The following is a 69,641-nucleotide window of genomic DNA, read 5'->3' as shown; positions in this document are numbered from 1 at the left end:
TAGACAAGTCTGGGGCTGCTACCTGGGATCTCCGGTCCTTATAAGAAAAGGCCAAAAGACGCTAGGAGACGTCTGGAAGGAATCACAGGGAATCCAGGAGGGCAGAGGTTCCTCCAAAAAAGAAAAAAAACCTCAACGGTAGCTTCCTTGGAGGAGTCTGGGGCTTCTACCTGACCCCTTAGGTAGGTAAAGCAGAAGACAGAAGACTGTGGGAGATGCCTGGGAGGAGTCTCAGGTGGCTGTCGGAGTTGAGAGATTTCTCTACAGGAGAACAAAAATGTCTCGAGCTACTTACTTGGAGGAGTCTGGGGCAGGTAGCTGGGATCTCCGGTCTCGAACGCAGAGGTCAAAATGTTCTGGGATGACGTCTGGGAGGAGTCTTGGGTCGATCCCGGAGAAGAGAGCTTCCTGCAAAAGAGAAGAATCATCTAGGGTAGCCTCATTAGACAAATCTGGGGCTGCTACCTGAGATCTCCGGTCCTTATAAGAAAAGGCCAAAAGACTCTAGGAGACGTCTGGAAGGAATCACAGGGGATCCCAGAGGGCACAGGCTCCTCCAAAACAGAAAAAAGCCTCAACAGTAGCTTCCTTGGAGGAGTCTGGGGCTTCTACCTGACCCCTTAGGTAGGTAAAGCAGAAGACAGAAGACTGTGGGAGATGCCTGGGAGGAGTCTCAGGTGGCTGACGGAGTTGAGAGATTTCTCTACAGGAGAAAATGTGTCGAGCTACTTACTTGGAGGAGTCTGGGGCAGGTAGATGGGATCTCCGGTCCCGAACGCAGAGGTCAAAACATTCTGGGATGACGCCTGGGAGGAGTCTTGGGTCGACCCCGGAGAAGAGAACTTCCTGCAAAAGAAAAGAATCATATAGGGTAGCCTCATTAGACAAGTCTGGGGCTGCTACCTGGGATCTCCGGTCCTTATAAGAAAAGGCCAAAAGACTCTAGGAGACGTCTGGAAGGAATCACAGGGGATCCCGGAGGGCACAGGCTCCGCCAAAACAGAAAAAACCTCAACGGTAGCTTCCTAAGAGGAGTCTGGGGCTTCTACCTGACCCCTTAGGTAGGTAAAGCAGAGGACAGAAGACTGTGGGAGATGCCTGGGAGGAGTCTCAGGTGGCTGACGGAGTTGAGAGATTTCTCTACAGGAGAAAATGTGTCGAGCTACTTACTTGGAGGAGTCTGGGGCAGGTAGATGGGATCTCCGGTCCTGAACGCAGAGGTCAAAACATTCTGGGATGACGCCTGGGAGGACTTTTGGGTTGATCCCAGAGAAGAGAGCTTCCTGCAAAAGAGAAGAATCATCTAGGGTAGCCTCATTAGACAAGTCTGGGGCTGCTACCTGGGATCTCCGGTCCTTATAAGAAAAGGCCAAAAGACGCTAGGAGACGTCTGGAAGGAATCACAGGGAATCCAGGAGGGCAGAGGTTCCTCCAAAAAAGAAAAAAAACCTCAACGGTAGCTTCCTTGGAGGAGTCTGGGGCTTCTACCTGACCCCTTAGGTAGGTAAAGCAGAAGACAGAAGACTGTGGGAGATGCCTGGGAGGAGTCTCAGGTGGCTGTCGGAGTTGAGAGATTTCTCTACAGGAGAACAAAAATGTGTCGAGCTACTTACTTGGAGGAGTCTGGGGCAGGTAGCTGGGATCTCCGGTCTCGAACGCAGAGGTCAAAATGTTCTGGGATGACGTCTGGGAGGAGTCTTGGGTCGATCCCGGAGAAGAGAGCTTCCTGCAAAAGAGAAGAATCATCTAGGGTAGCCTCATTAGACAAATCTGGGGCTGCTACCTGAGATCTCCGGTCCTTATAAGAAAAGGCCAAAAGACTCTAGGAGACGTCTGGAAGGAATCACAGGGGATCCCAGAGGGCACAGGCTCCTCCAAAACAGAAAAAAGCCTCAACAGTAGCTTCCTTGGAGGAGTCTGGGGCTTCTACCTGACCCCTTAGGTAGGTAAAGCAGAAGACAGAAGACTGTGGGAGATGCCTGGGAGGAGTCTCAGGTGGCTGACGGAGTTGAGAGATTTCTCTACAGGAGAAAATGTGTCGAGCTACTTACTTGGAGGAGTCTGGGGCAGGTAGATGGGATCTCCGGTCCCGAACGCAGAGGTCAAAACATTCTGGGATGACGCCTGGGAGGAGTCTTGGGTCGACCCCGGAGAAGAGAACTTCCTGCAAAAGAAAAGAATCATATAGGGTAGCCTCATTAGACAAGTCTGGGGCTGCTACCTGGGATCTCCGGTCCTTATAAGAAAAGGCCAAAAGACTCTAGGAGACGTCTGGAAGGAATCACAGGGGATCCCGGAGGGCACAGGCTCCGCCAAAACAGAAAAAACCTCAACGGTAGCTTCCTAAGAGGAGTCTGGGGCTTCTACCTGACCCCTTAGGTAGGTAAAGCAGAGGACAGAAGACTGTGGGAGATGCCTGGGAGGAGTCTCAGGTGGCTGACGGAGTTGAGAGATTTCTCTACAGGAGAAAATGTGTCGAGCTACTTACTTGGAGGAGTCTGGGGCAGGTAGATGGGATCTCCGGTCCTGAACGCAGAGGTCAAAACATTCTGGGATGACGCCTGGGAGGACTTTTGGGTTGATCCCAGAGAAGAGAGCTTCCTGCAAAAGAGAAGAATCATCTAGGGTAGCCTCATTAGACAAGTCTGGGGCTGCTACCTGGGATCTCCGGTCCTTATAAGAAAAGGCCAAAAGACGCTAGGAGACGTCTGGAAGGAATCACAGGGAATCCAGGAGGGCAGAGGTTCCTCCAAAAAAGAAAAAAAACCTCAACGGTAGCTTCCTTGGAGGAGTCTGGGGCTTCTACCTGACCCCTTAGGTAGGTAAAGCAGAAGACAGAAGACTGTGGGAGATGCCTGGGAGGAGTCTCAGGTGGCTGTCGGAGTTGAGAGATTTCTCTACAGGAGAACAAAAATGTCTCGAGCTACTTACTTGGAGGAGTCTGGGGCAGGTAGCTGGGATCTCCGGTCTCGAACGCAGAGGTCAAAATGTTCTGGGATGACGTCTGGGAGGAGTCTTGGGTCGATCCCGGAGAAGAGAGCTTCCTGCAAAAGAGAAGAATCATCTAGGGTAGCCTCATTAGACAAATCTGGGGCTGCTACCTGAGATCTCCGGTCCTTATAAGAAAAGGCCAAAAGACTCTAGGAGACGTCTGGAAGGAATCACAGGGGATCCCAGAGGGCACAGGCTCCTCCAAAACAGAAAAAAGCCTCAACAGTAGCTTCCTTGGAGGAGTCTGGGGCTTCTACCTGACCCCTTAGGTAGGTAAAGCAGAGGACAGAAGACTGTGGGAGATGCCTGGGAGGAGTCTCAGGTGGCTGACAGAGTTGAGAGATTTCTCTACAGGAGAAAATGTGTCGAGCTACTTACTTGGAGGAGTCTGGGGCAGGTAGATGGGATCTCCGGTCCCGAACGCAGAGGTCAAAACATTCTGGGATGACGCCTGGGAGGAGTCTTGGGTCGACCCCGGAAAAGAGAGCTTCCTGCAAAAGAGAAGAATCATCTAGGGTAGCCTCATTAGACAAGTCTGGGGCTGCTACCTGGGATCTCCGGTCCTTATAAGAAAAGGCCAAAAGACGCTAGGAGACGTCTGGAAGGAATCACAGGGAATCCAGGAGGGCAGAGGTTCCTCCAAAAAAGAAAAAAACCTCAACGGTAGCTTCCTTGGAGGGGTCTGGGGCTTCTACCTGACCCCTTAGGTAGGTAAAGCAGAAGACAGAAGACTGTGGGAGATGCCTGGGAGGAGTCTCAGGTGGCTGACGGAGTTGAGAGATTTCTCTACAGGAGAAAATGTGTCGAGCTACTTACTTGGAGGAGTCTGGGGCAGGTAGATGGGATCTCCGGTCCCGAACGCAGAGGTCAAAACATTCTGGGATGACGCCTGGGAGGAGTCTTGGGTCGACCCCGGAGAAGAGAACTTCCTGCAAAAGAAAAGAATCATATAGGGTAGCCTCATTAGACAAGTCTGGGGCTGCTACCTGGGATCTCCGGTCCTTATAAGAAAAGGCCAAAAGACTCTAGGAGACGTCTGGAAGGAATCACAGGGGATCCCGGAGGGCACAGGCTCCTCCAAAAAAGAAAAAACCTCAATGGTAGCTTCCTTGGAGGAGTCTGGGGCTTCTACCTGACCCCTTAGGTAGGTAAAGCAGAGGACAGAAGACTGTGGGAGATGCCTGGGAGGAGTCTCAGGTGGCTGTCGGAGTTGAGAGATTTCTCTACAGGAGAACAAAAATGTCTCGAGCTACTTACTTGGAGGAGTCTGGGGCAGGTAGCTGGGATCTCCGGTCCCGAACGCAGAGGTCAAAATGTTCTGGGATGACGCCTGGGAGGAGTCTTGGGTTGATTCCGGAGAAGAGAGCTTCCTGCAAAAGAGAAGAATCATCTAGGGTAGCCTCATTAAACAAGTCTGGGGCTGCTACCTGCGATCTCGGGTCCTTATAAGAAAAGGCCAAAAGACTCTAGGAGACGTCTGGAAGGAATCAAAGGGGATCCCGGAGGGCAGTGTTTCCTCCAAAAAAGAAAAAAGCCTCAACGGTAGCTTCCTTGGAGGAGTCTGGGGTTTCTACCTGACCCCTTAGGTAGGTAAAGCAGAGGACAGAAGACTGTGGGAGATGCCTGGGAGGAGTCTCAGGTGCCTGTCGGAGTTGAGGGATTTCTCTACAGGAGAACAAAAATGTCTCGAGCTACTTACTTGGAGGAGTCTGGGGCAGGTAGATGGGATCTCCGGTCCCGAACGCAGATGTCAAAACGTTCTGGGATGACGCCTGGGAGGACTCTTGGGTTGATCCCAGAGAAGAGAGCTTCCTGCAAAAGAGAAGAATCATCTAGGGTAGCCTTATTAGACAAGTCTGGGGCTGCTACCTGGGATCTCCGGTCCTTATAAGAAAAGGCCAAAAGACGCTAGGAGACGTCTGGAAGGAATCACAGGGAATCCCGGAGGTCAGAGGCTCCTCGAAAAAAAGAAAAAAACCTCAACGGTAGCTTCCTTGGAGGAGTCTGGGGCTTCTACCTGACCCCTTAGGTAGGTAAAGCAGAGGACAGAAGACTGTGGGAGATGCCTGGGAGGAGTCTCAGGTGGCTGTCGGAGTTGAGAGATTTCTCTACAGGAGAACAAAAATGTCTCGAGCTACTTACCTGGAGGAGTCTGGGGCAGGTAGCTGGGATCTCCGGTCCCGAACGCAGAGGTCAAAATGTTCTGGGATGACGCCTGGGAGGAGTCTTGGGTCGATCCCGGAGAAGAGAGCTTCCTGCAAAAGAGAAGAATCATCTAGGGTAGCCTCATTAGACAAGTCTGGGGCTGCTACCTGAGATCTCGGGTCCTTATAAGAAATGCCCAAAAGACTCTAGGAGACGTCTGGAAGGAATCACAGGGGATCCCGGAGGGCAGAGGTTCCTCCAAAAAAGAAAAAAACGTCAACGGTAGCTTCCTTGGAGGAGTCTAGGGCTTCTACCTGACCCCTTAGGTAGGTAAAGCAGAGGACAGAAGACTGTGGGAGATGCCTGGGAGGAGTCTCAAGTGGCTGTCGGAGTTGAGAGATTTCTCTACAGGAGAACAAAAATGTCTCGAGCTACTTACTTGGAGGAGTCTGGGGCAGGTAGCTGGGATCTCCGGTCCCGAACGCAGAGGTCAAAATGTTCTGGGATGACGCCTGGGAGGAGTCTTGGGTTGATTCCGGAGAAGAGAGCTTCCTGCAAAAGAGAAGAATCATCTAGGGTAGCCTCATTAAACAAGTCTGGGGCTGCTACCTGCGATCTCGGGTCCTTATAAGAAAAGGCCAAAAGACTCTAGGAGACGTCTGGAAGGAATCAAAGGGGATCCCGGAGGGCAGTGTTTCCTCCAAAAAAGAAAAAAGCCTCAACGGTAGCTTCCTTGGAGGAGTCTGGGGTTTCTACCTGACCCCTTAGGTAGGTAAAGCAGAGGACAGAAGACTGTGGGAGATGCCTGGGAGGAGTCTCAGGTGCCTGTCGGAGTTGAGGGATTTCTCTACAGGAGAACAAAAATGTCTCGAGCTACTTACTTGGAGGAGTCTGGGGCAGGTAGATGGGATCTCCGGTCCCGAACGCAGATGTCAAAACGTTCTGGGATGACGCCTGGGAGGACTCTTGGGTTGATCCCAGAGAAGAGAGCTTCCTGCAAAAGAGAAGAATCATCTAGGGTAGCCTCATTAGACAAGTCTGGGGCTGCTACCTGCGATCTCGGGTCCTTATAAGAAATGCCCAAAAGACTCTAGGAGACGTCTGGAAGGAATCACAGGGGATCCCGGAGGGCAGAGGTTCCTCCAAAAAAGAAAAAAACGTCAACGGTAGCTTCCTTGGAGGAGTCTAGGGCTTCTACCTGACCCCTTAGGTAGGTAAAGCAGAGGACAGAAGACTGTGGGAGATGCCTGGGAGGAGTCTCAGGTGGCTGTCGGAGTTGAGAGATTTCTCTACAGGAGAACAAAAATGTCTCGAGCTACTTACTTGGAGGAGTCTGGGGCAGGTAGCTGGGATCTCCGGTCCCGAATGCAGAGGTCAAAACGTTCTGGGATGACGCCTGGGAGGAGTCTTGGGTCAATCCTGGAGAAGAGAGCTTCCTGCAAAACAGAAGAATCATCTAGGGTAGCCTCATTAGACAAGTCTGGGGCTGCTACCTGCGATCTCCAGTCCTTATAAGAAAAGCCCAAAAGACTCTAGGAGACGTCTGGAAGGAATCACAGGGGATCCCAGAGGGCACAGGCTCCGCCAAAACAGAAAAAACCTCAACGGTAGCTTCCTAAGAGGAGTCTGGGGCTTCTACCTGACCCCTTAGGTAGGTAAAGCAGAGGACAGAAGACTGTGGGAGATGCCTGGGAGGAGTCTCAGGTGGCTGACGGAGTTGAGAGATTTCTCTACAGGAGAACAAAAATGTCTCGAGCTACTTACTTGGAGGAGTCTGGGGCAGGTAGCTGGGATCTCCGGTCCCGAACGCAGAGGTCAAAATGTTCTGGGATGACGCCTGGGAGGAGTCTTGGGTTGATTCCGGAGAAGAGAGCTTCCTGCAAAAGAGAAGAATCATCTAGGGTAGCCTCATTAAACAAGTCTGGGGCTGCTACCTGCGATCTCGGGTCCTTATAAGAAAAGGCCAAAAGACTCTAGGAGACGTCTGGAAGGAATCAAAGGGGATCCCGGAGGGCAGTGTTTCCTCCAAAAAAGAAAAAAGGCTCAACGGTAGCTTCCTTGGAGGAGTCTGGGGTTTCTACCTGACCCCTTAGGTAGGTAAAGCAGAGGACAGAAGACTGTGGGAGATGCCTGGGAGGAGTCTCAGGTGCCTGTCGGAGTTGAGGGATTTCTCTACAGGAGAACAAAACTGTCTCGAGCTACTTACTTGGAGGAGTTTGGGGCAGGTAGATGGGATCTCCGGTCCCGAACGCAGAGGTCAAAACGTTATGGGATGACGCCTGGGAGGACTCTTGGGTTGATCCCAGAGAAGAGAGCTTCCTGCAAAAGAGAAGAATCATCTAGGGTAGCCTCATTAGACAAGTCTGGGGCTGCTACCTGGGATCTCCGGTCCTTATAAGAAAAGGCCAAAAGACGCTAGGAGACGTCTGGAAGGAATCACAGGGAATCCCGGAGGTCAGAGGCTCCTCGAAAAAAAGAAAAAAACCTCAACGGTAGCTTCCTTGGAGGAGTCTGGGGCTTCTACCTGACCCCTTAGGTAGGTAAAGCAGAGGACAGAAGACTGTGGGAGATGCCTGGGAGGAGTCTCAGGTGGCTGTCGGAGTTGAGAGATTTCTCTACAGGAGAACAAAAATGTCTCGAGCTACTTACTTGGAGGAGTCTGGGGCAGGTAGCTGGGATCTCCGGTCCCGAATGCAGAGGTCAAAATGTTCTGGGATGACGCCTGGGAGGAGTCTTGGGTCAATCCTGGAGAAGAGAGCTTCCTGCAAAACAGAAGAATCATCTAGGGTAGCCTCATTAGACAAGTCTGGGGCTGCTACCTGCGATCTCCGGTCCTTATAAGAAAAGCCCAAAAGACTCTAGGAGACGTCTGGAAGGAATCACAGGGGATCCCAGAGGGCACAGGCTCCTCCAAAACAGAAAAAACCTCAACGGTAGCTTCCTAAGAGGAGTCTGGGGCTTCTACCTGACCCCTTAGGTAGGTAAAGCAGAGGACAGAAGACTGTGGGAGATGCCTGGGAGGAGTCTCAGGTGGCTGTCGGAGTTGAGAGATTTCTCTACAGGAGAACAAAAATGTCTCGAGCTACTTACTTGGAGGAGTCTGGGGCAGGTAGATGGGATCTCCGGTCCCGAACGCAGAGGTCAAAACATTCTGGGATGACGCCTGGGAGGAGTCTTGGGTCGACCCCGGAGAAGAGAACTTCCTGCAAAAGAAAAGAATCATCTAGGGTAGCCTCATTAGACAAGTCTGGGGCTGCTACCTGGGATCTCCGGTCCTTATAAGAAAAGGCCAAAAGACTCTAGGTGACGTCTGGAAGGAATCACAGGGGATCCAGGAGGGCACAGGCTCCTCCAAAAAAGAAAAAACCTCAATGGTAGCTTCCTTGGAGGAGTCTGGGGCTTCTACCTGACCCCTTAGGTAGGTAAAGCAGAGGACAGAAGACTGTGGGAGATGCCTGGGAGGAGTCTCAGGTGGCTGTCGGAGTTGAGAGATTTCTCTACAGGAGAACAAAAATGTCTCGAGCTACTTACTTGGAGGAGTCTGGGGCAGGTAGCTGGGATCTCCGGTCCCGAACGCAGAGGTCAAAATGTTCTGGGATGACGCCTGGGAGGAGTCTTGGGTTGATTCCGGAGAAGAGAGCTTCCTGCAAAAGAGAAAAATCATCTAGGGTAGCCTCATTAAACAAGTCTGGGGCTGCTACCTGCGATCTCGGGTCCTTATAAGAAAAGGCCAAAAGACTCTAGGAGACGTCTGGAAGGAATCAAAGGGGATCCAGGAGGGCAGTGTTTCCTCCAAAAAAGAAAAAAGCCTCAACGGTAGCTTCCTTGGAGGTGTCTGGGGTTTCTACCTGACCCCTTAGGTAGGTAAAGCAGAGGACAGAAGACTGTGGGAGATGCCTGGGAGGAGTCTCAGGTGCCTGTCGGAGTTGAGGGATTTCTCTACAGGAGAACAAAAATGTCTCGAGCTACTTACTTGGAGGAGTCTGGGGCAGGTAGCTGGGATCTCCGGTCCCGAACGCAGAGGTCAAAACGTTCTGGGATGACGCCTGGGAGGAGTCTTGGGTCGATTCCAGAGAAGAGAGCTTCCTGCAAAAGAGAAGAATCATCTAGGGTAGCCTCATTAGACAAGTCTGGGGCTGCTACCTGGGATCTCCGGTCCTTATAAGAAAAGGCCAAAAGACGCTAGGAGACGTCTGGAAGGAATCACAGGGAATCCCGGAGGTCAGAGGCTCCTCGAAAAAAAGAAAAAAAAATTCAACGGTAGCTTCCTTGGAGGAGTCTGGGGCTTCTACCTGACCCCTTAGGTAGGTAAAGCAGAGGACAGAAGACTGTGGGAGATGCCTGGGAGGAGTCTCAGGTGGCTGTCGGAGTTGAGAGATTTCTCTACAGGAGAACAAAAATGTCTCGAGCTACTTACCTGGAGGAGTCTGGGGCAGGTAGCTGGGATCTCCGGTCCCGAACGCAGAGGTCAAAATGTTCTGGGATGACGCCTGGGAGGAGTCTTGGGTCGATCCCGGAGAAGAGAGCTTCCTGCAAAAGAGAAGAATCATCTAGGGTAGCCTCATTAGACAAGTCTGGGGCTGCTACCTGCGATCTCGGGTCCTTATAAGAAATGCCCAAAAGACTCTAGGAGACGTCTGGAAGGAATCACAGGGGATCCCGGAGGGCAGAGGTTCCTCCAAAAAAGAAAAAAACGTCAACGGTAGCTTCCTTGGAGGAGTCTAGGGCTTCTACCTGACCCCTTAGGTAGGTAAAGCAGAGGACAGAAGACTGTGGGAGATGCCTGGGAGGAGTCTCAGGTGGCTGTCGGAGTTGAGAGATTTCTCTACAGGAGAACAAAAATGTCTCGAGCTACTTACTTGGAGGAGTCTGGGGCAGGTAGCTGGGATCTCCGGTCCCGAATGCAGAGGTCAAAACGTTCTGGGATGACGCCTGGGAGGAGTCTTGGGTCAATCCTGGAGAAGAGAGCTTCCTGCAAAACAGAAGAATCATCTAGGGTAGCCTCATTAGACAAGTCTGGGGCTGCTACCTGCGATCTCCGGTCCTTATAAGAAAAGCCCAAAAGCCTCTAGGAGACGTCTGGAAGGAATCACAGGGGATCCCAGAGGGCACAGGCTCCGCCAAAACAGAAAAAACCTCAACGGTAGCTTCCTAAGAGGAGTCTGGGGCTTCTACCTGACCCCTTAGGTAGGTAAAGCAGAGGACAGAAGACTGTGGGAGATGCCTGGGAGGAGTCTCAGGTGGCTGTCGGAGTTGAGAGATTTCTCTACAGGAGAACAAAAATGTCTCGAGCTACTTACTTGGAGGAGTCTGGGGCAGGTAGCTGGGATCTCCGGTCCTGAACGCAGAGGTCAAAACATTCTGGGATGACGCCTGGGAGGACTCTTGGGTTGATCCCAGAGAAGAGAGCTTCCTGCAAAAGAGAAGAATCATCTAGGGTAGCCTCATTAGACAAGTCTGGGGCTGCTACCTGGGATCTCCGGTCCTTATAAGAAAAGGCCAAAAGACGCTAGGAGACGTCTGGAAGGAATCACAGGGAATCCAGGAGGGCAGAGGTTCCTCCAAAAAAGAAAAAAACCTCAACGGTAGCTTCCTTGGAGGAGTCTGGGGCTTCTACCTGACCCCTTAGGTAGGTAAAGCAGAAGACAGAAGACTGTGGGAGATGCCTGGGAGGAGTCTCAGGTGGCTGTCGGAGTTGAGAGATTTCTCTACAGGAGAACAAAAATGTCTCGAGCTACTTACTTGGAGGAGTCTGGGGCAGGTAGCTGGGATCTCCGGTCCTGAACGCAGAGGTCAAAACATTCTGGGATGACGCCTGGGAGGACTCTTGGGTTGATCCCAGAGAAGAGAGCTTCCTGCAAAAGAGAAGAATCATCTAGGGTAGCCTCATTAGACAAGTCTGGGGCTGCTACCTGGGATCTCCGGTCCTTATAAGAAAAGGCCAAAAGACGCTAGGAGACGTCTGGAAGGAATCAGAGGGAATCCAGGAGGGCAGAGGTTCCTCCAAAAAAGAAAAAAACCTCAACGGTAGCTTCCTTGGAGGAGTCTGGGGCTTCTACCTGACCCCTTAGGTAGGTAAAGCAGAAGACAGAAGACTGTGGGAGATGCCTGGGAGGAGTCTCAGGTGGCTGTCGGAGTTGAGAGATTTCTCTACAGGAGAACAAAAATGTGTCGAGCTACTTACTTGGAGGAGTCTGGGGCAGGTAGCTGGGATCTCCGGTCCTGAACGCAGAGGTCAAAACATTCTGGGATGACGCCTGGGAGGACTCTTGGGTTGATCCCAGAGAAGAGAGCTTCCTGCAAAAGAGAAGAATCATCTAGGGTAGCCTCATTAGACAAGTCTGGGGCTGCTACCTGGGATCTCCGGTCCTTATAAGAAAAGGCCAAAAGACGCTAGGAGACGTCTGGAAGGAATCACAGGGAATCCAGGAGGGCAGAGGTTCCTCCAAAAAAGAAAAAAACCTCAACGGTAGCTTCCTTGGAGGAGTCTGGGGCTTCTACCTGACCCCTTAGGTAGGTAAAGCAGAAGACAGAAGACTGTGGGAGATGCCTGGGAGGAGTCTCAGGTGGCTGACGGAGTTGAGAGATTTCTCTACAGGAGAAAATGTGTCGAGCTACTTACTTGGAGGAGTCTGGGGCAGGTAGATGGGATCTCCGGTCCCGAACGCAGAGGTCAAAACATTCTGGGATGACGCCTGGGAGGAGTCTTGGGTCGACCCCGGAGAAGAGAACTTCCTGCAAAAGAAAAGAATCATATAGGGTAGCCTCATTAGACAAGTCTGGGGCTGCTACCTGGGATCTCCGGTCCTTATAAGAAAAGGCCAAAAGACTCTAGGAGACGTCTGGAAGGAATCACAGGGGATCCCGGAGGGCACAGGCTCCGCCAAAACAGAAAAAACCTCAACGGTAGCTTCCTAAGAGGAGTCTGGGGCTTCTACCTGACCCCTTAGGTAGGTAAAGCAGAGGACAGAAGACTGTGGGAGATGCCTGGGAGGAGTCTCAGGTGGCTGACGGAGTTGAGAGATTTCTCTACAGGAGAAAATGTGTCGAGCTACTTACTTGGAGGAGTCTGGGGCAGGTAGATGGGATCTCCGGTCCTGAACGCAGAGGTCAAAACATTCTGGGATGACGCCTGGGAGGACTTTTGGGTTGATCCCAGAGAAGAGAGCTTCCTGCAAAAGAGAAGAATCATCTAGGGTAGCCTCATTAGACAAGTCTGGGGCTGCTACCTGGGATCTCCGGTCCTTATAAGAAAAGGCCAAAAGACGCTAGGAGACGTCTGGAAGGAATCACAGGGAATCCAGGAGGGCAGAGGTTCCTCCAAAAAAGAAAAAAAACCTCAACGGTAGCTTCCTTGGAGGAGTCTGGGGCTTCTACCTGACCCCTTAGGTAGGTAAAGCAGAAGACAGAAGACTGTGGGAGATGCCTGGGAGGAGTCTCAGGTGGCTGTCGGAGTTGAGAGATTTCTCTACAGGAGAACAAAAATGTCTCGAGCTACTTACTTGGAGGAGTCTGGGGCAGGTAGCTGGGATCTCCGGTCTCGAACGCAGAGGTCAAAATGTTCTGGGATGACGCCTGGGAGGAGTCTTGGGTCGATCCCGGAGAAGAGAGCTTCCTGCAAAAGAGAAGAATCATCTAGGGTAGCCTCATTAGACAAATCTGGGGCTGCTACCTGAGATCTCCGGTCCTTATAAGAAAAGGCCAAAAGACTCTAGGAGACGTCTGGAAGGAATCACAGGGGATCCCAGAGGGCACAGGCTCCTCCAAAACAGAAAAAAGCCTCAACAGTAGCTTCCTTGGAGGAGTCTGGGGCTTCTACCTGACCCCTTAGGTAGGTAAAGCAGAGGACAGAAGACTGTGGGAGATGCCTGGGAGGAGTCTCAGGTGGCTGACAGAGTTGAGAGATTTCTCTACAGGAGAAAATGTGTCGAGCTACTTACTTGGAGGAGTCTGGGGCAGGTAGATGGGATCTCCGGTCCCGAACGCAGAGGTCAAAACATTCTGGGATGACGCCTGGGAGGAGTCTTGGGTCGACCCCGGAGAAGAGAACTTCCTGCAAAAGAGAAGAATCATCTAGGGTAGCCTCATTAGACAAGTCTGGGGCTGCTACCTGCGATCTCCGGTCCTTATAAGAAAAGCCCAAAAGACTCTAGGAGACGTCTGGAAGGAATCACAGGGGATCCCAGAGGGCACAGGCTCCGCCAAAACAGAAAAAACCTCAACGGTAGCTTCCTAAGAGGAGTCTGGGGCTTCTACCTGACCCCTTAGGTAGGTAAAGCAGAGGACAGAAGACTGTGGGAGATGCCTGGGAGGAGTCTCAGGTGGCTGTCGGAGTTGAGAGATTTCTCTACAGGAGAACAAAAATGTCTCGAGCTACTTACTTGGAGGAGTCTGGGGCAGGTAGCTGGGATCTCCGGTCCTGAACGCAGAGGTCAAAACATTCTGGGATGACGCCTGGGAGGACTCTTGGGTTGATCCCAGAGAAGAGAGCTTCCTGCAAAAGAGAAGAATCATCTAGGGTAGCCTCATTAGACAAGTCTGGGGCTGCTACCTGGGATCTCCGGTCCTTATAAGAAAAGGCCAAAAGACGCTAGGAGACGTCTGGAAGGAATCACAGGGAATCCAGGAGGGCAGAGGTTCCTCCAAAAAAGAAAAAAACCTCAACGGTAGCTTCCTTGGAGGAGTCTGGGGCTTCTACCTGACCCCTTAGGTAGGTAAAGCAGAAGACAGAAGACTGTGGGAGATGCCTGGGAGGAGTCTCAGGTGGCTGTCGGAGTTGAGAGATTTCTCTACAGGAGAACAAAAATGTGTCGAGCTACTTACTTGGAGGAGTCTGGGGCAGGTAGCTGGGATCTCCGGTCCTGAACGCAGAGGTCAAAACATTCTGGGATGACGCCTGGGAGGACTCTTGGGTTGATTCCGGAGAAGAGAGCTTCCTGCAAAAGAGAAGAATCATCTAGGGTAGCCTCATTAGACAAGTCTGGGGCTGCTACCTGGGATCTCCTGTCCTTATAAGAAAAGGCCAAAAGACTCTAGGAGACGTCTGGAAGGAATCACAGGGAATCCAGGAGGGCAGAGGTTCCTCCAAAAAAGAAAAAAACCTCAACGGTAGCTTCCTTGGAGGAGTCTGGGGCTTCTACCTGACCCCTTAGGTAGGTAAAGCAGAAGACAGAAGACTGTGGGAGATGCCTGGGAGGAGTCTCAGGTGGCTGACGGAGTTGAGAGATTTCTCTACAGGAGAAAATGTGTCGAGCTACTTACTTGGAGGAGTCTGGGGCAGGTAGATGGGATCTCCGGTCCCGAACGCAGAGGTCAAAACATTCTGGGATGACGCCTGGGAGGAGTCTTGGGTCGACCCCGGAGAAGAGAACTTCCTGCAAAAGAAAAGAATCATATAGGGTAGCCTCATTAGACAAGTCTGGGGCTGCTACCTGGGATCTCCGGTCCTTATAAGAAAAGGCCAAAAGACTCTAGGAGACGTCTGGAAGGAATCACAGGGGATCCCGGAGGGCACAGGCTCCTCCAAAAAAGAAAAAACCTCAATGGTAGCTTCCTTGGAGGAGTCTGGGGCTTCTACCTGACCCCTTAGGTAGGTAAAGCAGAGGACAGAAGACTGTGGGAGATGCCTGGGAGGAGTCTCAGGTGGCTGTCGGAGTTGAGAGATTTCTCTACAGGAGAACAAAAATGTCTCGAGCTACTTACTTGGAGGAGTCTGGGGCAGGTAGCTGGGATCTCCGGTCCCGAACGCAGAGGTCAAAATGTTCTGGGATGACGCCTGGGAGGAGTCTTGGGTTGATTCCGGAGAAGAGAGCTTCCTGCAAAAGAGAAGAATCATCTAGGGTAGCCTCATTAAACAAGTCTGGGGCTGCTACCTGCGATCTCGGGTCCTTATAAGAAAAGGCCAAAAGACTCTAGGAGACGTCTGGAAGGAATCAAAGGGGATCCCGGAGGGCAGTGTTTCCTCCAAAAAAGAAAAAAGCCTCAACGGTAGCTTCCTTGGAGGAGTCTGGGGTTTCTACCTGACCCCTTAGGTAGGTAAAGCAGAGGACAGAAGACTGTGGGAGATGCCTGGGAGGAGTCTCAGGTGCCTGTCGGAGTTGAGGGATTTCTCTACAGGAGAACAAAAATGTCTCGAGGTACTTACTTGGAGGAGTCTGGGGCAGGTAGATGGGATCTCCGGTCCCGAACGCAGATGTCAAAACGTTCTGGGATGACGCCTGGGAGGACTCTTGGGTTGATCCCAGAGAAGAGAGCTTCCTGCAAAAGAGAAGAATCATCTAGGGTAGCCTTATTAGACAAGTCTGGGGCTGCTACCTGGGATCTCCGGTCCTTATAAGAAAAGGCCAAAAGACGCTAGGAGACGTCTGGAAGGAATCACAGGGAATCCCGGAGGTCAGAGGCTCCTCGAAAAAAAGAAAAAAACCTCAACGGTAGCTTCCTTGGAGGAGTCTGGGGCTTCTACCTGACCCCTTAGGTAGGTAAAGCAGAGGACAGAAGACTGTGGGAGATGCCTGGGAGGAGTCTCAGGTGGCTGTCGGAGTTGAGAGATTTCTCTACAGGAGAACAAAAATGTCTCGAGCTACTTACCTGGAGGAGTCTGGGGCAGGTAGCTGGGATCTCCGGTCCCGAACGCAGAGGTAAAAATGTTCTGGGATGACGCCTGGGAGGAGTCTTGGGTCGATCCCGGAGAAGAGAGCTTCCTGCAAAAGAGAAGAATCATCTAGGGTAGCCTCATTAGACAAGTCTGGGGCTGCTACCTGAGATCTCGGGTCCTTATAAGAAATGCCCAAAAGACTCTAGGAGACGTCTGGAAGGAATCACAGGGGATCCCGGAGGGCAGAGGTTCCTCCAAAAAAGAAAAAAACGTCAACGGTAGCTTCCTTGGAGGAGTCTAGGGCTTCTACCTGACCCCTTAGGTAGGTAAAGCTGAGGACAGAAGACTGTGGGAGATGCCTGGGAGGAGTCTCAGGTGGCTGTCGGAGTTGAGAGATTTCTCTACAGGAGAACAAAAATGTCTCGAGCTACTTACTTGGAGGAGTCTGGGGCAGGTAGCTGGGATCTCCGGTCCCGAACGCAGAGGTCAAAATGTTCTGGGATGACGCCTGGGAGGAGTCTTGGGTTGATTCCGGAGAAGAGAGCTTCCTGCAAAAGAGAAGAATCATCTAGGGTAGCCTCATTAAACAAGTCTGGGGCTGCTACCTGCGATCTCGGGTCCTTATAAGAAAAGGCCAAAAGACTCTAGGAGACGTCTGGAAGGAATCAAAGGGGATCCCGGAGGGCAGTGTTTCCTCCAAAAAAGAAAAAAGCCTCAACGGTAGCTTCCTTGGAGGAGTCTGGGGTTTCTACCTGACCCCTTAGGTAGGTAAAGCAGAGGACAGAAGACTGTGGGAGATGCCTGGGAGGAGTCTCAGGTGCCTGTCGGAGTTGAGGGATTTCTCTACAGGAGAACAAAAATGTCTCGAGCTACTTACTTGGAGGAGTCTGGGGCAGGTAGATGGGATCTCCGGTCCCGAACGCAGATGTCAAAACGTTCTGGGATGACGCCTGGGAGGACTCTTGGGTTGATCCCAGAGAAGAGAGCTTCCTGCAAAAGAGAAGAATCATCTAGGGTAGCCTTATTAGACAAGTCTGGGGCTGCTACCTGGGATCTCCGGTCCTTATAAGAAAAGGCCAAAAGACGCTAGGAGACGTCTGGAAGGAATCACAGGGAATCCCGGAGGTCAGAGGCTCCTCGAAAAAAAGAAAAAAACCTCAACGGTAGCTTCCTTGGAGGAGTCTGGGGCTTCTACCTGACCCCTTAGGTAGGTAAAGCAGAAGACAGAAGACTGTGGGAGATGCCTGGTAGGAGTCTCAGGTGGCTGTCGGAGTTGAGAGATTTCTCTACAGGAGAACAAAAATGTCTCGAGCTACTTACCTGGAGGAGTCTGGGGCAGGTAGCTGGGATCTCCGGTCCCGAACGCAGAGGTAAAAATGTTCTGGGATGACGCCTGGGAGGAGTCTTGGGTCGATCCCGGAGAAGAGAGCTTCCTGCAAAAGAGAAGAATCATCTAGGGTAGCCTCATTAGACAAGTCTGGGGCTGCTACCTGCGATCTCGGGTCCTTATAAGAAATGCCCAAAAGACTCTAGGAGACGTCTGGAAGGAATCACAGGGGATCCCGGAGGGCAGAGGTTCCTCCAAAAAAGAAAAAAACGTCAACGGTAGCTTCCTTGGAGGAGTCTAGGGCTTCTACCTGACCGCTTTGTTAGGTAAAGCTGTGGACAGAAGACTGTGGGAGATGCCTGGGAGGAGTCTCAGGTGCCTGTCGGAGTTGAGAGATTTCTCTACAGGAGAACAAAAATGTCTCGAGCTACTTACTTGGAGGAGTCTGGGGCAGGTAGCTGGGATCTCCGGTCCCGAATGCAGAGGTCAAAACGTTCTGGGATGACGCCTGGGAGGAGTCTTGGGTCAATCCTGGAGAAGAGAGCTTCCTGCAAAACAGAAGAATCATCTAGGGTAGCCTCATTAGACAAGTCTGGGGCTGCTACCTGAGATCTCGGGTCCTTATAAGAAATGCCCAAAAGACTCTAGGAGACGTCTGGAAGGAATCACAGGGGATCCCGGAGGGCAGAGGTTCCTCCAAAAAAGAAAAAAACGTCAACGGTAGCTTCCTTGGAGGAGTCTAGGGCTTCTACCTGACCCCTTAGGTAGGTAAAGCTGAGGACAGAAGACTGTGGGAGATGCCTGGGAGGAGTCTCAGGTGGCTGTCGGAGTTGAGAGATTTCTCTACAGGAGAACAAAAATGTCTCGAGCTACTTACTTGGAGGAGTCTGGGGCAGGTAGCTGGGATCTCCGGTCCCGAACGCAGAGGTCAAAATGTTCTGGGATGACGCCTGGGAGGAGTCTTGGGTTGATTCCGGAGAAGAGAGCTTCCTGCAAAAGAGAAGAATCATCTAGGGTAGCCTCATTAAACAAGTCTGGGGCTGCTACCTGCGATCTCGGGTCCTTATAAGAAAAGGCCAAAAGACTCTAGGAGACGTCTGGAAGGAATCAAAGGGGATCCCGGAGGGCAGTGTTTCCTCCAAAAAAGAAAAAAGCCTCAACGGTAGCTTCCTTGGAGGAGTCTGGGGTTTCTACCTGACCCCTTAGGTAGGTAAAGCAGAGGACAGAAGACTGTGGGAGATGCCTGGGAGGAGTCTCAGGTGCCTGTCGGAGTTGAGGGATTTCTCTACAGGAGAACAAAAATGTCTCGAGCTACTTACTTGGAGGAGTCTGGGGCAGGTAGATGGGATCTCCGGTCCCGAACGCAGATGTCAAAACGTTCTGGGATGACGCCTGGGAGGACTCTTGGGTTGATCCCAGAGAAGAGAGCTTCCTGCAAAAGAGAAGAATCATCTAGGGTAGCCTTATTAGACAAGTCTGGGGCTGCTACCTGGGATCTCCGGTCCTTATAAGAAAAGGCCAAAAGACGCTAGGAGACGTCTGGAAGGAATCACAGGGAATCCCGGAGGTCAGAGGCTCCTCGAAAAAAAGAAAAAAACCTCAACGGTAGCTTCCTTGGAGGAGTCTGGGGCTTCTACCTGACCCCTTAGGTAGGTAAAGCAGAGGACAGAAGACTGTGGGAGATGCCTGGTAGGAGTCTCAGGTGGCTGTCGGAGTTGAGAGATTTCTCTACAGGAGAACAAAAATGTCTCGAGCTACTTACCTGGAGGAGTCTGGGGCAGGTAGCTGGGATCTCCGGTCCCGAACGCAGAGGTAAAAATGTTCTGGGATGACGCCTGGGAGGAGTCTTGGGTCGATCCCGGAGAAGAGAGCTTCCTGCAAAAGAGAAGAATCATCTAGGGTAGCCTCATTAGACAAGTCTGGGGCTGCTACCTGCGATCTCGGGTCCTTATAAGAAATGCCCAAAAGACTCTAGGAGACGTCTGGAAGGAATCACAGGGGATCCCGGAGGGCAGAGGTTCCTCCAAAAAAGAAAAAAACGTCAACGGTAGCTTCCTTGGAGGAGTCTAGGGCTTCTACCTGACCCCTTAGGTAGGTAAAGCAGAGGACAGAAGACTGTGGGAGATGCCTGGGAGGAGTCTCAGGTGCCTGTCGGAGTTGAGAGATTTCTCTACAGGAGAACAAAAATGTCTCGAGCTACTTACTTGGAGGAGTCTGGGGCAGGTAGCTGGGATCTCCGGTCCCGAATGCAGAGGTCAAAACGTTCTGGGATGACGCCTGGGAGGAGTCTTGGGTCAATCCTGGAGAAGAGAGCTTCCTGCAAAACAGAAGAATCATCTAGGGTAGCCTCATTAGACAAGTCTGGGGCTGCTACCTGCGATCTCCGGTCCTTATAAGAAAAGCCCAAAAGACTCTAGGAGACGTCTGGAAGGAATCACAGGGGATCCCAGAGGGCACAGGCTCCGCCAAAACAGAAAAAACCTCAACGGTAGCTTCCTAAGAGGAGTCTGGGGCTTCTACCTGACCCCTTAGGTAGGTAAAGCAGAGGACAGAAGACTGTGGGAGATGCCTGGGAGGAGTCTCAGGTGGCTGTCGGAGTTGAGAGATTTCTCTACAGGAGAACAAAAATGTCTCGAGCTACTTACTTGGAGGAGTCTGGGGCAGGTAGCTGGGATCTCCGGTCCTGAACGCAGAGGTCAAAACATTCTGGGATGACGCCTGGGAGGACTCTTGGGTTGATCCCAGAGAAGAGAGCTTCCTGCAAAAGAGAAGAATCATCTAGGGTAGCCTCATTAGACAAGTCTGGGGCTGCTACCTGGGATCTCCGGTCCTTATAAGAAAAGGCCAAAAGACGCTAGGAGACGTCTGGAAGGAATCACAGGGAATCCAGGAGGGCAGAGGTTCCTCCAAAAAAGAAAAAAACCTCAACGGTAGCTTCCTTGGAGGAGTCTGGGGCTTCTACCTGACCCCTTAGGTAGGTAAAGCAGAAGACAGAAGACTGTGGGAGATGCCTGGGAGGAGTCTCAGGTGGCTGTCGGAGTTGAGAGATTTCTCTACAGGAGAACAAAAATGTGTCGAGCTACTTACTTGGAGGAGTCTGGGGCAGGTAGCTGGGATCTCCGGTCCTGAACGCAGAGGTCAAAACATTCTGGGATGACGCCTGGGAGGACTCTTGGGTTGATCCCAGAGAAGAGAGCTTCCTGCAAAAGAGAAGAATCATCTAGGGTAGCCTCATTAGACAAGTCTGGGGCTGCTACCTGGGATCTCCGGTCCTTATAAGAAAAGGCCAAAAGACGCTAGGAGACGTCTGGAAGGAATCACAGGGAATCCCGGAGGTCAGAGGCTCCTCGAAAAAAAGAAAAAAACCTCAACGGTAGCTTCCTTGGAGGAGTCTGGGGCTTCTACCTGACCCCTTAGGTAGGTAAAGCAGAGGACAGAAGACTGTGGGAGATGCCTGGGAGGAGTCTCAGGTGGCTGTCGGAGTTGAGAGATTTCTCTACAGGAGAACAAAAATGTCTCGAGCTACTTACCTGGAGGAGTCTGGGGCAGGTAGCTGGGATCTCCGGTCCCGAACGCAGAGGTAAAAATGTTCTGGGATGACGCCTGGGAGGAGTCTTGGGTCGATCCCGGAGAAGAGAGCTTCCTGCAAAAGAGAAGAATCATCTAGGGTAGCCTCATTAGACAAGTCTGGGGCTGCTACCTGAGATCTCGGGTCCTTATAAGAAATGCCCAAAAGACTCTAGGAGACGTCTGGAAGGAATCACAGGGGATCCCGGAGGGCAGAGGTTCCTCCAAAAAAGAAAAAAACGTCAACGGTAGCTTCCTTGGAGGAGTCTAGGGCTTCTACCTGTCCCCTTTGGTAGGTAATGCTTTGTACAGAAGACTGTGGGAGATGCCTGGGAGGAGTCTCAGGTGGCTGTCGGAGTTGAGAGATTTCTCTACAGGAGAACAAAAATGTCTCGAGCTACTTACTTGGAGGAGTCTGGGGCAGGTAGCTGGGATCTCCGGTCCCGAACGCAGAGGTCAAAATGTTCTGGGATGACGCCTGGGAGGAGTCTTGGGTTGATTCCGGAGAAGAGAGCTTCCTGCAAAAGAGAAGAATCATCTAGGGTAGCCTCATTAAACAAGTCTGGGGCTGCTACCTGCGATCTCGGGTCCTTATAAGAAAAGGCCAAAAGACTCTAGGAGACGTCTGGAAGGAATCAAAGGGGATCCCGGAGGGCAGTGTTTCCTCCAAAAAAGAAAAAAGCCTCAACGGTAGCTTCCTTGGAGGAGTCTGGGGTTTCTACCTGACCCCTTAGGTAGGTAAAGCAGAGGACAGAAGACTGTGGGAGATGCCTGGGAGGAGTCTCAGGTGCCTGTCGGAGTTGAGGGATTTCTCTACAGGAGAACAAAAATGTCTCGAGCTACTTACTTGGAGGAGTCTGGGGCAGGTAGATGGGATCTCCGGTCCCGAACGCAGATGTCAAAACGTTCTGGGATGACGCCTGGGAGGACTCTTGGGTTGATCCCAGAGAAGAGAGCTTCCTGCAAAAGAGAAGAATCATCTAGGGTAGCCTTATTAGACAAGTCTGGGGCTGCTACCTGGGATCTCCGGTCCTTATAAGAAAAGGCCAAAAGACGCTAGGAGACGTCTGGAAGGAATCACAGGGAATCCCGGAGGTCAGAGGCTCCTCGAAAAAAAGAAAAAAACCTCAACGGTAGCTTCCTTGGAGGAGTCTGGGGCTTCTACCTGACCCCTTAGGTAGGTAAAGCAGAGGACAGAAGACTGTGGGAGATGCCTGGTAGGAGTCTCAGGTGGCTGTCGGAGTTGAGAGATTTCTCTACAGGAGAACAAAAATGTCTCGAGCTACTTACCTGGAGGAGTCTGGGGCAGGTAGCTGGGATCTCCGGTCCCGAACGCAGAGGTAAAAATGTTCTGGGATGACGCCTGGGAGGAGTCTTGGGTCGATCCCGGAGAAGAGAGCTTCCTGCAAAAGAGAAGAATCATCTAGGGTAGCCTCATTAGACAAGTCTGGGGCTGCTACCTGCGATCTCGGGTCCTTATAAGAAATGCCCAAAAGACTCTAGGAGACGTCTGGAAGGAATCACAGGGGATCCCGGAGGGCAGAGGTTCCTCCAAAAAAGAAAAAAACGTCAACGGTAGCTTCCTTGGAGGAGTCTAGGGCTTCTACCTGACCGCTTAGGTAGGTAAAGCAGAGGACAGAAGACTGTGGGAGATGCCTGGGAGGAGTCTCAGGTGCCTGTCGGAGTTGAGAGATTTCTCTACAGGAGAACAAAAATGTCTCGAGCTACTTACTTGGAGGAGTCTGGGGCAGGTAGCTGGGATCTCCGGTCCCGAATGCAGAGGTCAAAACGTTCTGGGATGACGCCTGGGAGGAGTCTTGGGTCAATCCTGGAGAAGAGAGCTTCCTGCAAAACAGAAGAATCATCTAGGGTAGCCTCATTAGACAAGTCTGGGGCTGCTACCTGAGATCTCGGGTCCTTATAAGAAATGCCCAAAAGACTCTAGGAGACGTCTGGAAGGAATCACAGGGGATCCCGGAGGGCAGAGGTTCCTCCAAAAAAGAAAAAAACGTCAACGGTAGCTTCCTTGGAGGAGTCTAGGGCTTCTACCTGACCCCTTAGGTAGGTAAAGCTGAGGACAGAAGACTGTGGGAGATGCCTGGGAGGAGTCTCAGGTGGCTGTCGGAGTTGAGAGATTTCTCTACAGGAGAACAAAAATGTCTCGAGCTACTTACTTGGAGGAGTCTGGGGCAGGTAGCTGGGATCTCCGGTCCCGAACGCAGAGGTCAAAATGTTCTGGGATGACGCCTGGGAGGAGTCTTGGGTTGATTCCGGAGAAGAGAGCTTCCTGCAAAAGAGAAGAATCATCTAGGGTAGCCTCATTAAACAAGTCTGGGGCTGCTACCTGCGATCTCGGGTCCTTATAAGAAAAGGCCAAAAGACTCTAGGAGACGTCTGGAAGGAATCAAAGGGGATCCCGGAGGGCAGTGTTTCCTCCAAAAAAGAAAAAAGCCTCAACGGTAGCTTCCTTGGAGGAGTCTGGGGTTTCTACCTGACCCCTTAGGTAGGTAAAGCAGAGGACAGAAGACTGTGGGAGATGCCTGGGAGGAGTCTCAGGTGCCTGTCGGAGTTGAGGGATTTCTCTACAGGAGAACAAAAATGTCTCGAGCTACTTACTTGGAGGAGTCTGGGGCAGGTAGATGGGATCTCCGGTCCCGAACGCAGATGTCAAAACGTTCTGGGATGACGCCTGGGAGGACTCTTGGGTTGATCCCAGAGAAGAGAGCTTCCTGCAAAAGAGAAGAATCATCTAGGGTAGCCTTATTAGACAAGTCTGGGGCTGCTACCTGGGATCTCCGGTCCTTATAAGAAAAGGCCAAAAGACGCTAGGAGACGTCTGGAAGGAATCACAGGGAATCCCGGAGGTCAGAGGCTCCTCGAAAAAAAGAAAAAAACCTCAACGGTAGCTTCCTTGGAGGAGTCTGGGGCTTCTACCTGACCCCTTAGGTAGGTAAAGCAGAGGACAGAAGACTGTGGGAGATGCCTGGTAGGAGTCTCAGGTGGCTGTCGGAGTTGAGAGATTTCTCTACAGGAGAACAAAAATGTCTCGAGCTACTTACCTGGAGGAGTCTGGGGCAGGTAGCTGGGATCTCCGGTCCCGAACGCAGAGGTAAAAATGTTCTGGGATGACGCCTGGGAGGAGTCTTGGGTCGATCCCGGAGAAGAGAGCTTCCTGCAAAAGAGAAGAATCATCTAGGGTAGCCTCATTAGACAAGTCTGGGGCTGCTACCTGCGATCTCGGGTCCTTATAAGAAATGCCCAAAAGACTCTAGGAGACGTCTGGAAGGAATCACAGGGGATCCCGGAGGGCAGAGGTTCCTCCAAAAAAGAAAAAAACGTCAACGGTAGCTTCCTTGGAGGAGTCTAGGGCTTCTACCTGACCCCTTAGGTAGGTAAAGCAGAGGACAGAAGACTGTGGGAGATGCCTGGGAGGAGTCTCAGGTGCCTGTCGGAGTTGAGAGATTTCTCTACAGGAGAACAAAAATGTCTCGAGCTACTTACTTGGAGGAGTCTGGGGCAGGTAGCTGGGATCTCCGGTCCCGAATGCAGAGGTCAAAACGTTCTGGGATGACGCCTGGGAGGAGTCTTGGGTCAATCCTGGAGAAGAGAGCTTCCTGCAAAACAGAAGAATCATCTAGGGTAGCCTCATTAGACAAGTCTGGGGCTGCTACCTGCGATCTCCAGTCCTTATAAGAAAAGCCCAAAAGACTCTAGGAGACGTCTGGAAGGAATCACAGGGGATCCCAGAGGGCACAGGCTCCGCCAAAACAGAAAAAACCTCAACGGTAGCTTCCTAAGAGGAGTCTGGGGCTTCTACCTGACCCCTTAGGTAGGTAAAGCAGAGGACAGAAGACTGTGGGAGATGCCTGGGAGGAGTCTCAGGTGGCTGTCGGAGTTGAGAGATTTCTCTACAGGAGAACAAAAATGTCTCGAGCTACTTACTTGGAGGAGTCTGGGGCAGGTAGCTGGGATCTCCGGTCCTGAACGCAGAGGTCAAAACATTCTGGGATGACGCCTGGGAGGACTCTTGGGTTGATCCCAGAGAAGAGAGCTTCCTGCAAAAGAGAAGAATCATCTAGGGTAGCCTCATTAGACAAGTCTGGGGCTGCTACCTGGGATCTCCGGTCCTTATAAGAAAAGGCCAAAAGACGCTAGGAGACGTCTGGAAGGAATCACAGGGAATCCAGGAGGGCAGAGGTTCCTCCAAAAAAGAAAAAAACCTCAACGGTAGCTTCCTTGGAGGAGTCTGGGGCTTCTACCTGACCCCTTAGGTAGGTAAAGCAGAAGACAGAAGACTGTGGGAGATGCCTGGGAGGAGTCTCAGGTGGCTGTCGGAGTTGAGAGATTTCTCTACAGGAGAACAAAAATGTGTCGAGCTACTTACTTGGAGGAGTCTGGGGCAGGTAGCTGGGATCTCCGGTCCTGAACGCAGAGGTCAAAACATTCTGGGATGACGCCTGGGAGGACTCTTGGGTTGATCCCAGAGAAGAGAGCTTCCTGCAAAAGAGAAGAATCATCTAGGGTAGCCTCATTAGACAAGTCTGGGGCTGCTACCTGGGATCTCCGGTCCTTATAAGAAAAGGCCAAAAGACGCTAGGAGACGTCTGGAAGGAATCACAGGGAATCCAGGAGGGCAGAGGTTCCTCCAAAAAAGAAAAAAACCTCAACGGTAGCTTCCTTGGAGGAGTCTGGGGCTTCTACCTGACCCCTTAGGTAGGTAAAGCAGAAGACAGAAGACTGTGGGAGATGCCTGGGAGGAGTCTCAGGTGGCTGTCGGAGTTGAGAGATTTCTCTACAGGAGAACAAAAATGTCTCGAGCTACTTACTTGGAGGAGTCTGGGGCAGGTAGCTGGGATCTCCGGTCCCGAATGCAGAGGTCAAAACGTTCTGGGATGACGCCTGGGAGGAGTCTTGGGTCAATCCTGGAGAAGAGAGCTTCCTGCAAAACAGAAGAATCATCTAGGGTAGCCTCATTAGACAAGTCTGGGGCTGCTACCTGCGATCTCCGGTCCTTATAAGAAAAGCCCAAAAGACTCTAGGAGACGTCTGGAAGGAATCACAGGGGATCCCAGAGGGCACAGGCTCCGCCAAAACAGAAAAAACCTCAACGGTAGCTTCCTAAGAGGAGTCTGGGGCTTCTACCTGACCCCTTAGGTAGGTAAAGCAGAGGACAGAAGACTGTGGGAGATGCCTGGGAGGAGTCTCAGGTGGCTGTCGGAGTTGAGAGATTTCTCTACAGGAGAACAAAAATGTCTCGAGCTACTTACTTGGAGGAGTCTGGGGCAGGTAGCTGGGATCTCCGGTCCTGAACGCAGAGGTCAAAACATTCTGGGATGACGCCTGGGAGGACTCTTGGGTTGATCCCAGAGAAGAGAGCTTCCTGCAAAAGAGAAGAATCATCTAGGGTAGCCTCATTAGACAAGTCTGGGGCTGCTACCTGGGATCTCCGGTCCTTATAAGAAAAGGCCAAAAGACGCTAGGAGACGTCTGGAAGGAATCACAGGGAATCCAGGAGGGCAGAGGTTCCTCCAAAAAAGAAAAAAACCTCAACGGTAGCTTCCTTGGAGGAGTCTGGGGCTTCTACCTGACCCCTTAGGTAGGTAAAGCAGAAGACAGAAGACTGTGGGAGATGCCTGGGAGGAGTCTCAGGTGGCTGTCGGAGTTGAGAGATTTCTCTACAGGAGAACAAAAATGTCTCGAGCTACTTACTTGGAGGAGTCTGGGGCAGGTAGCTGGGATCTCCGGTCTCGAACGCAGAGGTCAAAACGTTCTGGGATGACGCCTGGGAGGAGTCTTGGGTCGATCCCGGAGAAGAGAGCTTCCTGCAAAAGAGAAGAATCATCTAGGGTAGCCTCATTAGACAAATCTGGGGCTGCTACCTGAGATCTCCGGTCCTTATAAGAAAAGGCCAAAAGACGCTAGGAGACGTCTGGAAGGAATCACAGGGGATCCCAGAGGGCACAGGCTCCTCCAAAACAGAAAAAAGCCTCAACAGTAGCTTCCTAAGAGGAGTCTGGGGCTTCTACCTGACCCCTTAGGTAGGTAAAGCAGAGGACAGAAGACTGTGGGAGATGCCTGGGAGGAGTCTCAGGTGGCTGACGGAGTTGAGAGATTTCTCTACAGGAGAACAAAAATGTCTCGAGCTACTTACTTGGAGGAGTCTGGGGCAGGTAGATGGGATCTCCGGTCCCGAACGCAGAGGTCAAAACATTCTGGGATGACGCCTGGGAGGAGTCTTGGGTCGACCCCGGAGAAGAGAACTTCCTGCAAAAGAAAAGAATCATCTAGGGTAGCCTCATTAGACAAGTCTGGGGCTGCTACCTGGGATCTCCGGTCCTTATAAGAAAAGGCCAAAAGACGCTAGGAGACGTCTGGAAGGAATCACAGGGGATCCCGGAGGGCACAGGCTGCTCCAAAAAAGAAAAAACCTCAATGGTAGCTTCCTTGGAGGAGTCTGGGGCTTCTACCTCACCCCTTAGGTAGGTAAAGCAGAGGACAGAAGACTGTGGGAGATGCCTGGGAGGAGTCTCAGGTGGCTGTCGGAGTTGAGAGATTTCTCTACAGGAGAACAAAAATGTCTCGAGCTACTTACTTGGAGGAGTCTGGGGCAGGTAGCTGGGATCTCCGGTCCCGAACGCAGAGGTCAAAATGTTCTGGGATGACGCCTGGGAGGAGTCTTGGGTTGATTCCGGAGAAGAGAGCTTCCTGCAAAAGAGAAGAATCATCTAGGGTAGCCTCATTAAACAAGTCTGGGGCTGCTACCTGCGATCTCGGGTCCTTATAAGAAAAGGCCAAAAGACTCTAGGAGACGTCTGGAAGGAATCAAAGGGGATCCCGGAGGGCAGTGTTTCCTCCAAAAAAGAAAAAAGCCTCAACGGTAGCTTCCTTGGAGGTGTCTGGGGTTTCTACCTGACCCCTTAGGTAGGTAAAGCAGAGGACAGAAGACTGTGGGAGATGCCTGGGAGGAGTCTCAGGTGCCTGTCGGAGTTGAGGGATTTCTCTACAGGAGAACAAAAATGTCTCGAGCTACTTACTTGGAGGAGTCTGGGGCAGGTAGATGGGATCTCCGGTCCCGAACGCAGATGTCAAAACGTTCTGGGATGACGCCTGGGAGGAGTCTTGGGTCGATCCCAGAGAAGAGAGCTTCCTGCAAAAGAGAAGAATCATCTAGGGTAGCCTCATTAGACAAGTCTGGGGCTGCTACCTGGGATCTCCGGTCCTTATAAGAAAAGGCCAAAAGACGCTAGGAGACGTCTGGAAGGAATCACAGGGAATCCCGGAGGTCAGAGGCTCCTCGAAAAAAAGAAAAAAACCTCAACGGTAGCTTCCTTGGAGGAGTCTGGGGCTTCTACCTGACCCCTTAGGTAGGTAAAGCAGAGGACAGAAGACTGTGGGAGATGCCTGGGAGGAGTCTCAGGTGGCTGTCGGAGTTGAGAGATTTCTCTACAGGAGAACAAAAATGTCTCGAGCTACTTACTTGGAGGAGTCTGGGGCAGGTAGATGGGATCTCCGGTCCCGAACGCAGAGGTAAAAATGTTCTGGGATGACGCCTGGGAGGAGTCTTGGGTCGATCCCGGAGAAGAGAGCTTCCTGCAAAAGAGAAGAATCATCTAGGGTAGCCTCATTAGACAAGTCTGGGGCTGCTACCTGGGATCTCCGGTCCTTATAAGAAAAGGCCAAAAGACGCTAGGAGACGTCTGGAAGGAATCACAGGGAATCCCGGAGGGCAGAGGTTCCTCCAAAAAAGAAAAAAACGTCAACGGTAGCTTCCTTGGAGGAGTCTAGGGCTTCTACCTGACCCCTTAGGTAGGTAAAGCAGAGGACAGAAGACTGTGGGAGATGCCTGGGAGGAGTCTCAGGTGGCTGTCGGAGTTGAGAGATTTCTCTACAGGAGAACAAAAATGTCTCGAGCTACTTACCTGGAGGAGTCTGGGGCAGGTAGCTGGGATCTCCGGTCCCGAACGCAGAGGTAAAAATGTTCTGGGATGACGCCTGGGAGGAGTCTTGGGTCGATCCCGGAGAAGAGAGCTTCCTGCAAAAGAGAAGAATCATCTAGGGTAGCCTCATTAAACAAGTCTGGGGCTGCTACCTGCGATCTCGGGTCCTTATAAGAAAAGGCCAAAAGACTCTAGGAGACGTCTGGAAGGAATCAAAGGGGATCCCGGAGGGCAGTGTTTCCTCCAAAAAAGAAAAAAGCCTCAACGGTAGCTTCCTTGGAGGTGTCTGGGGTTTCTACCTGACCCCTTAGGTAGGTAAAGCAGAGGACAGAAGACTGTGGGAGATGCCTGGGAGGAGTCTCAGGTGCCTGTCGGAGTTGAGGGATTTCTCTACAGGAGAACAAAAATGTCTCGAGCTACTTACTTGGAGGAGTCTGGGGCAGGTAGATGGGATCTCCGGTCCCGAACGCAGATGTCAAAACGTTCTGGGATGACGCCTGGGAGGAGTCTTGGGTCGATCCCAGAGAAGAGAGCTTCCTGCAAAAGAGAAGAATCATCTAGGGTAGCCTCATTAGACAAGTCTGGGGCTGCTACCTGGGATCTCCGGTCCTTATAAGAAAAGGCCAAAAGACGCTAGGAGACGTCTGGAAGGAATCACAGGGAATCCAGGAGGGCAGAGGCTCCTCGAAAAAAAGAAAAAAACCTCAACGGTAGCTTCCTTGGAGGAGTCTGGGGCTTCTACCTGACCCCTTAGGTAGGTAAAGCAGAGGACAGAAGACTGTGGGAGATGCCTGGGAGGAGTCTCAGGTGGCTGTCGGAGTTGAGAGATTTCTCTACAGGAGAACAAAAATGTCTCGAGCTACTTACTTGGAGGAGTCTGGGGCAGGTAGATGGGATCTCCGGTCCCGAACGCAGAGGTAAAAATGTTCTGGGATGACGCCTGGGAGGAGTCTTGGGTCGATCCCGGAGAAGAGAGCTTCCTGCAAAAGAGAAGAATCATCTAGGGTAGCCTCATTAGACAAGTCTGGGGCTGCTACCTGGGATCTCCGGTCCTTATAAGAAAAGGCCAAAAGACGCTAGGAGACGTCTGGAAGGAATCACAGGGAATCCCGGAGGGCAGAGGTTCCTCCAAAAAAGAAAAAAACGTCAACGGTAGCTTCCTTGGAGGAGTCTAGGGCTTCTACCTGACCCCTTAGGTAGGTAAAGCAGAGGACAGAAGACTGTGGGAGATGCCTGGGAGGAGTCTCAGGTGGCTGTCGGAGTTGAGAGATTTCTCTACAGGAGAACAAAAATGTCTCGAGCTACTTACCTGGAGGAGTCTGGGGCAGGTAGCTGGGATCTCCGGTCCCGAACGCAGAGGTAAAAATGTTCTGGGATGACGCCTGGGAGGAGTCTTGGGTCGATCCCGGAGAAGAGAGCTTCCTGCAAAAGAGAAGAATCATCTAGGGTAGCCTCATTAGACAAGTCTGGGGCTGCTACCTGCGATCTCGGGTCCTTATAAGAAATGCCCAAAAGACTCTAGGAGACGTCTGGAAGGAATCACAGGGGATCCCGGAGGGCAGAGGTTCCTCCAAAAAAGAAAAAAACGTCAACGGTAGCTTCCTTGGAGGAGTCTAGGGCTTCTACCTGACCCCTTAGGTAGGTAAAGCAGAGGACAGAAGACTGTGGGAGATGCCTGGGAGGAGTCTCAGGTGGCTGTCGGAGTTGAGAGATTTCTCTACAGGAGAACAAAAATGTCTCGAGCTACTTACTTGGAGGAGTCTGGGGCAGGTAGCTGGGATCTCCGGTCCCGAATGCAGAGGTCAAAACGTTCTGGGATGACGCCTGGGAGGAGTCTTGGGTCAATCCTGGAGAAGAGAGCTTCCTGCAAAACAGAAGAATCATCTAGGGTAGCCTCATTAGACAAGTCTGGGGCTGCTACCTGCGATCTCCGGTCCTTATAAGAAAAGCCCAAAAGACTCTAGGAGACGTCTGGAAGGAATCACAGGGGATCCCAGAGGGCACAGGCTCTGCCAAAACAGAAAAAACCTCAACGGTAGCTTCCTAAGAGGAGTCTGGGGCTTCTACCTGACCCCTTAGGTAGGTAAAGCAGAAGACAGAAGACTGTGGGAGATGCCTGGGAGGAGTCTCAGGTGGCTGTCGGAGTTGAGAGATTTCTCTACAGGAGAACAAAAATGTCTCGAGCTACTTACTTGGAGGAGTCTGGGGCAGGTAGCTGGGATCTCCGGTCTCGAACGCAGAGGTCAAAACGTTCTGGGATGACGCCTGGGAGGAGTCTTGGGTCGATCCCGGAGAAGAGAGCTTCCTGCAAAAGAGAAGAATCATGTAGGGTAGCCTCATTAGACAAATCTGGGGCTGCTACCTGAGATCTCCGGTCCTTATAAGAAAAGGCCAAAAGACGCTAGGAGACGTCTGGAAGGAATCACAGGGGATCCCGGAGGGCACAGGCTCCTCCAAAAAAGAAAAAACCTCAATGGTAGCTTCCTTGGAGGAGTCTGGGGCTTCTACCTGACCCCTTAGGTAGGTAAAGCAGAGGACAGAAGACTGTGGGAGATGCCTGGGAGGAGTCTCAGGTGGCTGTCGGAGTTGAGAGATTTCTCTACAGGAGAACAAAAATGTCTCGAGCTACTTACTTGGAGGAGTCTGGGGCAGGTAGCTGGGATCTCCGGTCCCGAACGCAGAGGTCAAAATGTTCTGGGATGACGCCTGGGAGGAGTCTTGGGTTGATTCCGGAGAAGAGAGCTTCCTGCAAAAGAGAAGAATCATCTAGGGTAGCCTCATTAAACAAGTCTGGGGCTGCTACCTGCGATCTCGGGTCCTTATAAGAAAAGGCCAAAAGACTCTAGGAGACGTCTGGAAGGAATCAAAGGGGATCCCGGAGGGCAGTGTTTCCTCCAAAAAAGAAAAAAGCCTCAACGGTAGCTTCCTTGGAGGTGTCTGGGGTTTCTACCTGACCCCTTAGGTAGGTAAAGCAGAGGACAGAAGACTGTGGGAGATGCCTGGGAGGAGTCTCAGGTGCCTGTCGGAGTTGAGGGATTTCTCTACAGGAGAACAAAAATGTCTCGAGCTACTTACTTGGAGGAGTCTGGGGCAGGTAGATGGGATCTCCGGTCTCGAACGCAGATGTCAAAACGTTCTGGGATGACGCCTGGGAGGAGTCTTGGGTCGATCCCAGAGAAGAGAGCTTCCTGCAAAAGAGAAGAATCATCTAGGGTAGCCTCATTAGACAAGTCTGGGGCTGCTACCTGGGATCTCCGGTCCTTATAAGAAAAGGCCAAAAGACGCTAGGAGACGTCTGGAAGGAATCACAGGGAATCCAGGAGGGCAGAGGCTCCTCGAAAAAAAGAAAAAAACCTCAACGGTAGCTTCCTTGGAGGAGTCTGGGGCTTCTACCTGACCCCTTAGGTAGGTAAAGCAGAGGACAGAAGACTGTGGGAGATGCCTGGGAGGAGTCTCAGGTGGCTGTCGGAGTTGAGAGATTTCTCTACAGGAGAACAAAAATGTCTCGAGCTACTTACCTGGAGGAGTCTGGGGCAGGTAGCTGGGATCTCCGGTCCCGAACGCAGAGGTAAAAATGTTCTGGGATGACGCCTGGGAGGAGTCTTGGGTCGATCCCGGAGAAGAGAGCTTCCTGCAAAAGAGAAGAATCATCTAGGGTAGCCTCATTAGACAAGTCTGGGGCTGCTACCTGGGATCTCCGGTCCTTATAAGAAAAGCCCAAAAGACTCTAGGAGACGTCTGGAAGGAATCACAGGGGATCCCAGAGGGCACAGGCTCCGCCAAAACAGAAAAAACCTCAACGGTAGCTTCCTAAGAGGAGTCTGGGGCTTCTACCTGACCCCTTAGGTAGGTAAAGCAGAGGACAGAAGACTGTGGGAGATGCCTGGGAGGAGTCTCAGGTGGCTGTCGGAGTTGAGAGATTTCTCTACAGGAGAACAAAAATGTGTCGAGCTACTTACTTGGAGGAGTCTGGGGCAGGTAGCTGGGATCTCCGGTCCCGAACGCAGAGGTAAAAATGTTCTGGGATGACGCCTGGGAGGAGTCTTGGGTCGATCCCGGAGAAGAGAGCTTCCTGCAAAAGAGAAGAATCATCTAGGGTAGCCTCATTAGACAAGTCTGGGGCTGCTACCTGCGATCTCGGGTCCTTATAAGAAATGCCCAAAAGACTCTAGGAGACGTCTGGAAGGAATCACAGGGGATCCCGGAGGGCAGAGGTTCCTCCAAAAAAGAAAAAAACGTCAACGGTAGCTTCCTTGGAGGAGTCTAGGGCTTCTACCTGACCCCTTAGGTAGGTAAAGCAGAGGACAGAAGACTGTGGGAGATGCCTGGGAGGAGTCTCAGGTGGCTGTCGGAGTTGAGAGATTTCTCTACAGGAGAACAAAAATGTCTCGAGCTACTTACTTGGAGGAGTCTGGGGCAGGTAGCTGGGATCTCCGGTCCCGAATGCAGAGGTCAAAACGTTCTGGGATGACGCCTGGGAGGAGTCTTGGGTCAATCCTGGAGAAGAGAGCTTCCTGCAAAACAGAAGAATCATCTAGGGTAGCCTCATTAGACAAGTCTGGGGCTGCTACCTGCGATCTCCGGTCCTTATAAGAAAAGCCCAAAAGACTCTAGGAGACGTCTGGAAGGAATCACAGGGGATCCCAGAGGGCACAGGCTCCGCCAAAACAGAAAAAACCTCAACGGTAGCTTCCTAAGAGGAGTCTGGGGCTTCTACCTGACCCCTTAGGTAGGTAAAGCAGAAGACAGAAGACTGTGGGAGATGCCTGGGAGGAGTCTCAGGTGGCTGTCGGAGTTGAGAGATTTCTCTACAGGAGAACAAAAATGTCTCGAGCTACTTACTTGGAGGAGTCTGGGGCAGGTAGCTGGGATCTCCGGTCTCGAACGCAGAGGTCAAAACGTTCTGGGATGACGCCTGGGAGGAGTCTTGGGTCGATCCCGGAGAAGAGAGCTTCCTGCAAAAGAGAAGAATCATGTAGGGTAGCCTCATTAGACAAATCTGGGGCTGCTACCTGAGATCTCCGGTCCTTATAAGAAAAGGCCAAAAGACGCTAGGAGACGTCTGGAAGGAATCACAGGGGATCCCGGAGGGCACAGGCTCCTCCAAAAAAGAAAAAACCTCAATGGTAGCTTCCTTGGAGGAGTCTGGGGCTTCTACCTGACCCCTTAGGTAGGTAAAGCAGAGGACAGAAGACTGTGGGAGATGCCTGGGAGGAGTCTCAGGTGGCTGTCGGAGTTGAGAGATTTCTCTACAGGAGAACAAAAATGTCTCGAGCTACTTACTTGGAGGAGTCTGGGGCAGGTAGCTGGGATCTCCGGTCCCGAACGCAGAGGTCAAAATGTTCTGGGATGACGCCTGGGAGGAGTCTTGGGTTGATTCCGGAGAAGAGAGCTTCCTGCAAAAGAGAAGAATCATCTAGGGTAGCCTCATTAAACAAGTCTGGGGCTGCTACCTGCGATCTCGGGTCCTTATAAGAAAAGGCCAAAAGACTCTAGGAGACGTCTGGAAGGAATCAAAGGGGATCCCGGAGGGCAGTGTTTCCTCCAAAAAAGAAAAAAGCCTCAACGGTAGCTTCCTTGGAGGTGTCTGGGGTTTCTACCTGACCCCTTAGGTAGGTAAAGCAGAGGACAGAAGACTGTGGGAGATGCCTGGGAGGAGTCTCAGGTGCCTGTCGGAGTTGAGGGATTTCTCTACAGGAGAACAAAAATGTCTCGAGCTACTTACTTGGAGGAGTCTGGGGCAGGTAGATGGGATCTCCGGTCCCGAACGCAGATGTCAAAACGTTCTGGGATGACGCCTGGGAGGAGTCTTGGGTCGATCCCAGAGAAGAGAGCTTCCTGCAAAAGAGAAGAATCATCTAGGGTAGCCTCATTAGACAAGTCTGGGGCTGCTACCTGGGATCTCCGGTCCTTATAAGAAAAGGCCAAAAGACGCTAGGAGACGTCTGGAAGGAATCACAGGGAATCCAGGAGGGCAGAGGCTCCTCGAAAAAAAGAAAAAAACCTCAACGGTAGCTTCCTTGGAGGAGTCTGGGGCTTCTACCTGACCCCTTAGGTAGGTAAAGCAGAGGACAGAAGACTGTGGGAGATGCCTGGGAGGAGTCTCAGGTGGCTGTCGGAGTTGAGAGATTTCTCTACAGGAGAACAAAAATGTCTCGAGCTACTTACCTGGAGGAGTCTGGGGCAGGTAGCTGGGATCTCCGGTCCCGAACGCAGAGGTAAAAATGTTCTGGGATGACGCCTGGGAGGAGTCTTGGGTCGATCCCGGAGAAGAGAGCTTCCTGCAAAAGAGAAGAATCATCTAGGGTAGCCTCATTAGACAAGTCTGGGGCTGCTACCTGGGATCTCCGGTCCTTATAAGAAAAGCCCAAAAGACTCTAGGAGACGTCTGGAAGGAATCACAGGGGATCCCAGAGGGCACAGGCTCCGCCAAAACAGAAAAAACCTCAACGGTAGCTTCCTAAGAGGAGTCTGGGGCTTCTACCTGACCCCTTAGGTAGGTAAAGCAGAGGACAGAAGACTGTGGGAGATGCCTGGGAGGAGTCTCAGGTGGCTGTCGGAGTTGAGAGATTTCTCTACAGGAGAACAAAAATGTCTCGAGCTACTTACTTGGAGGAGTCTGGGGCAGGTAGCTGGGATCTCCGGTCCTGAACGCAGAGGTCAAAACATTCTGGGATGACGCCTGGGAGGACTCTTGGGTTGATCCCAGAGAAGAGAGCTTCCTGCAAAAGAGAAGAATCATCTAGGGTAGCCTCATTAGACAAGTCTGGGGCTGCTACCTGGGATCTCCGGTCCTTATAAGAAAAGGCCAAAAGACGCTAGGAGACGTCTGGAAGGAATCACAGGGAATCCAGGAGGGCAGAGGTTCCTCCAAAAAAGAAAAAAACCTCAACGGTAGCTTCTTTGGAGGTGTCTGGGGTTTCTACCTGACCCCTTAGGTAGGTAAAGCAGAGGACAGAAGACTGTGGGAGATGCCTGGGAGGAGTCTCAGGTGCCTGTCGGAGTTGAGGGATTTCTCTACAGGAGAACAAAAATGTCTCGAGCTACTTACTTGGAGGAGTCTGGGGCAGGTAGATGGGATCTCCGGTCCCGAACGCAGATGTCAAAACGTTCTGGGATGACGCCTGGGAGGAGTCTTGGGTCGATCCCAGAGAAGAGAGCTTCCTGCAAAAGAGAAGAATCATCTAGGGTAGCCTCATTAGACAAGTCTGGGGCTGCTACCTGGGATCTCCGGTCCTTATAAGAAAAGGCCAAAAGACGCTAGGAGACGTCTGGAAGGAATCACAGGGGATCCCGGAGGGCAGAGGTTCCTCCAAAAAAGAAAAAAACGTCAACGGTAGCTTCCTTGGAGGAGTCTAGGGCTTCTACCTGACCCCTTAGGTAGGTAAAGCAGAGGACAGAAGACTGTGGGAGATGCCTGGGAGGAGTCTCAGGTGGCTGTCGGAGTTGAGAGATTTCTCTACAGGAGAACAAAAATGTCTCGAGCTACTTACTTGGAGGAGTCTGGGGCAGGTAGCTGGGATCTCCGGTCCCGAACGCAGAGGTCAAAACGTTCTGGGATGACGCCTGGGAGGAGTCTTGGGTCAATCCTGGAGAAGAGAGCTTCCTGCAAAACAGAAGAATCATCTAGGGTAGCCTCATTAGACAAGTCTGGGGCTGCTACCTGCGATCTCCGGTCCTTATAAGAAAAGCCCAAAAGACTCTAGGAGACGTCTGGAAGGAATCACAGGGGATCCCAGAGGGCACAGGCTCCGCCAAAACAGAAAAAACCTCAACGGTAGCTTCCTAAGAGGAGTCTGGGGCTTCTACCTGACCCCTTAGGTAGGTAAAGCAGAGGACAGAAGACTGTGGGAGATGCCTGGGAGGAGTCTCAGGTGGCTGTCGGAGTTGAGAGATTTCTCTACAGGAGAACAAAAATGTCTCGAGCTACTTACTTGGAGGAGTCTGGGGCAGGTAGCTGGGATCTCCGGTCCTGAACGCAGAGGTCAAAACATTCTGGGATGACGCCTGGGAGGACTCTTGGGTTGATCCCAGAGAAGAGAGCTTCCTGCAAAAGAGAAGAATCATCTAGGGTAGCCTCATTAGACAAGTCTGGGGCTGCTACCTGGGATCTCCGGTCCTTATAAGAAAAGGCCAAAAGACGCTAGGAGACGTCTGGAAGGAATCACAGGGAATCCAGGAGGGCAGAGGTTCCTCCAAAAAAGAAAAAAACCTCAACGGTAGCTTCCTTGGAGGAGTCTGGGGCTTCTACCTGACCCCTTAGGTAGGTAAAGCAGAAGACAGAAGACTGTGGGAGATGCCTGGGAGGAGTCTCAGGTGGCTGTCGGAGTTGAGAGATTTCTCTACAGGAGAACAAAAATGTCTCGAGCTACTTACTTGGAGGAGTCTGGGGCAGGTAGCTGGGATCTCCGGTCTCGAACGCAGAGGTCAAAACGTTCTGGGATGACGCCTGGGAGGAGTCTTGGGTCGATCCCGGAGAAGAGAGCTTCCTGCAAAAGAGAAGAATCATCTAGGGTAGCCTCATTAGACAAATCTGGGGCTGCTACCTGAGATCTCCGGTCCTTATAAGAAAAGGCCAAAAGACGCTAGGAGACGTCTGGAAGGAATCACAGGGGATCCCAGAGGGCACAGGCTCCTCCAAAACAGAAAAAAGCCTCAACAGTAGCTTCCTAAGAGGAGTCTGGGGCTTCTACCTGACCCCTTAGGTAGGTAAAGCAGAGGACAGAAGACTGTGGGAGATGCCTGGGAGGAGTCTCAGGTGGCTGACGGAGTTGAGAGATTTCTCTACAGGAGAACAAAAATGTCTCGAGCTACTTACTTGGAGGAGTCTGGGGCAGGTAGATGGGATCTCCGGTCCCGAACGCAGAGGTCAAAACATTCTGGGATGACGCCTGGGAGGAGTCTTGGGTCGGCCCCGGAGAAGAGAACTTCCTGCAAAAGAAAAGAATCATCTAGGGTAGCCTCATTAGACAAGTCTGGGGCTGCTACCTGGGATCTCCGGTCCTTATAAGAAAAGGCCAAAAGACTCTAGGAGACGTCTGGAAGGAATCACAGGGGATCCCGGAGGGCACAGGCTCCTCCAAAAAAGAAAAAACCTCAATGGTAGCTTCCTTGGAGGAGTCTGGGGCTTCTACCTGACCCCTTAGGTAGGTAAAGCAGAGGACAGAAGACTGTGGGAGATGCCTGGGAGGAGTCTCAGGTGCCTGTCGGAGTTGAGGGATTTCTCTACAGGAGAACAAAAATGTCTCGAGCTACTTACTTGGAGGAGTCTGGGGCAGGTAGATGGGATCTCCGGTCCCGAACGCAGAGGTCAAAACGTTCTGGGATGACGCCTGGGAGGAGTCTTGGGTCAATCCTGGAGAAGAGAGCTTCCTGCAAAACAGAAGAATCATCTAGGGTAGCCTCATTAGACAAGTCTGGGGCTGCTACCTGCGATCTCCGGTCCTTATAAGAAAAGCCCAAAAGACTCTAGGAGACGTCTGGAAGGAATCACAGGGGATCCCAGAGGGCACAGGCTCCGCCAAAACAGAAAAAACCTCAACGGTAGCTTCCTAAGAGGAGTCTGGGGCTTCTACCTGACCCCTTAGGTAGGTAAAGCAGAGGACAGAAGACTGTGGGAGATGCCTGGGAGGAGTCTCAGGTGGCTGACGGAGTTGAGAGATTTCTCTACAGGAGAACAAAAATGTCTCGAGCTACTTACTTGGAGGAGTCTGGGGCAGGTAGCTGGGATCTCCGGTCCTGAACGCAGAGGTCAAAACATTCTGGGATGACGCCTGGGAGGACTCTTGGGTTGATCCCAGAGAAGAGAGCTTCCTGCAAAAGAGAAGAATCATCTAGGGTAGCCTCATTAGACAAGTCTGGGGCTGCTACCTGGGATCTCCGGTCCTTATAAGAAAAGGCCAAAAGACGCTAGGAGACGTCTGGAAGGAATCACAGGGAATCCAGGAGGGCAGAGGTTCCTCCAAAAAAGAAAAAAACCTCAACGGTAGCTTCCTTGGAGGAGTCTGGGGCTTCTACCTGACCCCTTAGGTAGGTAAAGCAGAAGACAGAAGACTGTGGGAGATGCCTGGGAGGAGTCTCAGGTGGCTGTCGGAGTTGAGAGATTTCTCTACAGGAGAACAAAAATGTCTCGAGCTACTTACTTGGAGGAGTCTGGGGCAGGTAGCTGGGATCTCCGGTCTCGAACGCAGAGGTCAAAACGTTCTGGGATGACGCCTGGGAGGAGTCTTGGGTCGATCCCGGAGAAGAGAGCTTCCTGCAAAAGAGAAGAATCATCTAGGGTAGCCTCATTAGACAAATCTGGGGCTGCTACCTGAGATCTCCGGTCCTTATAAGAAAAGGCCAAAAGACGCTAGGAGACGTCTGGAAGGAATCACAGGGGATCCCAGAGGGCACAGGCTCCTCCAAAACAGAAAAAAGCCTCAACAGTAGCTTCCTAAGAGGAGTCTGGGGCTTCTACCTGACCCCTTAGGTAGGTAAAGCAGAGGACAGAAGACTGTGGGAGATGCCTGGGAGGAGTCTCAGGTGGCTGACGGAGTTGAGAGATTTCTCTACAGGAGAACAAAAATGTCTCGAGCTACTTACTTGGAGGAGTCTGGGGCAGGTAGATGGGATCTCCGGTCCCGAACGCAGAGGTCAAAACATTCTGGGATGACGCCTGGGAGGAGTCTTGGGTCGACCCCGGAGAAGAGAACTTCCTGCAAAAGAAAAGAATCATCTAGGGTAGCCTCATTAGACAAGTCTGGGGCTGCTACCTGGGATCTCCGGTCCTTATAAGAAAAGGCCAAAAGACTCTAGGAGACGTCTGGAAGGAATCACAGGGGATCCCAGAGGGCACAGGCTCCTCCAAAACAGAAAAAACCTCAATGGTAGCTTCCTTGGAGGAGTCTGGGGCTTCTACCTGACCCCTTAGGTAGGTAAAGCAGAGGACAGAAGACTGTGGGAGATGCCTGGGAGGAGTCTCAGGTGCCTGTCGGAGTTGAGGGATTTCTCTACAGGAGAACAAAAATGTCTCGAGCTACTTACTTGGAGGAGTCTGGGGCAGGTAGATGGGATCTCCGGTCCCGAACGCAGATGTCAAAACGTTCTGGGATGACGCCTGGGAGGAGTCTTGGGTCGATCCCAGAGAAGAGAGCTTCCTGCAAAAGAGAAGAATCATCTAGGGTAGCCTCATTAGACAAGTCTGGGGCTGCTACCTGGGATCTCCGGTCCTTATAAGAAAAGGCCAAAAGACGCTAGGAGACGTCTGGAAGGAATCACAGGGAATCCAGGAGGGCAGAGGCTCCTCGAAAAAAAGAAAAAAACCTCAACGGTAGCTTCCTTGGAGGAGTCTGGGGCTTCTACCTGACCCCTTAGGTAGGTAAAGCAGAGGACAGAAGACTGTGGGAGATGCCTGGGAGGAGTCTCAGGTGGCTGTCGGAGTTGAGAGATTTCTCTACAGGAGAACAAAAATGTCTCGAGCTACTTACCTGGAGGAGTCTGGGGCAGGTAGCTGGGATCTCCGGTCCCGAACGCAGAGGTAAAAATGTTCTGGGATGACGCCTGGGAGGAGTCTTGGGTCGATCCCGGAGAAGAGAGCTTCCTGCAAAAGAGAAGAATCATCTAGGGTAGCCTCATTAGACAAGTCTGGGGCTGCTACCTGCGATCTCCGGTCCTTATAAGAAAAGCCCAAAAGACTCTAGGAGACGTCTGGAAGGAATCACAGGGGATCCCAGAGGGCACAGGCTCCGCCAAAACAGAAAAAACCTCAACGGTAGCTTCCTAAGAGGAGTCTGGGGCTTCTACCTGACCCCTTAGGTAGGTAAAGCAGAGGACAGAAGACTGTGGGAGATGCCTGGGAGGAGTCTCAGGTGGCTGACGGAGTTGAGAGATTTCTCTACAGGAGAACAAAAATGTCTCGAGCTACTTACTTGGAGGAGTCTGGGGCAGGTAGCTGGGATCTCCGGTCCTGAACGCAGAGGTCAAAACATTCTGGGATGACGCCTGGGAGGACTCTTGGGTTGATCCCAGAGAAGAGAGCTTCCTGCAAAAGAGAAGAATCATCTAGGGTAGCCTCATTAGACAAGTCTGGGGCTGCTACCTGGGATCTCCGGTCCTTATAAGAAAAGGCCAAAAGACTCTAGGAGACGTCTGGAAGGAATCACAGGGAATCCAGGAGGGCAGAGGTTCCTCCAAAAAAGAAAAAAACCTCAACGGTAGCTTCCTTGGAGGAGTCTGGGGCTTCTACCTGACCCCTTAGGTAGGTAAAGCAGAAGACAGAAGACTGGGAGATGCCTGGGAGGAGTCTCAGGTGGCTGTCGGAGTTGAGAGATTTCTCTACAGGAGAACAAAAATGTGTCGAGCTACTTACTTGGAGGAGTCTGGGGCAGGTAGCTGGGATCTCCGGTCCTGAACGCAGAGGTCAAAACATTCTGGGATGACGCCTGGGAGGACTCTTGGGTTGATCCCAGAGAAGAGAGCTTCCTGCAAAAGAGAAGAATCATCTAGGGTAGCCTCATTAGACAAGTCTGGGGCTGCTACCTGGGATCTCCGGTCCTTATAAGAAAAGGCCAAAAGACGCTAGGAGACGTCTGGAAGGAATCACAGGGAATCCAGGAGGGCAGAGGTTCCTCCAAAAAAGAAAAAAACCTCAACGGTAGCTTCCTTGGAGGAGTCTGGGGCTTCTACCTGACCCCTTAGGTAGGTAAAGCAGAAGACAGAAGACTGTGGGAGATGCCTGGGAGGAGTCTCAGGTGGCTGTCGGAGTTGAGAGATTTCTCTACAGGAGAACAAAAATGTCTTGAGCTACTTACTTGGAGGAGTCTGGGGCAGGTAGCTGGGATCTCCGGTCCTGAACGCAGAGGTCAAAACATTCTGGGATGACGCCTGGGAGGACTCTTGGGTTGATCCCAGAGAAGAGAGCTTCCTGCAAAAGAGAAGAATCATCTAGGGTAGCCTCATTAGACAAGTCTGGGGCTGCTACCTGGGATCTCCAGTCCTTATAAGAAAAGGCCAAAAGACGCTAGGAGACGTCTGGAAGGAATCACAGGGAATCCAGGAGGGCAGAGGTTCCTCCAAAAAAGAAAAAAACCTCAACGGTAGCTTCCTTGGAGGAGTCTGGGGCTTCTACCTGACCCCTTAGGTAGGTAAAGCAGAAGACAGAAGACTGTGGGAGATGCCTGGGAGGAGTCTCAGGTGGCTGACGGAGTTGAGAGATTTCTCTACAGGAGAACAAAAATGTCTCGAGCTACTTACTTGGAGGAGTCTGGGGCAGGTAGATGGGATCTCCGGTCCCGAACGCAGAGGTCAAAACATTCTGGGATGACGCCTGGGAGGAGTCTTGGGTCGATCCCGGAGAAGAGAACTTCCTGCAAAAGAGAAGAATCATCTAGGGTAGCCTCATTAGACAAGTCTGGGGCTGCTACCTGCGATCTCGGGTCCTTATAAGAAAAGGCCAAAAGACTCTAGGAGACGTCTGGAAGGAATCACAGGGGATCCCGGAGGGCACAGGCTCCTTCAAAAAAGAAAAAACCTCAATGGTAGCTTCCTTGGAGGAGTCTGGGGCTTCTACCTGACCCCTTAGGTAGGTAAAGCAGAGGACAGAAGACTGTGGGAGATGCCTGGGAGGAGTCTCAGGTGGCTGTCGGAGTTGAGAGATTTCTCTACAGGAGAACAAAAATGTCTCGAGCTACTTACTTGGAGGAGTCTGGGGCAGGTAGCTGGGATCTCCGGTCCCGAACGCAGAGGTCAAAATGTTCTGGGATGACGCCTGGGAGGAGTCTTGGGTTGATTCCGGAGAAGAGAGCTTCCTGCAAAAGAGAAGAATCATCTAGGGTAGCCTCATTAAACAAGTCTGGGGCTGCTACCTGCGATCTCGGGTCCTTATAAGAAAAGGCCAAAAGACTCTAGGAGACGTCTGGAAGGAATCAAAGGGGATCCCGGAGGGCAGTGTTTCCTCCAAAAAAGAAAAAAGCCTCAACGGTAGCTTCCTTGGAGGAGTCTGGGGTTTCTACCTGACCCCTTAGGTAGGTAAAGCAGAGGAGAGAAGACTGTGGGAGATGCCTGGGAGGAGTCTCAGGTGCCTGTCGGAGTTGAGGGATTTCTCTACAGGAGAACAAAAATGTCTCGAGCTACTTACTTGGAGGAGTCTGGGGCAGGTAGCTGGGATCTCCGGTCCCGAATGCAGATGTCAAAACGTTCTGGGATGACGCCTGGGAGGAGTCTTGGGTCGATCCCAGAGAAGAGAGCTTCCTGCAAAAGAGAAGAATCATCTAGGGTAGCCTCATTAGACAAGTCTGGGGCTGCTACCTGGGATCTCCGGTCCTTATAAGAAAAGGCCAAAAGACGCTAGGAGACGTCTGGAAGGAATCACAGGGAATCCCGGAGGTCAGAGGCTCCTCGAAAAAAAGAAAAAAACCTCAACGGTAGCTTCCTTGGAGGAGTCTGGGGCTTCTACCTGACCCCTTCGGTAGGTAAAGCAGAGGACAGAAGACTGTGGGAGATGCCTGGGAGGAGTCTCAGGTGGCTGTCGGAGTTGAGAGATTTCTCTACAGGAGAACAAAAATGTCTCGAGCTACTTACCTGGAGGAGTCCGGGGCAGGTAGCTGGGATCTCCGGTCCCGAACGCAGAGGTCAAAATGTTCTGGGATGACGCCTGGGAGGAGTCTTGGGTCGATCCCGGAGAAGAGAGCTTCCTGCAAAAGAGAAGAATCATCTAGGGTAGCCTCATTAGACAAGTCTGGGGCTGCTACCTGGGATCTCCGGTCCTTATAAGAAAAGGCCAAAAGACGCTAGGAGACGTCTGGAAGGAATCACAGGGAATCCAGGAGGGCAGAGGTTCCTCCAAAAAAGAAAAAAACCTCAACGGTAGCTTCCTTGGAGGAGTCTGGGGCTTCTACCTGACCCCTTAGGTAGGTAAAGCAGAAGACAGAAGACTGTGGGAGATGCCTGGGAGGAGTCTCAGGTGGCTGTCGGAGTTGAGAGATTTCTCTACAGGAGAACAAAAATGTGTCGAGCTACTTACTTGGAGGAGTCTGGGGCAGGTAGCTGGGATCTCCGGTCCTGAACGCAGAGGTCAAAACATTCTGGGATGACGCCTGGGAGGACTCTTGGGTTGATCCCAGAGAAGAGAGCTTCCTGCAAAAGAGAAGAATCATCTAGGGTAGCCTCATTAGACAAGTCTGGGGCTGCTACCTGGGATCTCCGGTCCTTATAAGAAAAGGCCAAAAGACGCTAGGAGACGTCTGGAAGGAATCACAGGGAATCCAGGAGGGCAGAGGTTCCTCCAAAAAAGAAAAAAACCTCAACGGTAGCTTCCTTGGAGGAGTCTGGGGCTTCTACCTGACCCCTTAGGTAGGTAAAGCAGAAGACAGAAGACTGTGGGAGATGCCTGGGAGGAGTCTCAGGTGGCTGTCGGAGTTGAGAGATTTCTCTACAGGAGAACAAAAATGTCTCGAGCTACTTACTTGGAGGAGTCTGGGGCAGGTAGATGGGATCTCCGGTCCCGAACGCAGAGGTCAAAATGTTCTGGGATGACGCCTGGGAGGAGTCTTGGGTTGATTCCGGAGAAGAGAGCTTCCTGCAAAAGAGAAGAATCATCTAGGGTAGCCTCATTAAACAAGTCTGGGGCTGCTACCTGCGATCTCGGGTCCTTATAAGAAAAGGCCAAAAGACTCTAGGAGACGTCTGGAAGGAATCAAAGGGGATCCCGGAGGGCAGTGTTTCCTCCAAAAAAGAAAAAAGCCTCAACGGTAGCTTCCTTGGAGGAGTCTGGGGTTTCTACCTGACCCCTTAGGTAGGTAAAGCAGAGGACAGAAGACTGTGGGAGATGCCTGGGAGGAGTCTCAGGTGCCTGTCGGAGTTGAGGGATTTCTCTACAGGAGAACAAAAATGTCTCGAGCTACTTACTTGGAGGAGTCTGGGGCAGGTAGATGGGATCTCCGGTCCCGAACGCAGATGTCAAAACGTTCTGGGATGACGCCTGGGAGGACTCTTGGGTTGATCCCAGAGAAGAGAGCTTCCTGCAAAAGAGAAGAATCATCTAGGGTAGCCTCATTAGACAAGTCTGGGGCTGCTACCTGGGATCTCCGGTCCTTATAAGAAAAGGCCAAAAGACGCTAGGAGACGTCTGGAAGGAATCACAGGGAATCCCGGAGGTCAGAGGCTCCTCGAAAAAAAGAAAAAAACCTCAACGGTAGCTTCCTTGGAGGAGTCTGGGGCTTCTACCTGACCCCTTAGGTAGGTAAAGCAGAGGACAGAAGACTGTGGGAGATGCCTGGGAGGAGTCTCAGGTGGCTGTCGGAGTTGAGAGATTTCTCTACAGGAGAACAAAAATGTCTCGAGCTACTTACCTGGAGGAGTCTGGGGCAGGTAGCTGGGATCTCCGGTCCCGAACGCAGAGGTCAAAATGTTCTGGGATGACGCCTGGGAGGAGTCTTGGGTCGATCCCGGAGAAGAGAGCTTCCTGCAAAAGAGAAGAATCATCTAGGGTAGCCTCATTAGACAAGTCTGGGGCTGCTACCTGCGATCTCGGGTCCTTATAAGAAATGCCCAAAAGACTCTAGGAGACGTCTGGAAGGAATCACAGGGGATCCCGGAGGGCAGAGGTTCCTCCAAAAAAGAAAAAAACGTCAACGGTAGCTTCCTTGGAGGAGTCTAGGGCTTCTACCTGACCCCTTAGGTAGGTAAAGCAGAGGACAGAAGACTGTGGGAGATGCCTGGGAGGAGTCTCAGGTGGCTGTCGGAGTTGAGAGATTTCTCTACAGGAGAACAAAAATGTCTTGAGCTACTTACTTGGAGGAGTCTGGGGCAGGTAGCTGGGATCTCCGGTCCCGAATGCAGAGGTCAAAACGTTCTGGGATGACGCCTGGGAGGAGTCTTGGGTCAATCCTGGAGAAGAGAGCTTCCTGCAAAACAGAAGAATCATCTAGGGTAGCCTCATTAGACAAGTCTGGGGCTGCTACCTGCGATCTCCGGTCCTTATAAGAAAAGCCCAAAAGACTCTAGGAGACGTCTGGAAGGAATCACAGGGGATCCCAGAGGGCACAGGCTCCGCCAAAACAGAAAAAACCTCAACGGTAGCTTCCTAAGAGGAGTCTGGGGCTTCTACCTGACTCCTTAGGTAGGTAAAGCAGAGGACAGAAGACTGTGGGAGATGCCTGGGAGGAGTCTCAGGTGGCTGTCGGAGTTGAGAGATTTCTCTACAGGAGAACAAAAATGTGTCGAGCTACTTACTTGGAGGAGTCTGGGGCAGGTAGCTGGGATCTCCGGTCCTGAACGCAGAGGTCAAAACATTCTGGGATGATGCCTGGGAGGACTCTTGGGTTGATCCCAGAGAAGAGAGCTTCCTGCTAAAGAGAAGAATCATCTAGGGTAGCCTCATTAGACAAGTCTGGGGCTGCTACCTGGGATCTCCGGTCCTTATAAGAAAAGGCCAAAAGACGCTGGGAGACGTCTGGAAGGAATCACAGGGAATCCAGGAGGGCAGAGGTTCCTCCAAAAAAGAAAAAACCTCAACGGTAGCTTCCTTGGAGGAGTCTGGGGCTTCTACCTGACCCCTTAGGTAGGTAAAGCAGAAGACAGAAGACTGTGGGAGATGCCTGGGAGGAGTCTCAGGTGGCTGTCGGAGTTGAGAGATTTCTCTACAGGAGAACAAAAATGTGTCGAGCTACTTACTTGGAGGAGTCTGGGGCAGGTAGCTGGGATCTCCGGTCCTGAACGCAGAGGTCAAAACATTCTGGGATGACGCCTGGGAGGACTCTTGGGTTTATCCCAGAGAAGAGAGCTTCCTGCAAAAGAGAAGAATCATCTAGGGTAGCCTCATTAGACAAGTCTGGGGCTGCTACCTGGGATCTCCGGTCCTTATAAGAAAAGGCCAAAAGACGCTAGGAGACGTCTGGAAGGAATCACAGGGAATCCAGGAGGGCAGAGGTTCCTCCAAAAAAGAAAAAAACCTCAACGGTAGCTTCCTTGGAGGAGTCTGGGGCTTCTACCTGACCCCTTAGGTAGGTAAAGCAGAAGACAGAAGACTGTGGGAGATGCCTGGGAGGAGTCTCAGGTGGCTGTCGGAGTTGAGAGATTTCTCTACAGGAGAACAAAAATGTCTGGAGCTACTTACTTGGAGGAGTCTGGGGCAGGTAGCTGGGATCTCCGGTCTCGAACGCAGAGGTCAAAACGTTCTGGGATGACGCCTGGGAGGAGTCTTGGGTCGATCCCGGAGAAGAGAGCTTCCTGCAAAAGAGAAGAATCATCTAGGGTAGCCTCATTAGACAAATCTGGGGCTGCTACCTGAGATCTCCGGTCCTTATAAGAAAAGGCCAAAAGACGCTAGGAGACGTCTGGAAGGAATCACAGGGGATCCCGGAGGGCAGAGGTTCCTCCAAAAAAGAAAAAAACGTCAACGGTAGCTTCCTTGGAGGAGTCTAGGGCTTCTACCTGACCCCTTAGGTAGGTAAAGCAGAGGACAGAAGACTGTGGGAGATGCCTGGGAGGAGTCTCAGGTGGCTGTCGGAGTTGAGAGATTTCTCTACAGGAGAACAAAAATGTCTCGAGCTACTTACTTGGAGGAGTCTGGGGCAGGTAGCTGGGATCTCCGGTCCCGAATGCAGAGGTCAAAACGTTCTGGGATGACGCCTGGGAGGAGTCTTGGGTCAATCCTGGAGAAGAGAGCTTCCTGCAAAACAGAAGAATCATCTAGGGTAGCCTCATTAGACAAGTCTGGGGCTGCTACCTGGGATCTCCGGTCCTTATAAGAAAAGCCCAAAAGACTCTAGGAGACGTCTGGAAGGAATCACAGGGGATCCCGGAGGGCACAGGCTCCTCCAAAAAAGAAAAAACCTCAATGGTAGCTTCCTTGGAGGAGTCTGGGGCTTCTACCTGACCCCTTAGGTAGGTAAAGCAGAGGACAGAAGACTGTGGGAGATGCCTGGGAGGAGTCTCAGGTGGCTGTCGGAGTTGAGAGATTTCTCTACAGGAGAACAAAAATGTCTCGAGCTACTTACTTGGAGGAGTCTGGGGCAGGTAGCTGGGATCTCCGGTCCCGAACGCAGAGGTCAAAATGTTCTGGGATGACGCCTGGGAGGAGTCTTGGGTTGATTCCGGAGAAGAGAGCTTCCTGCAAAAGAGAAGAATCATCTAGGGTAGCCTCATTAAACAAGTCTGGGGCTGCTACCTGCGATCTCGGGTCCTTATAAGAAAAGGCCAAAAGACTCTAGGAGACGTCTGGAAGGAATCAAAGGGGATCCCGGAGGGCAGTGTTTCCTCCAAAAAAGAAAAAAGCCTCAACGGTAGCTTCCTTGGAGGAGTCTGGGGTTTCTACCTGACCCCTTAGGTAGGTAAAGCAGAGGACAGAAGACTGTGGGAGATGCCTGGGAGGAGTCTCAGGTGCCTGTCGGAGTTGAGGGATTTCTCTACAGGAGAACAAAAATGTCTCGAGCTACTTACTTGGAGGAGTCTGGGGCAGGTAGATGGGATCTCCGGTCCCGAACGCAGATGTCAAAACGTTCTGGGATGACGCCTGGGAGGAGTCTTGGGTCGATCCCAGAGAAGAGAGCTTCCTGCAAAAGAGAAGAATCATTTAGGGTAGCCTCATTAGACAAGTCTGGGGCTGCTACCTGCGATCTCCGGTCCTTATAAGAAAAGCCCAAAAGACTCTAGGAGACGTCTGGAAGGGATCCCAGAGGGCACAGGCTCCGCCAAAACAGAAAAAACCTCAACGGTAGCTTCCTTGGAGGAGTCTGGGGCTTCTACCTGACCCCTTAGGTAGGTAAAGCAGAGGACAGAAGACTGTGGGAGATGCCTGGGAGGAGTCTCAGGTGGCTGTCGGAGTTGAGAGATTTCTCTACAGGAGAACAAAAATGTCTCGAGCTACTTACTTGGAGGAGTCTGGGGCAGGTAGCTGGGATCTCCGGTCCTGAACGCAGAGGTCAAAACATTCTGGGATGACGCCTGGGAGGACTCTTGGGTTGATCCCAGAGAAGAGAGCTTCCTGCAACAGAGAAGAATCATCTAGGGTAGCCTCATTAGACAAGTCTGGGGCTGCTACCTGGGATCTCCGGTCCTTATAAGAAAAGGCCAAAAGACGCTAGGAGACGTCTGGAAGGAATCACAGGGAATCCAGGAGGGCAGAGGTTCCTCCAAAAAAGAAAAAAACCTCAACGGTAGCTTCCTTGGAGGAGTCTGGGGCTTCTACCTGACCCCTTAGGTAGGTAAAGCAGAAGACAGAAGACTGTGGGAGATGCCTGGGAGGAGTCTCAGGTGGCTGTCGGAGTTGAGAGATTTCTCTACAGGAGAACAAAAATGTCTCGAGCTACTTACTTGGAGGAGTGTGGGGCAGGTAGCTGGGATCTCCGGTCCTGAACGCAGAGGTCAAAACATTCTGGGATGACGCCTGGGAGGACTCTTGGGTTGATCCCAGAGAAGAGAGCTTCCTGCTAAAGAGAAGAATCATCTAGGGTAGCCTCATTAGACAAGTCTGGGGCTGCTACCTGGGATCTCCGGTCCTTATAAGAAAAGGCCAAAAGACGCTAGGAGACGTCTGGAAGGAATCACAGGGAATCCAGGAGGGCAGAGGTTCCTCCAAAAAAGAAAAAAACCTCAACGGTAGCTTCCTTGGAGGAGTCTGGGGCTTCTACCTGACCCCTTAGGTAGGTAAAGCAGAAGACAGAAGACTGTGGGAGATGCCTGGGAGGAGTCTCAGGTGGCTGTCGGAGTTGAGAGATTTCTCTACAGGAGAACAAAAATGTCTCGAGCTACTTACTTGGAGGAGTCTGGGGCAGGTAGCTGGGATCTCCGGTCTCGAACGCAGAGGTCAAAACGTTCTGGGATGACGCCTGGGAGGAGTCTTGGGTCGATCCCGGAGAAGAGAGCTTCCTGCAAAAGAGAAGAATCATCTAGGGTAGCCTCATTAGACAAATCTGGGGCTGCTACCTGAGATCTCCGGTCCTTATAAGAAAAGGCCAAAAGACTCTAGGAGACGTCTGGAAGGAATCACAGGGGATCCCAGAGGGCACAGGCTCCTCCAAAACAGAAAAAAGCCTCAACAGTAGCTTCCTAAGAGGAGTCTGGGGCTTCTACCTGACCCCTTAGGTAGGTAAAGCAGAGGACAGAAGACTGTGGGAGATGCCTGGGAGGAGTCTCAGGTGGCTGACGGAGTTGAGAGATTTCTCTACAGGAGAACAAAAATGTCTCGAGCTACTTACTTGGAGGAGTCTGGGGCAGGTAGCTGGGATCTCCGGTCCTGAACGCAGAGGTCAAAACATTCTGGGATGACGCCTGGGAGGACTCTTGGGTTGATCCCAGAGAAGAGAGCTTCCTGCAAAAGAGAAGAATCATCTAGGGTAGCCTCATTAGACAAGTCTGGGGCTGCTACCTGGGATCTCCGGTCCTTATAAGAAAAGGCCAAAAGACGCTAGGAGACGTTTGGAAGGAATCACAGGGGATCCCGGAGGGCAGAGGTTCCTCCAAAAAAGAAAAAAACCTCAACGGTAGCTTCCTTGGAGGAGTCTGGGGCTTCTACCTGACCCCTTAGGTAGGTAAAGCAGAAGACAGAAGACTGTGGGAGATGCCTGGGAGGAGTCTCAGGTGGCTGTCGGAGTTGAGAGATTTCTCTACAGGAGAACAAAAATGTCTCGAGCTACTTACTTGGAGGAGTCTGGGGCAGGTAGCTGGGATCTCCGGTCTCGAACGCAGAGGTCAAAACGTTCTGGGATGACGCCTGGGAGGAGTCTTGGGTCGATCCCGGAGAAGAGAGCTTCCTGCAAAAGAGAAGAATCATCTAGGGTAGCCTCATTAGACAAATCTGGGGCTGCTACCTGAGATCTCCGGTCCTTATAAGAAAAGGCCAAAAGACTCTAGGAGATGTCTGGAAGGAATCACAGGGGATCCCAGAGGGCACAGGCTCCTCCAAAACAGAAAAAAGCCTCAACAGTAGCTTCCTAAGAGGAGTCTGGGGCTTCTACCTGACCCCTTAGGTAGGTAAAGCAGAGGACAGAAGACTGTGGGAGATGCCTGGGAGGAGTCTCAGGTGGCTGACGGAGTTGAGAGATTTCTCTACAGGAGAACAAAAATGTCTCGAGCTACTTACTTGGAGGAGTCTGGGGCAGGTAGATGGGATCTCCGGTCCCGAACGCAGAGGTCAAAACATTCTGGGATGACGCCTGGGAGGAGTCTTGGGTCGACCCCAGAGAAGAGAACTTCCTGCAAAAGAAAAGAATCATCTAGGGTAGCCTCATTAGACAAGTCTGGGGCTGCTACCTGGGATCTCCGGTCCTTATAAGAAAAGGCCAAAAGACTCTAGGAGACGTCTGGAAGGAATCACAGGGGATCCCGGAGGGCACAGGCTCCTCCAAAAAAGAAAAAACCTCAATGGTAGCTTCCTTGGAGGAGTCTGGGGCTTCTACCTGACCCCTTAGGTAGGTAAAGCAGAGGACAGAAGACTGTGGGAGATGCCTGGGAGGAGTCTCAGGTGGCTGTCGGAGTTGAGAGATTTCTCTACAGGAGAACAAAAATGTCTCGAGCTACTTACTTGGAGGAGTCTGGGGCAGATAGCTGGGATCTCCGGTCCCGAACGCAGAGGTCAAAATGTTCTGGGATGACGCCTGGGAGGAGTCTTGGGTTGATTCCGGAGAAGAGAGCTTCCTGCAAAAGAGAAGAATCATCTAGGGTAGCCTCATTAAACAAGTCTGGGGCTGCTACCTGCGATCTCGGTTCCTTATAAGAAAAGGCCAAAAGACTCTAGGAGACGTCTGGAAGGAATCAAAGGGGATCCCGGAGGGCAGTGTTTCCTCCAAAAAAGAAAAAAGCCTCAACGGTAGCTTCCTTGGAGGAGTCTGGGGTTTCTACCTGACCCCTTAGGTAGGTAAAGCAGAGGACAGAAGACTGTGGGAGATGCCTGGGAGGAGTCTCAGGTGCCTGTCGGAGTTGAGGGATTTCTCTACAGGAGAACAAAAATGTCTCGAGCTACTTACTTGGAGGAGTCTGGGGCAGGTAGATGGGATCTCCGGTCCCGAACGCAGATGTCAAAACGTTCTGGGATGACGCCCGGGAGGAGTCTTGGGTCGATCCCAGAGAAGAGAGCTTCCTGCAAAAGAGAAGAATCATATAGGGTAGCCTCATTAAACAAGTCTGGGGCTGCTACCTGCGATCTCGGGTCCTTATAAGAAAAGGCCAAAAGACTCTAGGAGACGTCTGGAAGGAATCACAGGGAATCCCGGAGGTCAGAGGCTCCTCGAAAAAAAGAAAAAAACCTCAACGGTAGCTTCCCTGGAGGAGTCTGGGGCTTCTACCTGACCCCTTAGGTAGGTAAAGCAGAGGACAGAAGACTGTGGGAGATGCCTGGGAGGAGTCTCAGGTGGCTGTCGGAGTTGAGAGATTTCTCTACAGGAGAACAAAAATGTCTCGAGCTACTTACCTGGAGGAGTCTGGGGCAGGTAGCTGGGATCTCCGGTCCCGAACGCAGAGGTAAAAATGTTCTGGGATGACGCCTGGGAGGAGTCTTGGGTCGATCCCGGAGAAGAGAGCTTCCTGCAAAAGAGAAGAATCATCTAGGGTAGCCTCATTAGACAAGTCTGGGGCTGCTACCTGCGATCTCGGGTCCTTATAAGAAAAGGCCAAAAGACTCTAGGAGACGTCTGGAAGGAATCACAGGGGATCCCGGAGGGCAGAGGTTCCTCCAAAAAAGAAAAAAACGTCAACGGTAGCTTCCTTGGAGGAGTCTAGGGCTTCTACCTGACCCCTTAGGTAGGTAAAGCAGAGGACAGAAGACTGTGGGAGATGCCTGGGAGGAGTCTCAGGTGGCTGTCGGAGTTGAGAGATTTCTCTACAGGAGAACAAAAATGTCTCGAGCTACTTACTTGGAGGAGTCTGGGGCAGGTAGCTGGGATCTCCGGTCCCGAATGCAGAGGTCAAAACGTTCTGGGATGACGCCTGGGAGGAGTCTTGGGTCAATCCTGGAGAAGAGAGCTTCCTGCAAAAGAGAAGAATCATCTAGGGTAGCCTCATTAGACAAGTCTGGGGCTGCTACCTGGGATCTCCGGTCCTTATAAGAAAAGGCCAAAAGACTCTAGGAGACGTCTGGAAGGAATCACAGGGGATCCCGGAGGGCACAGGCTCCTCCAAAACAGAAAAAAGCCTCAACAGTAGCTTCCTAAGAGGAGTCTGGGGCTTCTACCTGACCCCTTAGGTAGGTAAAGCAGAGGACAGAAGACTGTGGGAGATGCCTGGGAGGAGTCTCAGGTGGCTGACGGAGTTGAGAGATTTCTCTACAGGAGAACAAAAATGTCTCGAGCTACTTACTTGGAGGAGTCTGGGGCAGGTAGATGGGATCTCCGGTCCCGAACGCAGAGGTCAAAACATTCTGGGATGACGCCTGGGAGGAGTCTTGGGTCGATCCCGGAGAAGAGAACTTCCTGCAAAAGAAAAGAATCATCTAGGGTAGCCTCATTAGACAAGTCTGGGGCTGCTACCTGGGATCTCCGGTCCTTATAAGAAAAGGCCAAAAGACTCTAGGAGACGTCTGGAAGGAATCACAGGGGATCCCGGAGGGCACAGGCTCCTCCAAAAAAGGAAAAAACCTCAATGGTAGCTTCCTTGGAGGAGTCTGGGGCTTCTACCTGACCCCTTAGGTAGGTAAAGCAGAGGACAGAAGACTGTGGGAGATGCCTGGGAGGAGTCTCAGGTGGCTGTCGGAGTTGAGAGATTTCTCTACAGGAGAACAAAAATGTCTCGAGCTACTTACTTGGAGGAGTCTGGGGCAGGTAGCTGGGATCTCCGGTCCTGAACGCAGAGGTCAAAATGTTCTGGGATGACGCCTGGGAGGAGTCTTGGGTTGATTCCGGAGAAGAGAGCTTCCTGCAAAAGAGAAGAATCATCTAGGGTAGCCTCATTAAACAAGTCTGGGGCTGCTACCTGGGATCTCCGGTCCTTATAGGAAAAGGCCAAAAGCCTCTAGGAGACGTCTGGAAGGAATCAAAGGGGATCCCGGAGGGCAGTGTTTCCTCCAAAAAGGAAAAAAGCCTCAACGGTAGCTTCCTTGGAGGAGTCTGGGGTTTCTACCTGACCCCTTAGGTAGGTAAAGCAGAGGACAGAAGACTGTGGGAGATGCCTGGGAGGAGTCTCAGGTGCCTGTCGGAGTTGACGGATTTCTCTACAGGAGAACAAAAATGTCTCGAGCTACTTACTTGGAGGAGTCTGGGGCAGGTAGATGGGATCTCCGGTCCCGAACGCAGATGTCAAAATGTTCTGGGATGACGCCTGGGAGGAGTCTTGGGTTGATTCCGGAGAAGAGAGCTTCCTGCAAAAGAGAAGAATCATCTAGGGTAGCCTCATTAAACAAGTCTGGGGCTGCTACCTGGGATCTCCGGTCCTTATAAGAAAAGCCCAAAAGACTCTAGGAGACGTCTGGAAGGGATCCCAGAGGGCACAGGCTCCGCCAAAACAGAAAAAACCTCAACGGTAGCTTCCTAAGAGGAGTCTGGGGCTTCTACCTGACCCCTTAGGTAGGTAAAGCAGAAGACAGAAGACTGTGGGAGATGCCTGGGAGGAGTCTCAGGTGGCTGTCGGAGTTGAGAGATTTCTCTACAGGAGAACAAAAATGTCTCGAGCTACTTACTTGGAGGAGTGTGGGGCAGGTAGCTGGGATCTCCGGTCCTGAACGCAGAGGTCAAAACATTCTGGGATGACGCCTGGGAGGACTCTTGGGTTGATCCCAGAGAAGAGAGCTTCCTGCAAAAGAGAAGAATCATCTAGGGTAGCCTCATTAGACAAGTCTGGGGCTGCTACCTGGGATCTCCGGTCCTTATAAGAAAAGGCCAAAAGACGCTAGGAGACGTCTGGAAGGAATCACAGGGAATCCAGGAGGGCAGAGGTTCCTCCAAAAAAGAAAAAAACCTCAACGGTAGCTTCCTTGGAGGAGTCTGGGGCTTCTACCTGACCCCTTAGGTAGGTAAAGCAGAAGACAGAAGACTGTGGGAGATGCCTGGGAGGAGTCTCAGGTGGCTGTCGGAGTTGAGAGATTTCTCTACAGGAGAACAAAAATGTCTCGAGCTACTTACTTGGAGGAGTCTGGGGCAGGTAGCTGGGATCTCCGGTCTCGAACGCAGAGGTCAAAACGTTCTGGGATGACGCCTGGGAGGAGTCTTGGGTCGATCCCGGAGAAGAGAGCTTCCTGCAAAAGAGAAGAATCATCTAGGGTAGCCTCATTAGACAAATCTGGGGCTGCTACCTGGGATCTCCGGTCCTTATAAGAAAAGGCCAAAAGACTCTAGGAGACGTCTGGAAGGAATCACAGGGGATCCCAGAGGGCACAGGCTCCTCCAAAACAGAAAAAAGCCTCAACAGTAGCTTCCTAAGAGGAGTCTGGGGCTTCTACCTGACCCCTTAGGTAGGTAAAGCAGAGGACAGAAGACTGTGGGAGATGCCTGGGAGGAGTCTCAGGTGGCTGTCGGAGTTGAGAGATTTCTCTACAGGAGAACAAAAATGTCTCGAGCTACTTACTTGGAGGAGTCTGGGGCAGGTAGATGGGATCTCCGGTCCCGAACGCAGAGGTCAAAACATTCTGGGATGACGCCTGGGAGGAGTCTTGGGTCGACCCCGGAGAAGAGAACTTCCTGCAAAAGAAAAGAATCATCTAGGGTAGCCTCATTAGACAAGTCTGGGGCTGCTACCTGCGATCTCCGGTCCTTATAAGAAAAGGCCAAAAGACTCTAGGAGACGTCTGGAAGGAATCACAGGGGATCCCGGAGGGCACAGGCTCCTCCAAAAAAGAAAAAGCCTCAACGGTAGCTTCCTTGGAGGAGTCTGGGGCTTCTACCTGACCCCTTAGGTAGGTAAAGCAGGGGACAGAAGACTGTGGGAGATGCCTGGGAGGAGTCTCAGGTGGCTGTCGGAGTTGAGAGATTTCTCTACAGGAGAACAAAAATGTCTCGAGCTACTTACTTGGAGGAGTCTGGGGCAGGTAGCTGGGATCTCCGGTCCCGAACGCAGAGGTCAAAATGTTCTGGGATGACGCCTGGGAGGAGTCTTGGGTTGATTCCGGAGAAGAGAGCTTCCTGCAAAAGAGAAGAATCATCTAGGGTAGCCTCATTAAACAAGTCTGGGGCTGCTACCTGCGATCTCGGGTCCTTATAAGAAAAGGCCAAAAGACTCTAGGAGACGTCTGGAAGGAATCAAAGGGGATCCCGGAGGGCAGTGTTTCCTCCAAAAAAGAAAAAAGCCTCAACGGTAGCTTCCTTGGAGGAGTCTGGGGTTTCTACCTGACCCCTTAGGTAGGTAAAGCAGAGGACAGAAGACTGTGGGAGATGCCTGGGAGGAGTCTCAGGTGCCTGTCGGAGTTGAGGGATTTCTCTACAGGAGAACAAAAATGTCTCGAGCTACTTACTTGGAGGAGTCTGGGGCAGGTAGATGGGATCTCCGGTCCCGAACGCAGATGTCAAAACGTTCTGGGATGACGCCTGGGAGGAGTCTTGGGTCGATCCCAGAGAAGAGAGCTTCCTGCAAAAGAGAAGAATCATCTAGGGTAGCCTCATTAGACAAGTCTGGGGCTGCTACCTGGGATCTCCGGTCCTTATAAGAAAAGGCCAAAAGACGCTAGGAGACATCTGGAAGGAATCACAGGGAATCCAGGAGGGCAGAGGCTCCTCGAAAAAAAGAAAAAAACCTCAACGGTAGCTTCCTTGGAGGAGTCTGGGGCTTCTACCTGACCCCTTAGGTAGGTAAAGCAGAGGACAGAAGACTGTGGGAGATGCCTGGGAGGAGTCTCAGGTGGCTGTCGGAGTTGAGAGATTTCTCTACAGGAGAACAAAAATGTCTCGAGCTACTTACCTGGAGGAGTCTGGGGCAGGTAGCTGGGATCTCCGGTCCCGAATGCAGAGGTCAAAACGTTCTGGGATGACGCCTGGGAGGAGTCTTGGGTCAATCCTGGAGAAGAGAGCTTCCTGCAAAACAGAAGAATCATCTAGGGTAGCCTCATTAGACAAGTCTGGGGCTGCTACCTGCGATCTCCGGTCCTTATAAGAAAAGCCCAAAAGACTCTAGGAGACGTCTGGAAGGGATCCCAGAGGGCACAGGCTCCGCCAAAACAGAAAAAACCTCAACGGTAGCTTCCTAAGAGGAGTCTGGGGCTTCTACCTGACCCCTTAGGTAGGTAAAGCAGAGGACAGAAGACTGTGGGAGATGCCTGGGAGGAGTCTCAGGTGGCTGTCGGAGTTGAGAGATTTCTCTACAGGAGAACAAAAATGTCTCGAGCTACTTACTTGGAGGAGTCTGGGGCAGGTAGCTGGGATCTCCGGTCCTGAACGCAGAGGTCAAAACATTCTGGGATGACGCCTGGGAGGACTCTTGGGTTGATCCCAGAGAAGAGAGCTTCCTGCAACAGAGAAGAATCATCTAGGGTAGCCTCATTAGACAAGTCTGGGGCTGCTACCTGGGATCTCCGGTCCTTATAAGAAAAGGCCAAAAGACGCTAGGAGACGTCTGGAAGGAATCACAGGGAATCCAGGAGGGCAGAGGTTCCTCCAAAAAAGAAAAAAACCTCAACGGTAGCTTCCTTGGAGGAGTCTGGGGCTTCTACCTGACCCCTTAGGTAGGTAAAGCAGAAGACAGAAGACTGTGGGAGATGCCTGGGAGGAGTCTCAGGTGGCTGTCGGAGTTGAGAGATTTCTCTACAGGAGAACAAAAATGTCTCGAGCTACTTACTTGGAGGAGTCTGGGGCAGGTAGCTGGGATCTCCGGTCCTGAACGCAGAGGTCAAAACATTCTGGGATGACGCCTGGGAGGACTCTTGGGTTGATCCCAGAGAAGAGAGCTTCCTGCAACAGAGAAGAATCATCTAGGGTAGCCTCATTAGACAAGTCTGGGGCTGCTACCTGGGATCTCCGGTCCTTATAAGAAAAGGCCAAAAGACGCTAGGAGACGTCTGGAAGGAATCACAGGGAATCCAGGAGGGCAGAGGTTCCTCCAAAAAAGAAAAAAACCTCAACGGTAGCTTCCTTGGAGGAGTCTGGGGCTTCTACCTGACCCCTTAGGTAGGTAAAGCAGAAGACAGAAGACTGTGGGAGATGCCTGGGAGGAGTCTCAGGTGGCTGTCGGAGTTGAGAGATTTCTCTACAGGAGAACAAAAATGTCTCGAGCTACTTACTTGGAGGAGTCTGGGGCAGGTAGCTGGGATCTCCGGTCTCGAACGCAGAGGTCAAAACGTTCTGGGATGACGCCTGGGAGGAGTCTTGGATCGATCCCGGAGAAGAGAGCTTCCTGCAAAAGAGAAGAATCATCTAGGGTAGCCTCATTAGACAAATCTGGGGCTGCTACCTGAGATCTCCGGTCCTTATAAGAAAAGGCCAAAAGACTCTAGGAGACGTCTGGAAGGAATCACAGGGGATCCCAGAGGGCACAGGCTCCTCCAAAACAGAAAAAAGCCTCAACAGTAGCTTCCTAAGAGGAGTCTGGGGCTTCTACCTGACCCCTTAGGTAGGTAAAGCAGAGGACAGAAGACTGTGGGAGATGCCTGGGAGGAGTCTCAGGTGGCTGTCGGAGTTGAGAGATTTCTCTACAGGAGAACAAAAATGTCTCGAGCTACTTACTTGGAGGAGTGTGGGGCAGGTAGCTGGGATCTCCGGTCCCGAACGCAGAGGTCAAAACATTCTGGGATGACGCCTGGGAGGAGTCTTGGGTCGACCCCGGAGAAGAGAACTTCCTGCAAAAGAAAAGAATCATCTAGGGTAGCCTCATTAGACAAGTCTGGGGCTGCTACCTGCGATCTCCGGTCCTTATAAGAAAAGGCCAAAAGACTCTAGGAGACGTCTGGAAGGAATCACAGGGGATCCCGGAGGGCACAGGCTCCTCCAAAAAAGAAAAAACCTCAATGGTGGCTTCCTTGGAGGAGTCTGGGGCTTCTACCTGACCCCTTAGGTAGGTAAAGCAGAGGACAGAAGACTGTGGGAGATGCCTGGGAGGAGTCTCAGGTGGCTGTCGGAGTTGAGAGATTTCTCTACAGGAGAACAAAAATGTCTCGAGCTACTTACTTGGAGGAGTCTGGGGCAGGTAGCTGGGATCTCCGGTCCCGAACGCAGAGGTCAAAATGTTCTGGGATGACGCCTGGGAGGAGTCTTGGGTTGATTCCGGAGAAGAGAGCTTCCTGCAAAAGAGAAGAATCATCTAGGGTAGCCTCATTAAACAAGTCTGGGGCTGCTACCTGCGATCTCGGGTCCTTATAAGAAAAGGCCAAAAGACTCTAGGAGACGTCTGGAAGGAATCAAAGGGGATCCCGGAGGGCAGTGTTTCCTCCAAAAAAGAAAAAAGCCTCAACGGTAGCTTCCTTGGAGGAGTCTGGGGTTTCTACCTGACCCCTTAGGTAGGTAAAGCAGAGGACAGAAGACTGTGGGAGATGCCTGGGAGGAGTCTCAGGTGCCTGTCGGAGTTGAGGGATGTCTCTACAGGAGAACAAAAATGTCTCGAGCTACTTACTTGGAGGAGTCTGGGGCAGGTAGATGGGATCTCCGGTCCCGAACGCAGATGTCAAAACGTTCTGGGATGACGCCTGGGAGGAGTCTTGGGTCGACCCCGGAGAAGAGAGCTTCCTGCAAAAGAGAAGAATCATCTAGGGTAGCCTCATTAGACAAATCTGGGGCTGCTACCTGAGATCTCCGGTCCTTATAAGAAAAGGCCAAAAGACTCTAGGAGACGTCTGGAAGGAATCACAGGGGATCCCAGAGGGCACAGGCTCCTCCAAAACAGAAAAAAGCCTCAACAGTAGCTTCCTAAGAGGAGTCTGGGGCTTCTACCTGACCCCTTAGGTAGGTAAAGCAGAGGACAGAAGACTGTGGGAGATGCCTGGGAGGAGTCTCAGGTGGCTGTCGGAGTTGAGAGATTTCTCTACAGGAGAACAAAAATGTCTCGAGCTACTTACTTGGAGGAGTCTGGGGCAGGTAGCTGGGATCTCCGGTCCCGAACGCAGAGGTCAAAACATTCTGGGATGAGGCCTGGGAGGAGTCTTGGGTCGACCCCGGAGAAGAGAACTTCCTGCAAAAGAAAAGAATCATCTAGGGTAGCCTCATTAGACAAGTCTGGGGCTGCTACCTGCGATCTCCGGTCCTTATAAGAAAAGGCCAAAAGACTCTAGGAGACGTCTGGAAGGAATCACAGGGGATCCCGGAGGGCACAGGCTCCTCCAAAAAAGAAAAAACCTCAATGGTAGCTTCCTTGGAGGAGTCTGGGGCTTCTACCTGACCCCTTAGGTAGGTAAAGCAGAGGACAGAAGACTGTGGGAGATGCCTGGGAGGAGTCTCAGGTGGCTGTCGGAGTTGAGAGATTTCTCTACAGGAGAACAAAAATGTCTCGAGCTACTTACTTGGAGGAGTCTGGGGCAGGTAGCTGGGATCTCCGGTCCCGAACGCAGAGGTCAAAATGTTCTGGGATGACGCCTGGGAGGAGTCTTGGGTTGATTCCGGAGAAGAGAGCTTCCTGCAAAAGAGAAGAATCATCTAGGGTAGCCTCATTAGACAAGTCTGGGGCTGCTACCTGCGATCTCCGGTCCTTATAAGAAAAGCCCAAAAGACTCTAGGAGACGTCTGGAAGGGATCCCAGAGGGCACAGGCTCCGCCAAAACAGAAAAAACCTCAACGGTAGCTTCCTAAGAGGAGTCTGGGGCTTCTACCTGACCCCTTAGGTAGGTAAAGCAGAGGACAGAAGACTGTGGGAGATGCCTGGGAGGAGTCTCAGGTGGCTGTCGGAGTTGAGAGATTTCTCTACAGGAGAACAAAAATGTCTCGAGCTACTTACTTGGAGGAGTCTGGGGCAGGTAGCTGGGATCTCCGGTCCTGAACGCAGAGGTCAAAACATTCTGGGATGACGCCTGGGAGGACTCTTGGGTTGATCCCAGAGAAGAGAGCTTCCTGCAACAGAGAAGAATCATCTAGGGTAGCCTCATTAGACAAGTCTGGGGCTGCTACCTGGGATCTCCGGTCCTTATAAGAAAAGGCCAAAAGACGCTAGGAGACGTCTGGAAGGAATCACAGGGAATCCAGGAGGGCAGAGGTTCCTCCAAAAAAGAAAAAAACCTCAACGGTAGCTTCCTTGGAGGAGTCTGGGGCTTCTACCTGACCCCTTAGGTAGGTAAAGCAGAAGACAGAAGACTGTGGGAGATGCCTGGGAGGAGTCTCAGGTGGCTGTCGGAGTTGAGAGATTTCTCTACAGGAGAACAAAAATGTCTCGAGCTACTTACTTGGAGGAGTCTGGGGCAGGTAGCTGGGATCTCCGGTCCCGAACGCAGAGGTCAAAATGTTCTGGGATGACGCCTGGGAGGAGTCTTGGGTTGATTCCGGAGAAGAGAGCTTCCTGCAAAAGAGAAGAATCATCTAGGGTAGCCTCATTAGACAAGTCTGGGGCTGCTACCTGCGATCTCCGGTCCTTATAAGAAAAGCCCAAAAGACTCTAGGAGACGTCTGGAAGGGATCCCAGAGGGCACAGGCTCCGCCAAAACAGAAAAAACCTCAACGGTAGCTTCCTAAGAGGAGTCTGGGGCTTCTACCTGACCCCTTAGGTAGGTAAAGCAGAGGACAGAAGACTGTGGGAGATGCCTGGGAGGAGTCTCAGGTGGCTGTCGGAGTTGAGAGATTTCTCTACAGGAGAACAAAAATGTCTCGAGCTACTTACTTGGAGGAGTCTGGGGCAGGTAGCTGGGATCTCCGGTCCTGAACGCAGAGGTCAAAACATTCTGGGATGACGCCTGGGAGGACTCTTGGGTTGATCCCAGAGAAGAGAGCTTCCTGCAACAGAGAAGAATCATCTAGGGTAGCCTCATTAGACAAGTCTGGGGCTGCTACCTGGGATCTCCGGTCCTTATAAGAAAAGGCCAAAAGACGCTAGGAGACGTCTGGAAGGAATCACAGGGAATCCAGGAGGGCAGAGGTTCCTCCAAAAAAGAAAAAAACCTCAACGGTAGCTTCCTTGGAGGAGTCTGGGGCTTCTACCTGACCCCTTAGGTAGGTAAAGCAGAAGACAGAAGACTGTGGGAGATGCCTGGGAGGAGTCTCAGGTGGCTGTCGGAGTTGAGAGATTTCTCTACAGGAGAACAAAAATGTCTCGAGCTACTTACTTGGAGGAGTCTGGGGCAGGTAGCTGGGATCTCCGGTCTCGAACGCAGAGGTCAAAACGTTCTGGGATGACGCCTGGGAGGAGTCTTGGATCGATCCCGGAGAAGAGAGCTTCCTGCAAAAGAGAAGAATCATCTAGGGTAGCCTCATTAGACAAATCTGGGGCTGCTACCTGAGATCTCCGGTCCTTATAAGAAAAGGCCAAAAGACTCTAGGAGACGTCTGGAAGGAATCACAGGGGATCCCAGAGGGCACAGGCTCCTCCAAAACAGAAAAAAGCCTCAACAGTAGCTTCCTAAGAGGAGTCTGGGGCTTCTACCTGACCCCTTAGGTAGGTAAAGCAGAGGACAGAAGACTGTGGGAGATGCCTGGGAGGAGTCTCAGGTGGCTGTCGGAGTTGAGAGATTTCTCTACAGGAGAACAAAAATGTCTCGAGCTATTTACTTGGAGGAGTGTGGGGCAGGTAGCTGGGATCTCCGGTCCCGAACGCAGAGGTCAAAACATTCTGGGATGACGCCTGGGAGGAGTCTTGGGTCGACCCCGGAGAAGAGAACTTCCTGCAAAAGAAAAGAATCATCTAGGGTAGCCTCATTAGACAAGTCTGGGGCTGCTACCTGCGATCTCCGGTCCTTATAAGAAAAGGCCAAAAGACTCTAGGAGACGTCTGGAAGGAATCACAGGGGATCCCGGAGGGCACAGGCTCCTCCAAAAAAGAAAAAACCTCAATGGTAGCTTCCTTGGAGGAGTCTGGGGCTTCTACCTGACCCCTTAGGTAGGTAAAGCAGAGGACAGAAGACTGTGGGAGATGCCTGGGAGGAGTCTCAGGTGGCTGTCGGAGTTGAGAGATTTCTCTACAGGAGAACAAAAATGTCTCGAGCTACTTACTTGGAGGAGTCTGGGGCAGGTAGCTGGGATCTCCGGTCCCGAACGCAGAGGTCAAAATGTTCTGGGATGACGCCTGGGAGGAGTCTTGGGTTGATTCCGGAGAAGAGAGCTTCCTGCAAAAGAGAAGAATCATCTAGGGTAGCCTCATTAAACAAGTCTGGGGCTGCTACCTGCGATCTCGGGTCCTTATAAGAAAAGGCCAAAAGACTCTAGGAGACGTCTGGAAGGAATCAAAGGGGATCCCGGAGGGCAGTGTTTCCTCCAAAAAAGAAAAAAGCCTCAACGGTAGCTTCCTTGGAGGAGTCTGGGGTTTCTACCTGACCCCTTAGGTAGGTAAAGCAGAGGACAGAAGACTGTGGGAGATGCCTGGGAGGAGTCTCAGGTGCCTGTCGGAGTTGAGGGATGTCTCTACAGGAGAACAAAAATGTCTCGAGCTACTTACTTGGAGGAGTCTGGGGCAGGTAGATGGGATCTCCGGTCCCGAACGCAGATGTCAAAACGTTCTGGGATGACGCCTGGGAGGAGTCTTGGGTCGACCCCGGAGAAGAGAGCTTCCTGCAAAAGAGAAGAATCATCTAGGGTAGCCTCATTAGACAAATCTGGGGCTGCTACCTGAGATCTCCGGTCCTTATAAGAAAAGGCCAAAAGACTCTAGGAGACGTCTGGAAGGAATCACAGGGGATCCCAGAGGGCACAGGCTCCTCCAAAACAGAAAAAAGCCTCAACAGTAGCTTCCTAAGAGGAGTCTGGGGCTTCTACCTGACCCCTTAGGTAGGTAAAGCAGAGGACAGAAGACTGTGGGAGATGCCTGGGAGGAGTCTCAGGTGGCTGTCGGAGTTGAGAGATTTCTCTACAGGAGAACAAAAATGTCTCGAGCTACTTACTTGGAGGAGTCTGGGGCAGGTAGCTGGGATCTCCGGTCCCGAACGCAGAGGTCAAAACATTCTGGGATGAGGCCTGGGAGGAGTCTTGGGTCGACCCCGGAGAAGAGAACTTCCTGCAAAAGAAAAGAATCATCTAGGGTAGCCTCATTAGACAAGTCTGGGGCTGCTACCTGCGATCTCCGGTCCTTATAAGAAAAGGCCAAAAGACTCTAGGAGACGTCTGGAAGGAATCACAGGGGATCCCGGAGGGCACAGGCTCCTCCAAAAAAGAAAAAACCTCAATGGTAGCTTCCTTGGAGGAGTCTGGGGCTTCTACCTGACCCCTTAGGTAGGTAAAGCAGAGGACAGAAGACTGTGGGAGATGCCTGGGAGGAGTCTCAGGTGGCTGTCGGAGTTGAGAGATTTCTCTACAGGAGAACAAAAATGTCTCGAGCTACTTACTTGGAGGAGTCTGGGGCAGGTAGCTGGGATCTCCGGTCCCGAACGCAGAGGTCAAAATGTTCTGGGATGACGCCTGGGAGGAGTCTTGGGTTGATTCCGGAGAAGAGAGCTTCCTGCAAAAGAGAAGAATCATCTAGGGTAGCCTCATTAGACAAGTCTGGGGCTGCTACCTGCGATCTCCGGTCCTTATAAGAAAAGCCCAAAAGACTCTAGGAGACGTCTGGAAGGGATCCCAGAGGGCACAGGCTCCGCCAAAACAGAAAAAACCTCAACGGTAGCTTCCTAAGAGGAGTCTGGGGCTTCTACCTGACCCCTTAGGTAGGTAAAGCAGAGGACAGAAGACTGTGGGAGATGCCTGGGAGGAGTCTCAGGTGGCTGTCGGAGTTGAGAGATTTCTCTACAGGAGAACAAAAATGTCTCGAGCTACTTACTTGGAGGAGTCTGGGGCAGGTAGCTGGGATCTCCAGTCCTGAACGCAGAGGTCAAAACATTCTGGGATGACGCCTGGGAGGACTCTTGGGTTGATCCCAGAGAAGAGAGCTTCCTGCAACAGAGAAGAATCATCTAGGGTAGCCTCATTAGACAAGTCTGGGGCTGCTACCTGGGATCTCCGGTCCTTATAAGAAAAGGCCAAAAGACGCTAGGAGACGTCTGGAAGGAATCACAGGGAATCCAGGAGGGCAGAGGTTCCTCCAAAAAAGAAAAAAACCTCAACGGTAGCTTCCTTGGAGGAGTCTGGGGCTTCTACCTGACCCCTTAGGTAGGTAAAGCAGAAGACAGAAGACTGTGGGAGATGCCTGGGAGGAGTCTCAGGTGGCTGTCGGAGTTGAGAGATTTCTCTACAGGAGAACAAAAATGTCTCGAGCTACTTACTTGGAGGAGTCTGGGGCAGGTAGCTGGGATCTCCGGTCCCGAACGTAGAGGTCAAAATGTTCTGGGATGACGCCTGGGAGGAGTCTTGGGTTGATTCCGGAGAAGAGAGCTTCCTGCAAAAGAGAAGAATCATCTAGGGTAGCCTCATTAGACAAGTCTGGGGCTGCTACCTGCGATCTCCGGTCCTTATAAGAAAAGCCCAAAAGACTCTAGGAGACGTCTGGAAGGGATCCCAGAGGGCACAGGCTCCGCCAAAACAGAAAAAACCTCAACGGTAGCTTCCTAAGAGGAGTCTGGGGCTTCTACCTGACCCCTTAGGTAGGTAAAGCAGAGGACAGAAGACTGTGGGAGATGCCTGGGAGGAGTCTCAGGTGGCTGTCGGAGTTGAGAGATTTCTCTACAGGAGAACAAAAATGTCTCGAGCTACTTACTTGGAGGAGTCTGGGGCAGGTAGCTGGGATCTCCGGTCCTGAACGCAGAGGTCAAAACATTCTGGGATGACGCCTGGGAGGACTCTTGGGTTGATCCCAGAGAAGAGAGCTTCCTGCAACAGAGAAGAATCATCTAGGGTAGCCTCATTAGACAAGTCTGGGGCTGCTACCTGGGATCTCCGGTCCTTATAAGAAAAGGCCAAAAGACGCTAGGAGACGTCTGGAAGGAATCACAGGGAATCCAGGAGGGCAGAGGTTCCTCCAAAAAAGAAAAAAACCTCAACGGTAGCTTCCTTGGAGGAGTCTGGGGCTTCTACCTGACCCCTTAGGTAGGTAAAGCAGAAGACAGAAGACTGTGGGAGATGCCTGGGAGGAGTCTCAGGTGGCTGTCGGAGTTGAGAGATTTCTCTACAGGAGAACAAAAATGTCTCGAGCTACTTACTTGGAGGAGTCTGGGGCAGGTAGCTGGGATCTCCGGTCTCGAACGCAGAGGTCAAAACGTTCTGGGATGACGCCTGGGAGGAGTCTTGGATCGATCCCGGAGAAGAGAGCTTCCTGCAAAAGAGAAGAATCATCTAGGGTAGCCTCATTAGACAAATCTGGGGCTGCTACCTGAGATCTCCGGTCCTTATAAGAAAAGGCCAAAAGACTCTAGGAGACGTCTGGAAGGAATCACAGGGGATCCCAGAGGGCACAGGCTCCTCCAAAACAGAAAAAAGCCTCAACAGTAGCTTCCTAAGAGGAGTCTGGGGCTTCTACCTGACCCCTTAGGTAGGTAAAGCAGAGGACAGAAGACTGTGGGAGATGCCTGGGAGGAGTCTCAGGTGGCTGTCGGAGTTGAGAGATTTCTCTACAGGAGAACAAAAATGTCTCGAGCTACTTACTTGGAGGAGTGTGGGGCAGGTAGCTGGGATCTCCGGTCCCGAACGCAGAGGTCAAAACATTCTGGGATGACGCCTGGGAGGAGTCTTGGGTCGACCCCGGAGAAGAGAACTTCCTGCAAAAGAAAAGAATCATCTAGGGTAGCCTCATTAGACAAGTCTGGGGCTGCTACCTGCGATCTCCGGTCCTTATAAGAAAAGGCCAAAAGACTCTAGGAGACGTCTGGAAGGAATCACAGGGGATCCCGGAGGGCACAGGCTCCTCCAAAAAAGAAAAAACCTCAATGGTAGCTTCCTTGGAGGAGTCTGGGGCTTCTACCTGACCCCTTAGGTAGGTAAAGCAGAGGACAGAAGACTGTGGGAGATGCCTGGGAGGAGTCTCAGGTGGCTGTCGGAGTTGAGAGATTTCTCTACAGGAGAACAAAAATGTCTCGAGCTACTTACTTGGAGGAGTCTGGGGCAGGTAGCTGGGATCTCCGGTCCCGAACGCAGAGGTCAAAATGTTCTGGGATGACGCCTGGGAGGAGTCTTGGGTTGATTCCGGAGAAGAGAGCTTCCTGCAAAAGAGAAGAATCATCTAGGGTAGCCTCATTAAACAAGTCTGGGGCTGCTACCTGCGATCTCGGGTCCTTATAAGAAAAGGCCAAAAGACTCTAGGAGACGTCTGGAAGGAATCAAAGGGGATCCCGGAGGGCAGTGTTTCCTCCAAAAAAGAAAAAAGCCTCAACGGTAGCTTCCTTGGAGGAGTCTGGGGTTTCTACCTGACCCCTTAGGTAGGTAAAGCAGAGGACAGAAGACTGTGGGAGATGCCTGGGAGGAGTCTCAGGTGCCTGTCGGAGTTGAGGGATGTCTCTACAGGAGAACAAAAATGTCTCGAGCTACTTACTTGGAGGAGTCTGGGGCAGGTAGATGGGATCTCCGGTCCCGAACGCAGATGTCAAAACGTTCTGGGATGACGCCTGGGAGGAGTCTTGGGTCGACCCCGGAGAAGAGAGCTTCCTGCAAAAGAGAAGAATCATCTAGGGTAGCCTCATTAGACAAATCTGGGGCTGCTACCTGAGATCTCCGGTCCTTATAAGAAAAGGCCAAAAGACTCTAGGAGACGTCTGGAAGGAATCACAGGGGATCCCAGAGGGCACAGGCTCCTCCAAAACAGAAAAAAGCCTCAACAGTAGCTTCCTAAGAGGAGTCTGGGGCTTCTACCTGACCCCTTAGGTAGGTAAAGCAGAGGACAGAAGACTGTGGGAGATGCCTGGGAGGAGTCTCAGGTGGCTGTCGGAGTTGAGAGATTTCTCTACAGGAGAACAAAAATGTCTCGAGCTACTTACTTGGAGGAGTCTGGGGCAGGTAGCTGGGATCTCCGGTCCCGAACGCAGAGGTCAAAACATTCTGGGATGAGGCCTGGGAGGAGTCTTGGGTCGACCCCGGAGAAGAGAACTTCCTGCAAAAGAAAAGAATCATCTAGGGTAGCCTCATTAGACAAGTCTGGGGCTGCTACCTGCGATCTCCGGTCCTTATAAGAAAAGGCCAAAAGACTCTAGGAGACGTCTGGAAGGAATCACAGGGGATCCCGGAGGGCACAGGCTCCTCCAAAAAAGAAAAAACCTCAATTGTAGCTTCCTTGGAGGAGTCTGGGGCTTCTACCTGACCCCTTAGGTAGGTAAAGCAGAGGACAGAAGACTGTGGGAGATGCCTGGGAGGAGTCTCAGGTGGCTGTCGGAGTTGAGAGATTTCTCTACAGGAGAACAAAAATGTCTCGAGCTACTTACTTGGAGGAGTCTGGGGCAGGTAGCTGGGATCTCCGGTCCCGAACGCAGAGGTCAAAATGTTCTGGGATGACGCCTGGGAGGAGTCTTGGGTTGATTCCGGAGAAGAGAGCTTCCTGCAAAAGAGAAGAATCATCTAGGGTAGCCTCATTAGACAAGTCTGGGGCTGCTACCTGCGATCTCCGGTCCTTATAAGAAAAGCCCAAAAGACTCTAGGAGACGTCTGGAAGGGATCCCAGAGGGCACAGGCTCCGCCAAAACAGAAAAAACCTCAACGGTAGCTTCCTAAGAGGAGTCTGGGGCTTCTACCTGACCCCTTAGGTAGGTAAAGCAGAGGACAGAAGACTGTGGGAGATGCCTGGGAGGAGTCTCAGGTGGCTGTCGGAGTTGAGAGATTTCTCTACAGGAGAACAAAAATGTCTCGAGCTACTTACTTGGAGGAGTCTGGGGCAGGTAGCTGGGATCTCCGGTCCTGAACGCAGAGGTCAAAACATTCTGGGATGACGCCTGGGAGGACTCTTGGGTTGATCCCAGAGAAGAGAGCTTCCTGCAACAGAGAAGAATCATCTAGGGTAGCCTCATTAGACAAGTCTGGGGCTGCTACCTGGGATCTCCGGTCCTTATAAGAAAAGGCCAAAAGACGCTAGGAGACGTCTGGAAGGAATCACAGGGAATCCAGGAGGGCAGAGGTTCCTCCAAAAAAGAAAAAAACCTCAACGGTAGCTTCCTTGGAGGAGTCTGGGGCTTCTACCTGACCCCTTAGGTAGGTAAAGCAGAAGACAGAAGACTGTGGGAGATGCCTGGGAGGAGTCTCAGGTGGCTGTCGGAGTTGAGAGATTTCTCTACAGGAGAACAAAAATGTCTCGAGCTACTTACTTGGAGGAGTCTGGGGCAGGTAGATGGGATCTCCGGTCCTGAACGCAGAGGTCAAAACGTTCTGGGATGACGCCTGGGAGGACTCTTGGGTTGATCCCGGAGAAGAGAGCTTCCTGCAAAAGAGAAGAATCATCTAGGGTAGCCTCATTAGACAAGTCTGGGGCTGCTACCTGCGATCTCGGGTCCTTATAAGAAAAGGCCAAAAGACGCTAGGAGACGTCTGGAAGGAATCACAGGGAATCCAGGAGGGCAGAGGTTCCTCCAAAAAAGAAAAAAACCTCAACGGTAGCTTCCTTGGAGGAGTCTGGGGCTTCTACCTGACCCCTTAGGTAGGTAAAGCAGAAGACAGAAGACTGTGGGAGATGCCTGGGAGGAGTCTCAGGTGGCTGTCGGAGTTGAGAGATTTCTCTACAGGAGAACAAAAATGTCTCGAGCTACTTACTTGGAGGAGTCTGGGGCAGGTAGCTGGGATCTCCGGTCTCGAACGCAGAGGTCAAAACGTTCTGGGATGACACCTGGGAGGAGTCTTGGATCGATCCCGGAGAAGAGAGCTTCCTGCAAAAGAGAAGAATCATCTAGGGTAGCCTCATTAGACAAATCTGGGGCTGCTACCTGAGATCTCCGGTCCTTATAAGAAAAGGCCAAAAGACTCTAGGAGACGTCTGGAAGGAATCACAGGGGATCCCAGAGGGCACAGGCTCCTCCAAAACAGAAAAAAGCCTCAACAGTAGCTTCCTAAGAGGAGTCTGGGGCTTCTACCTGACCCCTTAGGTAGGTAAAGCAGAGGACAGAAGACTGTGGGAGATGCCTGGGAGGAGTCTCAGGTGGCTGTCGGAGTTGAGAGATTTCTCTACAGGAGAACAAAAATGTCTCGAGCTACTTACTTGGAGGAGTCTGGGGCAGGTAGATGGGATCTCCGGTCCCGAACGCAGAGGTCAAAACATTCTGGGATGACGCCTGGGAGGAGTCTTGGGTCGACCC

This window comes from Accipiter gentilis, unplaced genomic scaffold (genome assembly GCF_929443795.1).
Source record: "Accipiter gentilis unplaced genomic scaffold, bAccGen1.1, whole genome shotgun sequence".
In the NCBI taxonomy this organism is placed as follows: Eukaryota; Metazoa; Chordata; class Aves; order Accipitriformes; family Accipitridae; genus Astur; species Astur gentilis.
Note: the sequence above shows the minus strand (reverse complement) of the source record.